The sequence below is a fragment of the Phyllostomus hastatus genome, unplaced genomic scaffold, assembly GCF_019186645.2.
Source record: "Phyllostomus hastatus isolate PE091 unplaced genomic scaffold, TTU_PhHast_1.1 phas_contig_98, whole genome shotgun sequence".
Classification (NCBI taxonomy): Eukaryota; Metazoa; Chordata; class Mammalia; order Chiroptera; family Phyllostomidae; genus Phyllostomus; species Phyllostomus hastatus.
The window spans coordinates 1,614,249-1,681,624 of record NW_025333999.1 but is presented as its reverse complement, the minus strand read 5'-3'; the positions used below and the strand labels follow the sequence as shown (position 1 = coordinate 1,681,624).

The 67,376-nt window shown below is 41.4% G+C and overlaps 2 protein-coding genes and 1 pseudogene across 3 annotated transcripts; all 3 read left to right on the top strand.

Annotated features, from left to right (window-relative positions):
* The first annotated feature begins 6,744 nt into the window (after positions 1–6,744).
* On the top strand, positions 6,745–20,120 carry LOC123828367 (zinc finger protein 709-like). 2 transcript variants are annotated; one of them, XM_045853262.1, is made up of 5 exons: positions 6,745–6,918; positions 9,602–9,833; positions 16,026–16,152; positions 16,356–16,416; positions 16,803–20,120. In XM_045853262.1, exons 3-5 carry the CDS (start codon positions 16,119–16,121, stop codon positions 18,355–18,357), a joined length of 1,650 nt encoding a protein of 549 aa, XP_045709218.1. In that variant the 5' UTR covers positions 6,745–6,918; positions 9,602–9,833; positions 16,026–16,118; the 3' UTR covers positions 18,358–20,120. The 2 variants fall into 2 exon arrangements, with proteins under 2 accessions (XP_045709218.1, XP_045709217.1); XM_045853261.1 differs by lacking the exon at positions 9,602–9,833.
* A 16,943-nt stretch (positions 20,121–37,063) lies between these two features.
* LOC123828529 lies at positions 37,064–38,007 on the top strand (annotated as a pseudogene).
* Positions 38,008–45,008: 7,001 nt separating this feature from the next.
* Positions 45,009–49,957, top strand: LOC123828314 (zinc finger protein 709-like). The gene is made up of 4 exons (XM_045853158.1): positions 45,009–45,151; positions 46,774–46,900; positions 47,096–47,168; positions 47,818–49,957. Exons 1-4 carry the CDS (start codon positions 45,149–45,151, stop codon positions 48,806–48,808), a joined length of 1,194 nt encoding a protein of 397 aa, XP_045709114.1. The 5' UTR covers positions 45,009–45,148; the 3' UTR covers positions 48,809–49,957.
* Positions 49,958–67,376: the final 17,419 nt, after the last annotated feature.

The following is a 67,376-nucleotide window of genomic DNA, read 5'->3' as shown; positions in this document are numbered from 1 at the left end:
TCTGATTACCAAGTGGAAATTGGTCTGCTGCTCCACTATGAAGGTAAAAAATGCTAGGTCTGCAATTCAGAACATTTCTCAGGGTGTATCTTAGCATCACCACGCCCCAGGATTAAAGTCAATGGAACAGGACAAGAAACCAATGGCAGGGCAACCTACCACCCAAAGTTCTCAGGGTCGAAAGTTAGCATCATTCACTTAGGCAAAAAACCATGACCAGCTGAGTTGCTTGCTGAAAACTATGAAATGAGTAATGGAAGCAGGTAGTTGTAAATACTAAATGTGAAAAGCTGCAAAACAAACAAACAAACCATGAACTAATTATAATTTAGAGAAAGTGAAAAAACTGGTGAAATAAACCTTTGCTGCATATTTGGGCCCCTTCTTATTAACTATCAGAGAACTTCAGACACATCACCCTGCAAGCCAGCCCCTTAGCCCATTGCTGACCCCCATCCCCACCTTTTCTCGTGCTGCACTACCTCCAGGGCCCACCAGGGGGCAGGCACTCCCAGGAACAGGACTTGGACTGGGCCAGGCTCCAGGCCCCAGAGAAGCAGGGACAGGGAGCTGAGGCCAGAGACTCTCCAGTCCAACCTTCCCTGCTGACAAATGGGGAGCCTGAGGCTGAGGTTTTTCCAGTACTGGGAGCTCAAGGTTCAGGATGCTGACTGCCGATGCTCACCTCCTGATAACACTCCATCTCTGTCCAGCAGCTGCAGGTGAGAAAGGTGCTGAGGAAAAAGATGACCACCTGTGCCATCAGGATGGGAGTGGTGATGAGCCCCGGCTGTCAGGTGTTCCCACAGACCCTCCTCTGAAACCCCTCACCTCCAGCCTCCTGACCCCAACCAAGGCTCCCACATGGAGCAGCCTAGGACCTTCAGCAGCCTTCCCCAATTTCTCCCACCCCTCTCCTGCCCTCCAGGACACCAAATCACTTCCCAGGGCAAATCCTGGGTTCAGAGGTCCCTGTACCTCCACTCCACATGTCCCTAATGTCAAGGTCCAACAGCACTGAAACACTACACTGCTGTGGCAGATGGCCTCTTTTATGGGACACCATGAGAGTCAGCGAGGCCCCAGCTCCTGGTCTGTGAGATGACAAGCTGCACAGAAACCTGTAGAATAACCAAGTTTCATCCTCCCATTTTGTGCACATCCTGTTAAGTGTCATGTGTGTGAGGCCTGGAGAAGGTCTGGAGGGACAGTGGTGCTGACTGCTACACAGGCCACCTGAGGCAGACGGTTCAAACATCAAAACAGCAGCAAATGCAAGATGCTCACGGCCTTGTGTGAAGTCAGTTGTCATAACATTTTCTCTAATATTCCCGTGAACATGCGAGACCTGGCTTTCTATTCTCCCACTAGCTATAGGGTGGGGTAGGGAGGATGGAGGTGCAGATTCTTTTGGGAGTGGGACAGTGGGATACTCTAGTGGGAAAGCCCTCAGAGGGCCCTGGGAAGTTCCCCAGATCTGAGCCTGGGGTCTGGGGTCTGGGCCTGCCTGTGCCATTTCAGGGCCTTGGGGGTAGAGAACCCTCTACACCCACTCTCACCTCAGACCAGCTCCTCCAGGATCTCCTGAATGGAGCTCTGTAAAGACAGTGCCCAGTATGCAGGCCGAAAGACATCAGGAGCTGGCTTGGGCATCACCGCAGTGAGAAGTCCTACCACAAATTCTGCTCCCAGATCAGGCACAGAAGGGCAGCCAGGGAGGAAACGAATGACACCCAGAGGGCCCAGAATTACAAATGAGTAGATGAGTTTGGTCCTCAGCACTCACCTTCTCATGTTACCAGCCATGACCTGGGATGGACATCTGATGGACCAACCAAGCTTCCAACACCTAACAACTTACTCCTGCCCAGGAAGCCCCCTGCCACCTTTTCCATACCCCAACGCACACAGAAAAAGGGACAAGAGGGTGTAGCTGCTAATGCAGGATCACAGCTGTGACCTGACCTGGACTGGCTTGCCCTGGGCTACCCTGTTACCTGAGGGTTCACCCTGCAGAGTGATTGGAGATGTTGGAGAGGAGGCCAGAGCCACTGTCTACAGTGAGTGGAGCAGCTTTCATTATCAGCTTTCCAGAACCCACAGCCTCGGAAAGTCAGGAGGTAACTGGAAAACATGCTGCTGCTCTCTCAACCGCCTCCAGTCAAGTGATCCAGAGAGGGGCCTCTCTCTAGAATTTGGGTGCCTGGTTACCAGAGTTCTAACTTCTGTTTTGTTCTGTCACCAAGGATATGAGGACACCTTTCTCAAGAGTCTATTACCTGGGCCCCTTCATTCGATCAGACCCACTGAGAGCCCCCGTGGGCTGGTGACTGCTCAGACGCCTCATTCAAGTCATCTCCATAACTGCAAACAGACACCCGACACAGCCCTCCCCATAGCTCCCTGGGAACGTAACCTGAGTTCCAGCTTCGAGCAGGTAGAGCTGAGTTCAGATCTCTTTGTTTGTCCTGTGTGCTGGTGTCACCTGTGTCTGATGCAAAAACAGAGAAGGAAGAATTACAGGAAGGGGTCGGATGGAGCATGGAATACCACTTAAAACAGGCCTGAGTCTCAGCTGTCTGCTCTTGGGGATATCACACCCCTCTGGGTCACATTTTAAGGCCTACACCTTTAAGGGTTGAAATTATGAAAATTCAGAAGGGATCATCCATGCCATAACATTTCCTGTGGTCTCCTGCTATATGTGGAATCAGACCTCGTGCCTTACATGGGCCTACATGGCGCACAGGCTCCACAGTGGCTTCCAGTAGCCCCCGCCTCTTGCTGTGCACATCTCTGTGTCACTACTAAGTAGTTAGTAACGGGCTTCTACACAACAGAATACAGCCAAGGTGGTGTATGTCACGTTCAATTTTTCACTTCCCTCTTACTTGCTTCCTTGAGTTCCCCTCTCTCTTCCTCTCCCTCTCTCCCTCCCTCCCCTTCCCCTCCCTCCCTCTTCCTCTCTTATACTTCTGGAATTGGGAGAGAAAGCACCAGTGTTTTGAGCTCCATGTAGAGAGCCTGCAGGACAGAACTGAGGGAGTGCCCAGCCAACGGACAGGCAGAAACTGACGTCTCGGTCCCAGTTGAATCCTAACAACCCATGTGTGAGTGTTGTGAGAACTGAAGAAAACAAAAAATAAAATGGCAGGTGTACTTGAAACTATATCAATGATATCAAATGCAAATGAATTACATAATCCTAACAAGAGGAATCGGAGGTCATTACCTCCAATTAAACAACAACAACCACCATGATCTAAACGTATGTTATGCACAGGAAACACTTTTTAGAATTAAAGATACAAGTGGATTAAAAGTAAACATAGGGAAGCTATGCCCTGGCCAGTGTGGCTCAGTTAGTTGGGTGTAGTCCTGCAAATCAAAAGGTTGTGAGTTCAATTCCAGGTCAGGGCACATGTCTGGGTTGCAGGTTCAGTCCCTGGTTGGGGCAGGTATGGAAGGCAACCAATCGATATTTCTCTCTCACATCAATTTTCTCTCCCTCTCTTTCTCCCTCCCTTCCCCTCTGTCTAAAAATAACTAAAAAGTAAAAGCAGGGGAAAGATACATCTATAAACAGCACCCACCTGAAAGCTGTAGAGATTATACAAACATCAGGCAAATATGCATGAAAGTGAAAAATATCAGCAGAAATATTGAGAGACATTGTAGCAAGCCAAAAGAGTCAAAGTTTATGGTCTGTATCTAAAACAAGACAGATTTCATTTTTGCAAATATTAACAAAGAAAAAATATCAAATCAAACCTAAACTTTTGCCTTAACAGACTTGAAAAGCTGTGGTACCAAACCCAAAGAATGAAAAAGGAAATAATGAAAATTAGTGCAGAAATTAACAAAAGAGGAAATTTTAAAAACATATAGAAAATCAATGTAACCAGAAATGGGTTCTATGGAAAGCAAAACAAAATTGACAGATCTTTAGTAGGTTGATCTAAAAAAAAAAGGGGGAAGATTCAAATTTAAAGAATCAGGAAGATAATGGGATATAACTACTGACATTACAGAAATAAGAGAATTATAAAGGAATTCAATAATTGTATGCAACAGTTCAGTATCTGAGATAAAATGGACAAAAGCTAAAGAGAAACAAACCACTGAAAATAATTTTAAAATAACAAAAAATCTAAATGGAACTATAAAAGCAAAGTGGTTGAATTAGTAAACAAAAGAGCACCCACAAAGTAAGCACAGGCCCAGATGGCTTCAACATAAATAGAATTCTCCAAAACTTCTAAAGGTTAGTATTGATTCTTTACAAACTCTTCAAAAAACAACAACAACAACAAAAACCCTGAATGAAGACAACCCTTCACACTTTTTCCCTAGGCCATTATTACTCTGATTCCAAAACTACCAAGTTATCACAGAAAAAAACCTAACATACCTATTCTTTTTGTAAATAAGGATCCTCAACAAATTCTAGCAAACATGATCCAGCAAAATATACAAAAAATGATACACCACGAGCAAGTGGGATTTATTCCAGGGAGGAAAGTTTGGGTTAACATCTCAAAATCCATTAACGTAATAAACCACTAGATTAAAAAAGAAAAATGGCAAGACCCTCTCAATAGACTCAAAGACAATAATTGACAAAACGCAGTACTCTTTCATAATTAACACACTCTGCATACCCAGAATGGGAGTGAATTTCCAAACCTCATTATGAGCATCTGTGGAAAACCCACAGCTACTATTATATTTAACTGTGAAAGACTGAATGCTTTTCCCTAAAGGTAAAGAACAAAGCATGTCTAACCTGTCACTGCTACTCAACAGTTGTCTGAAGATTTTAGCCAGAACCATTTTAAGGAGAGAAATATGCATGCAGATTGGTTAGAAAGATGCAAAACTATCTTTACTGCCAGGTGAGATATCTTATATAGAGAAAACTCTTAAAAGACTATTGAAATTAGTAATTGAGTTCAAAAAGTTTGTAGGCTTGGAGATCAAAATATAAAAACCAATTAAATATTTTTACATTTGCAGTGAACAGTCTGATAATAAAATTTACAAATGAAATGCATTTACAATATAATCAAAATGAATAAATCCTTAAATAAATTTAATGAGAAAAGTAGGGAGCAAATATTCTACAAACTGCAAAATATGGTTGAAATAAATTAATAATGTATAAATAAATGGGAAAAGCATCTGAATTTCATGAATCAGATGACAACACTGTCCATTCAGTGGACAGTTTCCATTATTGACATTCAGGACAATATCTTTTGTGACCCCAGCTGTAATCTTTATAGAAGTGGGAAAACTGTTCTATAAATTTATACGGAATTATGAATCAACCAGAATTACCAAACTGTTCTTGATTAAGGAAACAGAGCAATAGGACTAACATCTTGGTTCAAAACACTGTACAAACCAAAGAGAATCAAGGTAAGTCTTGTACTGACACAAAAATAAACATACAGAACTGAGGGATCTATGGAATAGATTAAGATTTGAGAAATAAACCCCTACATTTATGGTCAACTGAAATTTGATAGTGGTACCAAAATGGGAAAAGAATATTTTTTCTCATAAATCGTTGCTAAGCTAACTGAATATTCACATGCAAAAGAAATGGGTTGTACTTTGACATCACACCACCCACTCTAATAATACTCCAAATGGATCAAGGCCTAAGCACAAGGTAAAATTACAAAACACTCAGATAAAACATAGGAGAAAATTCCTGGTGTTGGATTTGGCAAAATATTGTTAGATATGACACAAAGAAAAATAATGGGGAAAAACTAGGTAATTCAGACTTCATGAAATTACTGACTTCTGTGCTTCAAAGGACACCAGCAACAAAGTGAAAACACCCTTGTGCAAAGTTGCTGGGAATACAAAACTGTGTTGCCAGTATATGTATGTCAAATCACGTTGTAATATAGATAATTTTTGGTCAATTTTACCACAATAAAGCTGTGTGGAGAAAAGTTTCCAAATGCATCCCACATTTACATAATCATTTATTGTTTTTCTTTAATAATTAATAATAAGAATCAATTATCTTTCAGATATTACATTGTTTGCATTTCAAAGTTCTCTAGGAACACAGGCAAAAACTGATTTAAATTTTCTTCTAATGTAAAATGTACACCTGAGAATGTAATGAGCACATCTCACACCCTGTGTTTAGATTGAGAAGTGTCCTTGCACCCAGGCTGGGGCTTCCAGCTCCCCACCAGTCAAGTGCTTTGTGATTCTTTCTCTTAAGAACCAAATGAGTAGAGGTCGGGCAGGGATGGGTGGGAGGCTCCAGGGCTGCAAGCATCAAAGACTAAAATGGAGCCAGACTCTTCACATTAAGTGTCTGTGTTTCTAAACAAGGGTCAGAGTTCCCTGAGTGGACTCACACAGCCTTACCGCCAAGCCCTTGACCCCTGGAGCATATAAGACCCTCTTGTTCCAGTGTGACCTGGCTTGGATCACCCTCTTCCCTGTACTAACTTGCTGTATCTGAAAACCAAATCAGGATTCCCTGTGGACAACTGTGCTCTCGCCTTCGCAAAGAGCTGGGGAGAAACAATACGAAAGCCCCAGGACTAGAAAAGATCTGTTTATGGTAGGTCGGGTACTGAACACAGGCTAAAGTGGTTTCAGAAGGTCGGGGTCCTCCCCGCAAACTGTCACTCGGGCACAAGAGGGAGCGGCCTTAGGAACTGTCCAATTAGAGGCGCCGCTGAGGCAGGTGGGTGGGGTTATGTTTAGCTCTGGCGTGGACATGTTTAGCTCTAGCGTGGACAGATCCAGCTCTGCTCTGAGTCCGGTGTCGCCTCCCCTTAACGGTCACTAGTGGCTCTGTCACAGCTTCTGTCGCATTTTGATCTGCACTGAACGCGAGGGTCGTAGGAAGGACTCAGGGACACCCAGGAAACAGAAATGGTGAGTGTGCTGCTCTGAGCCGGGGAAGACGGGCTGGTAGGAACCTGCTATGGCGGAGTCCCGGCTTCCCCCCGGTAAAGTCCGGAGTCCGCCCCTGGACTCCGCCTGTGCTCGGGGCGCCGCTTGGACTTCGGTCCCCTCCGGCTCTCAGCGAGGGTGCTGGACCGGCAGCCCGGATCCCGGGCATCCAGTCCCGTCACTGCGCGGCGACGTTGACTTCGGATCCTCTCTAGGCAGCAGTGCGTCCGCGGCCCCGCGTCTCCCCAGGTGGTGCGCTGACTACCGGGAGCGTGATCCGGGGACAGTCGTGACTCGGGCTCTGGGGCTCGTGTGGGGGAGCAGCTGAGGTCTGTAGGGTCCCCAGTCCCTTGTCCCTTCCCGGGGGGGCTCTTTCTCCTGAGTTTTCCAAATGTTTGGGAAGCAGAGTCTAAAATCCATAACCCTATTCCCACCCCATTTCTCCTAGGGGTGGCAATAAGTCCCTGAATTTCCAGTTCCTGCAGCCATCCCCTAAGCCAACTTCCTCTCTCTTATCAACTATTTGTTCAATGGGGTGCATTTCAAACAAACCCAACATTCCAATTGCTTATCTTTCTCCCTCAGAGATTTGTAATGCTTTTTAAAAGATTTCTATTTTTTCCCTAGCCGGCGTGACTCAGTTGTTTGGGCGTCCTCCCGCAAAGCGAAAGATCGCCAGTTGGATTCCCGGTCAGGGCACGTGCCTGGGTTGCGTGTTCAGTCTCCGGTAGGGGAGTGTTGGAGAGGCAATTGTTAGGTGTTTCTTATATTAATGTTTCTACCCCTCTCTTTCTCCCTCCCTTCCCCTCTCTCTAAAAATAAGTAAATGAAATTTTTAAAAATATATATTTGTAGATATTTTGCATGGGAGGAAACTAAACAAGAACCACCTGGAAGACATTTGTATGAAATCCTGGTTCCTCTCCCCCAGGAGCTTCCCTGGGCGCAGACATCCTTCGGAAGTCCTTTGGGTGGAGGTTCCTCTTTGGAAACTTTCCTGGGTGTTCTCTCCTGTCAGCACCGCCCCTACCTGGGTTTATCACTTGAAAACATTTATTAACTTATTTAGGTAAAATGTATTTAATCAACAGAGCTTGAAACAATATAAAGTAGTTCCAAACAGGTATGAAAGACATGAATTAAGGAAAAATAAAATATTCCAGTATTACTTTTTATTTTAATGTAATTCTTTTTTCACTGTCCCTGAGCATGTGTAGTTAAGTTTCACAGGAAATACAATTAACTGGCACCTTTTTAAAATATATATAGAGAGATTTAAGTTGTTCTAGCTGAACTACTAAAGACCTTTACAATTTTCTTCCTTCCTCTCTGCATAAATACTTGGTTTAAGTAATTTTGATGGATTGTTCAAACTCTAGGTTTGTGTCATTTAAAATATCAATGTTGTCTAAAGTAAATCCAGTGTGAAGCAGAGGTTTGTGGTCAGTGACTCAAGCCAAGGTTCCTTTGAGCCTGTGAAGTGCTCACCTAGAAAACAAACAAACAAAACGTCTTTCAAAATGAGTGGCAAAAGGCATTTATTTGAGATTAATAAGAATAGCTACTTGGGAAGCAGTGATACAGACACAAGCCCAAATAATGCTCCACTTAGGAGATAAAGGCAAGAGGTATTTATGAGAAAAGGAAGGGGAACAATTACATCAATAGAAGGAAGGTACTTCTATTGGTCAACATGGCATAACATAGTGTTTTAAACTTTCAGTAAGGTCGTCATCAGTCCTTGCAAACAGGTCTTTGGGACACATGATGCTTTAGGTCCAGTCAAAAGGTTATTTTGCCTTGTTTTGACACCCCAAGGTCTGAGGCATAAGACATACAAGGCAGTTCCTCTGGGATGGCAGCTCCATTTTGATGTTCCATTTATTATTATTTTTTTACAAAAGAGAAGTACTTGAAGGTGCAGTGGTTCCACCTAGGGAGCATCCCCTGGTGGTGTTTTACCTGGTCACACCCACCACGAAGGAGCCTGTGCACTGAGAAGCTGCAGCCCTGGAAAGTTGGGGCCCACGTGCACATGGGGGAGGGGGATGATACCCTTTTGTTGGTTGTAATTGTGGTCTCCTTAGGCCTAGACATTTTTAGATCTTATGTTTGAGTTTTGCATCTACAGTATAGGTACAGTCAGAGTGATTTTTGCACAGTGAGAAATTCTGTGAAGATCAGATCTTCTATCTCATGGACAAAGTGTTTATGAATTGAGGAGTTTAAGAAAAAAAATTTTTTTACATTTTATTTATTTTTAAAGGAAGGAGAAGGAAGGGGAGAGGAACATCAATGTGTCATTGCCTCTCACTCGCCCCCCACTGGGGACCTGGCTGGCAAACCAGGCATATGCCCTGACTGGGAATCAAACCAGCGACCCTTTGGTTCACAGGCCAGCACTCAATCCACTGAGCCACACCATCCAGGGCAAAGAAAATTTTTAAAAAAATGAATTGGGGGTTCATTTGAGTCAGGATCTTAAACTGAATCAGGCTTGAGAGGTTTTTTGCTTTTGTTTTTGTTTTTTTACTCAGTTGAATTTTTATTTAACACTCTTCACTCTAATACTCAACCAGTATTGTCGACAGACAGTCAAATAGCTTTATTTAATTTCACTTCCATGATATTTCTGAGAGCCTGGGAGTGCTTCCATTTCCCACAGATCCACCCTGATGGAAGCTAACATCCTATTGACCAGGCAGCTCTTCCACCAGTCGTCTGCTGCAGCTCTCTCTGCCTCTCCGTGCTCCAGCAAAGACCCAGACTCCCCTCTGCATTCCCCCAAGCACACCTAACATCAGAGGTTCAGCTTAAGGAATTTTACCACAGCCTTCCTGATAGCACCTTTTGCACCTAGAGAACTTTGACATGAAAAAGGCTATACTATTCCTAAGGTAAATGAACTCCTATTTTATGGAAGTGAGGGAAAAAAACAATTGAATACTTATTTTCAGAATATATTTATATTATTTATATTATTCAAGAATATATTTATATATTTATTTCAAGAATATTATAAATATTCTTCATATTTATAATATGAAGAAACATATCAGAGGTTATATAAATATATGTAATTCCTAGCCCATTTCAGAGCTTATTTGCAAACCTGTAATGCATTATATCTTACTCATTCCTAGCCCTGGCTGGTGTGGCTCAGTGGATTGAGTGCTGGCCTGCAAACCAGAGGGTCACCAGTTCAATTCCCAGTTGGGGCATATGCCTGGGTTGTGGGCCAAGTCCCCAGCAGGAGGTAACCCACACACTGATGTATCTCTCCCTCTTTCTCCTTCCCTTCCCCTCTGTCTAAAAATAAATGAAATCTTTTAAAAAATATCTTACTCATTCCTGAAAATATTCTCACTGTGAAATATAGTAGAGAGAAAACTGTCATGATGCTTTTTGTCCTTTTAGTTAGAGATTTATAAATTTATGGTCTGCCTTTTATTTATTTTACTTTTTATACAAATGGGATTTTTATGTTACTATTAAATATCTGAATTTTTAAAAATTATCACCCAAGGACATTTTTATCATTGCTTTTAGAGAGAGAAGAAGGGTAAGGAAAGAGAGGGGAAAAAGCAGAGAAACATTAATTGGTTGTCTCCTGTATGCACCCCAACCAAGGATCAAACCCACAACCTAGGCATGTGTCCTGACCAGGAATTGAACTGGCACCTTTAGGTTTACAGGGCAACACTCCAACAACCTGAGCCACACTGGCCAGGGCAAATGCTGGAATTTTAAACAGATTCTTGGACTGGGAGCTTATATCCATCAGCTCATTCAACTTTGGTCTGCATTTTTATGTCATTTAGTAGGGTTAAATGATGGAGTGCTTTCTTATGTAGAAAAGATAAGTTAATGATACATGGCCTGTTTAAATTATCAGTCACTTGCTGGAATGAATTGTAATGAGTCTGTCATTTTTCTTTTTCTAGTGTTTGACAGACTTCAGTTTTTTTAAAAGCCATTTTAGGTTTACAGAAAACTTGATCAGAGGGCACAGAGAGTTCATAACCCCTGTGTATCCACACTGTTTGCACTATTTTTTAAAAAATCTTGTATGACTGTGGTACATTTGTTACAATTACAGAACCAATACTGATGCAGTAAATTTCACAGTTTATGTGAGCTTGACTCTGTTATGGGATCTATCGGGTTTGGGCAAATGTACAACCACGTGTATCCATTATTTTTATGTCATATACTGTAGTTTTACTTTCCAGAAGTCTTCTCTGCTTCACCTATTTATTCATTTCTCTTTCCAGCCCTTAAATCCTTCAAACCCAGAGACTTCGTTTATTGATTCATAGTTTCATCTTTTCCAGACCGTGTCATTCTCACAGTCATACAGTGCATAGCCTTGTCACTTAGCAATGCACTTTTAAGGTTTCTTCATGTATTTTCCTATCTTAATACATCATTTTTTATCATTGAACAGTATTTCATTGCATGGATTTGCCACTGATTGTCTGCCTCATGAAAGATGTCCGGCTTACTCTAATTCATGCCAATTGTAGATAAAGGGCCTACACATATTCATGTACAGGTTTTTGTGTGAACATAAGGTTTCAGTTCATTTAGGTCTATTCCAAGGAATGTAACTGCTTTCGTTTTTAATGGAAGTTCCCATCTCCAATGTAGATATGCCCACTTTTATTCCCACCAGCAGTAAAGGAGGATTACCTGCACCTTCAATTCCATCAATTCGACCAATATCTGGTATTCTAAGTATTTGTATTTTGAATTTCAGCCATTTAATAAATGTGCAGCGATACCTCATTGTTCTTTTATTTGCATCAAGATCTCATATGTTATGTAGGAGTTGATTACTTTTGCATTTCACATGTAGATCTCTGGTGTGTTTTGAGTTAATTATTGTGAAAGGTATAAGGCTTGTTTCTACATTTGTTCTGTGAGTGTGTTTGTATGGGGATATCCATTATTTCCAGCATTATTTATTTAAAATACTTTCTTTTTCCAATGAATCATCTTTCCTCCTTTGTCAAGATCAATTGAGTATAGCTGTGAAGTCCATAGGAAAGCAATTGACTTGTGTATCCTTGATCCTTGTTGTGCTCTCTCATTATTCCAGGAGTTGTTATCTCTTGCTGTTAGTTCTTCCACTTTCTTCCTGTTACTGATTTCTAGATTAATTTCTCTGTGGCCTAAGAGCATATTTTGTATGGTTTTTGTTCTTTCAAATTTTTAAGGTATGTTTTATGTCCCAGGATGTCTTGGGTGAGTGTGTATTCTGCTATTGTTGTGTGAAGTATTCCACAGATTACAACTAAATCCAGTTGTTTTATAGAGCTGCCCAGTTCCACTCAGTCCTTCCTGATTTTCTCTGTACTGGAATTTATAATTCATGATGAGGCGGTGTTAAAGTCTCCAGCCACAGGAGTAGATGAAGACAATATTTCTCCTTGTGTTTTACTAGCTCTTGCCTTTTGTGTTTTGCACCTGTGTTGTCATGTACATACATGTAAGGAATTATTGTGCCTTCTTGGTGAAGGGACCCCTTCATCATTCTGAGATGCCCCTCTTTACTTCTCAGTTTTCTTTGGTTTGAAATCTTCATTGTCTTTAATTTACATACCTATGAGAGCTCTCCTTTAATTACTGTTGGTGTGGTTTATTTTCCTCCACTTTTTACTTTTTATCTATCTACAGCTTTATATTTAAAGTGGATTTCCTTTTCATGAGAAAAAGTGGGAAGGAGACCACTTTCTCCTCTGAGTGTTTATAGCAAAGACTTTTGAACCCTCTTCAAGAAATGCAAAGGTTCTTAGGGAGAGCTGTGTAGTACTTATATATTCTTTGGGGTATAATTCTTAAAGATCTATTACATATTAACTATAACAAAGTAAATACTACATATTTACTTTACTATTAAGTAAATTTAGAATTTACTTCCTTGAACCTCAGTTTTCCAATTTGTAAAATGGGAATAGTAGTAATAGGGTCTACCCTAGAAGGTGATTGTGAGGATTACATAATGATGGAAAGTGCTTAGCACAGCTTTCTGGCACAATGGAAAGGCTCAATAAACGAATGCCTATGTTGACAAACATGGAGAGTTGATGCTGGCTAAGGAGGGTGGCGGTGGGCTTCTTGCACTGCCAGTGCCCTCCTCTAGATGGAAGCAGAAGCCAAGGAAAGGGGCCCTGGGTTGTCCCTTACTGGCTGTGAACTTCAGGTCTCCAGTGACTCCACTGGACTTGAACCAGAACCAAAAGTATCAACAAGGTCAGACAGGAATGCTTCTTCTGGAGCTGGAGGAGCCCTTGAAGGGTCTTTCAACACAGGTAGAGAGACTGGGACCCAGAGAGAAAAACAGTAGGGTCAAGGTAAGTTAAAGTGAACTTACCTTGGAGCAAAGCAAAAGGTGTCCAGGAATGATGGAGACAGTTTCCCTTTAGAAACAAGACAACCACTCCCTCCTGCTCTCAGATCTAACATTTGAGCCTCACTCATGCAGCTGACAGAGCACGGAGGAGGCCATCTGTGATGTCACAGAGTAGAGGAACCAGGGAATGTTGGGGGCAGGGGACTGTGACTGGGCTGCAAAGCCACAGAGAAAGGAGGAAGTCTGTTGACCCCCCTCTCCGATGGCCCTTCCCTCTGTCCGTGATGCCATGCTCTCCATCATGGGGACACTGGAATAGGATGTTCTTTGGTGCTTCTTCTAAAAACATCTTGAGGATGGCTGGGCTAGGAGGAGCAAGTACAGCACTGGACACAGAAGACCTAGGCCCAAATTTTGTCTCCTATACCATCTGTGGGGTAACCTTAGCCAAATGGACTCTGCAGCTGGGTTTCTTTAAAATGGGAAGAATTACACAATTGCATGTCCTATGTAAATTTTCAGGGTTAAGTGAGATCAGGTAAACACTCACCATGGTGCCTAGCTGCAGTAAACATTAAAAAAAAGATTGTTAATATGTGAAAAAATAAAGTGACATTCTGTTCCCAATCTATCTTTAAGAAAAAATTAAAAGTGGATTTCTTTTTTTTTTTAAGATTTTATTTATTTATTTTTAGAGAGGGAATGGAGGGAGAAAGAGAGAGAGAGAGAGAAACATCAATGTGCGGTTGCTGGGGGTCATGGCCTGCAACCCAAGCATGTACCCTGACTGGGAATCGAACCTGCAACACTTTGGTTTGCAGTCCGTGCTCAATCCACTGAGCTACGCCAGCCAGGGCTAAAAGTGGATTTCTTGTAGACAGTATATAAATGTGATTTTTAAAAAATCTGACATTAACTACTGTATCTTTCAATTATGTTGAGATCATTGATGATTAAAGTGATTATTGTTACGGTTGGATTAGTATTTACCAAACCTTTTACTATTTTCTATTTGGTGCCTAGTCCTTTGTTTCTGTTTGTCTTCCATCTTTTTTCTGCCTTCTTTGGCTTTAATTAAGCATTTTACCTAATTTTTAATTTCTTTCACAGCATATCAGTCACACATTAAAAGAACTTTTTAATTTGTTGTCTTTGAGTTTTGAGTACACACTTATAACTAACCCTCGTGCTCTGTCAAGTCACACTGTACCACTTTGCTGGTTGTGCAAGTGCCTCAAACTGCACTATTTCCACTTGTCCCATCACTGTCCTTTGTCACACTGCTGTCGTTGATTTCAATTACCCATAAGCATTTTTACTAATATTACTATTACATTATTGCTAATATTATTTTAAATAAAGTACCATGTGTTACCATGTGTTACATGATAAGAAATAAAAGATGTTTTGTCCTTATTCCTTTTTTAATCCTCCATGTTTATCATGAATTTTTTAACATTTCATAGTAGATATACTAGTGACAAATTTTCTAGAGTGACTTGTTGGTAAACACTTCCTCGTGAAATTGGAGAATGAAAATTTTGTTGGTTTTTTGGAGGAAAGCACTAGTGCATCCTTTACGAGGTCTATAATTGTAAGCTAACTCACCAACCACCCATGTGGACTTCCTTGAACTTCCTTGCAGCTCTTAACTTGTTCTGCAAGGTCAACAAGGCCCAGGTACCCAATTATAGTTTGATGGTAAAGAGCTTTCCCGGCCTGTTATCTCACTGTGTGTTCTCAAATTTGGCTGGAAGTAGCCCTGAGCACATGAGTACTGGGATTTTGTAGTCTTGTCATGCCTTCTTCCTTGTGTCTGAACTGTAAGTTCTAAATAACTTTCCAATTTCATTAAATTGGACAGAGAGAGAAAGAAAGAACTCAGTCTGTGATAAATAAAACACAAGTTAAAAGTGATCAGTCTCCACAAGCATATTTGGGGCATATTGCCTAATTACTGGTAAAGGCCTGGAGAATTTTAGGATGACCATTGTCAGCTGGCTTTGTTCAAAGTTGATTTCTATGAGTCCCGTGGACCCACGTGTTTGGTGATGGGGTGAGAAGAAAAGCTTCCAATTCTTCACTATATTTTATTCATTAAAACTTAATACAGATTTTACCCTCTGCCTCCTGGAGGGCTGTAAATGGTGGGTAATAAGGAAGAAAATGAAAAATTTTTTTCATGAGGAATTGATGGTCTTAAAAAGATACATTTTTAAAAATATTTTCTTTATTTATTTGTAGAGAGAGGGAAAGGGAGGGAGAAAGAGAGGAAGAGAAACACAATGTGTGAGAGATACATCAGTCAGTTTCTTCTCACATGCCCCAACTGGGGACCTGGCCCACATCCCAGGCATGTGCCCTGCCTGGGAATTGAACTGGAGATCTTTCGGTTCACAGGCCAGTACTCAATCTACTGAGCCACACCAGCCAGAGCTATATGTTTTTTATCTGTATATCATTTCAGTTATTTTCCTACATGCTCAGAACCATGACACTGAAGATACATAAGATGTAAAGTGATTCCAGTAAAAATGTGTAATTTCCACGTGTTAATGATGGTATTAAATTTATGAGAAAAACTGTGAACAGAGAATAAGTTTTTGATGATCATGTCATAGATGAGAGGTTTGGAGACGAGAGGATCATACATAACCTTCCTATAAATGGAGTCAAGGCATCCAATCCTGTCAGTCTCACACATCCTACTCTACATGTATTTGGGATGTTTCAGGATTCAGTAGCTTTTGAGGATGTGGCTGTGAACTTCAGTCTGGAGGAGTGGGCCTTACTGCAGCCTGCACAGAAGAAGCTCTACAGAGATGTGATGAGGGAAACCTTTAGGAACCTGGCCTCCATAGGTAAGGATGAGGACATTCCTTCAATTTTCAACAGAAAACATGTGTTTCTTGTTCACCGACATTGTTCCATGTTGTGGAATGTGGGAAGGGTGGACACTGGTAAATAAACTGGGTGTGGTAATAGCTCATCATAGATCTAGAAGCTAATAATTTTTTTCATAATTCTAATGCTTTGGAATCATTTTTCTGCTTCTGAATTTTAGGGGGGAGATGGAAAGATCCTGACATTGAAGATCAATACAAAAAGCAGGGGAAAAAACTAAGGTGAGCTGCACAATAGAAATAGTATCTCATGTGAGAATTCTCATTTGATATGAAACTTTTTTAAAAAACAAACAAAATTAATAAACCCTGCTTAACATGTCTTTCTTAGAAAATTTTTACTAAAAATGCTTTCTTAAAATGTAACATACATGTTCAGTGTTTGCAAACTTGTTCACTTGGAAACAGTATTAATAAACCCCGTGTATGAATATCACAGTTTGATAATAGCATGGGTGAAGTCTTCCTGGGAAGCATTCAGTACATTTAATTTCAGACAATTTAGACAAGACAGAATACTTACACTTTTCCTACCAATCATAGTAAATATGATGAATATAAAATCATTAATAAGGAATCACTAATAATATGCTTCTTGATTTTTATAGAAGTCATATGGTAGAGAAACTCTGTGAAAGTAAAGAGGACAGTCAATGTGAAGAAAACTTCAACCTTATTTCAAATTTCAGTCTGAAGAAGAAACCTACTGGAGCAAAATTATATGAGCTCAGTTCATGTGGAGAAGCCTTTGTGTATCATTCATCTCTTGATAGACTCATTAGATGTCACTCTGAACAATATGAGCATCTGAAATATGGAAAGAAGCCATATAAATGCAAGGTGTGTGAGAAAGCATTTAGTTATCTGCAGTGCTTCAAACAACATGAAAGAAATCACAATAGAGAGAGAACCTATAAATGTAAGGAATGTGGAAAAGTCTTCAGTTGTTCAAGTTCACTTCGATTACATGAAAGAACGCATGATGGAGAGCAACCCTATGATTGTAAACAGTGTGGGAAAGCCTTCAGTACTTCTAGTTCTCTTCGAATGCATGAAGTAACTCACAGTGTACAGAAACCCTATGAATGTAAGGAATGTAGAAAAGCCTTCAAATATTATCAAAGTTTTCAAACACATAAACGAAATCACACTGGAGAGAAACCCCATGAATGTAAAAAATGTAGTAAAGCATTTAGTTGTGTCAGTTATCTTCGAAAGCATGAAAGAACTCACATTGTAGAAAAACCCTATGAATGTAAAATATGTCATAAAGCATTCAGGTATCCCAGTTATCTTCAAGTACATGAAAGAACTCACACTGAAGAGAAACCCTATGAATGTAAAATATGTAGTAAAGCATTCAGCTGTCTCAGTTACCTTCGAAAACATAAAAGAACTCATACTGGAGAGAAACCCTATGAATGTAAGGAATGTGGAAAAGCCTTCAGATGTTATCAAAGTCTTCAAACACATGAAAGAAGTCACACTGGAGAGAAACCCTATCAATGTAAAATATGTATTAAAGCATTCAGGTGTCTCAGTGATCTTCGAAGACATGAAAGAACTCACACTGCAGAGAAACCCTATGAATGTAAAATATGTAGTAAAGCATTTAGATGCCCTAGTTATCTTCAAATACATGAAAGAAATCACACAGGAGAGAAACCCTATGAATGTAAAACATGTAGTAAGACATTCAGGTATCCTAGTTATCTTCAAATACATGAAAGAACTCACACTACAGAGAAACCCTACGAATGTAAAATATGTAGTAAAACATTTAGATGTCCCAGTTATCTTCGAACACACGAAAGAACTCACACTGGAGAGAAACCCTATGTGTGTAAAATATGTAGTAAAGCGTTCAGGTATCTCAGTTACCTTCTAATCCATGAAAGAACTCACACCGGAGAGAAACCCTATGAATGTAAGCAGTGTGGAAAAGCCTTCAGTTATCACACAAACTTCCGAAGACACCTGACAATGCACACTGGAGAGAAACCATATACAAGTGTAGACTGTGGGAGAGGCTTCAGTTTTTCCCGTTCCTTTCAAACACATGAAAGGGATCACTGGATAAAACCTCTTGAATGTAAACAGCTTGGCAAAGACTTGAATTGGCCCTCATCCTTACATGTGAAAACTCCCATGGAGGAGAAATAAAACATATAAGGAAAATGAGAATGCTTAACAGAAATTAATCCAGCAAACTTTCAACATGAAAAAGTTCTTTTTGAAGTTGTAAATACATTGTTTTTATTAAACCTCTTAAAGTGCATTACTGGACCTTGGATTTCTACTAATTACCTTCAGAAATGAATATTCAGGTGAGATAATTCTGAGAGTTGTCTTTCAACAATAAGTACATAAAATTAATAGTGCTTTTTTCTTAAAACGTTTAATATTTTTCTCCATTTTGAAACCTGTTAAATCCATAGGATTTAAAATGTGTTTCTTATACGCATTTAGGTTACTTTTTTTAATAATGTTTCATTGTTCTGTGTTAAGGGGTCATTTTAAAAAGAAGTTTAGTAGTTCGATTTTCTTAGTGGCCTTGTACCAACCCTTTATATTCCTAGCTTATTTCTCTATCTCTCTCTTTATATATATAAATTCACTGAAGCTTACACTCACCCACACCACACTGTTCAGCAGTTTTTAACCAAATATGGCATGACTCCCATGGCCCATCCTCCTTATTCACCCAATCTTACCCCTGGTGACTTTTTTTTGTTTGTTTCCCTGGATGAAGAAAGTCCTCAAAGGGAAACGTTTGCTGATGTGGAAGAGGTGAAAAAAAAATGGCAGCTCTAAAAGGCATCAAAATCAACTAATTCAAAAACTGTTTTGAGCAGTGGAAAAAAGATCTCAAAAGGTGTATTGCGTCAATGGAGAGGACTTTGAAGGTGACTGGAGTTTAAACATCAGAATAAGTACACAATTTTTTATAAAAAAATTCCAGGTTTTTGGGGTCCCCTTTGTATTCTGCCTTTTCCTCTGACAAAGCTCCTTTTTGAGGGTGATGGGTATAAGAGGGTTTTTTTTTCCATTTTTATACTGATGAATATTTAGAATAAATTTTAAATATGGCAATTTTATTAAATTCTCGTGTGAATATTCTTTTTACATTTTTCCTTTGCTTTTTGTTTTTCCTTCTGACTGTTGTTTGGTGAATTCACTTTGATTTAAGAAGAGGGATCTGTAATAGGGCAACAAAATCTTAGGTTGGAAGTGTAGGTAATGTTAGGAACTTGGTTTTCCAGAATCCATCTCCTTTATGGTTTTATGTTAGAATTCATTAATAGCCTCACTTGCATTAAATTTGGAAAGCAAGACAAAAAAGGGCATTAGTCAGATTTTAGAGCCACCATTTGGACAGATAGGTACATAGGCGCTTCAAGGACTCCATCTTCCAGCCCATTTTTTTGGATTCTTTGATTGTTGATCAAGACTATCATCAAAACCTTCACCAACTGTCCGATATCCATTTTCTGAGAGGTGTAGCTTTCTACCGATATCTTCAGAACATCCACTTCAAAGATCCCTCAGTTTGGATTTTTCTGTAAGCCCTCTTATGTCCACCAGAAAACTGAGTCAGACTTCCTACTCCTGTCTGTAAGATCTAATCCGTATAGGAAACACCTTATGCTATGAACAGTGCTGTCCAGTGGACTTTCCTGACTCACCATGACGTTTACAGTGTTGCCGCCTCTGCTGCGTGTGCAGTGGCTGCCTCGACCCGCCCCTCCATGTGAGATCCAGCACCTCCCTCCTGTGGGGAGGCTGTGCGTGTTTCCTCTTCCTTGTAGCTGCGTGTAATCCCTCAGTGTGTTTTCAGTTATGTTTGATTGTATGTGACCAAAACTATGTGCACTTTTTGTTAAATGAACACTTCTGTAGGTTTTTAATAAAAATACTAACTTTTCTCAGCCATGTGCTAGTAAATGTTTTGTTCTTCATTTCCTGAAAGGATATGTTAAAATGTCTCATTATAATTAGGGATTTCCAAGTAAATTTTGTAATTTTCTGCAATTAATCATTATATATTATTAGTCAGTTTTATCATCTATTTTCAAATACAGGCAAATTTTCCTCAGGCATATTTTGTTTTATTTTTTGATAGTTGCAGTTTTTATTGTGACACTAATTTTCATTCACTCTTAATACTGAAACCTTAAGTCATGGGTTTTTGGTGCCAGTGACCTGCAGGTGGAGCAGAACGGTGCCTGTAGTTGAAGATGGAGTGCAATGAATTCCAATGATAACAAGCCACACGGTGGCTCTACTGTGGGGTGCAGCATAAAAGGCTGTGCAGGCCTTTGACAGGATGTGGCCTGTGATAGACCGCTTGATGGCTCTTCAAGGCACCAGGACAGTTTTGTATATTGAATGCTGTGAAGAGTTGAGGAGATAAAGTCATTATGTTAATGGTAATCATGAACCTTACCACCTAGAAGGCAAAACATGGTAGTGGTGCTAAGCTTAATTTGTAAGAAGCCCTAGTCATATTAGTAAGAAGAGAGAAATGTTGGTTATTTTTATGATTTAAAATTGTCACTTTTGTTCTGACTGGTGTGGGTAGCTCGGTGGTTTGGGCATCATCCCACAAAGTGAAGGTTGCCGGTTGTCTCAGTCAGGGCACAGGCCTGGCCTGTGGGCTCAGTCTCTGGTTGGGGTGGGGGGGTACGGGAGGCAGCAGATCAATGTTTCTCTCCCACATCAATGTTTCTCTCCATTTCCTTCTACCTCCCTTACCTTCTCTCCAAAAATAAAATCTTTTTAAAAATTGTCACTTTTACCATTTTTTTGACATGGTTACAAATTACACTTATTTTTGCCCTGGTCCATCATGGTCACTGGCTACCTTTGAAGAAGGAAGTATGTGGCATTTCTTTCTTCAATAGGGTAAGACTTGGCCTTACTGAGATGGCAGGCCAGCTCCCAGTCCTCCAAAACAGCTGTGCCTTTAGTACTTGTTAGCTAAACACTGATGTGTTTCCCACGGTATATCGTACCATTTACCATAAGCACTTCAGGTAAAGTATTCACTTTCTAGTGTATTACATAATGTTTTTAATTTACCTTTATGACTCAACTGAGGCCTCTAAGTGTAGGTAAGCTGTGAGAGAACACAAACCTGGCAAGGGAGAAAGACAGGACCACTGGTCTCATCAGGCCTCTCTTGCGCAGAGGCTGTGCTCTTGCTGTTAGTACCGCCATCCCTCACTGTGCTGCACTTTCGAGCTGTCGTGCCCGATTCAGCACAAACAGTCAAAGCCCTTAGGATTTGGACGTAGTGACATGAGACATACATGTTCTTGCAGTCCTGGTGCTTATTGGTTTTGGGGAAAAGAATGGATAACAAATGGTAAAGCTTTAGTTTATCAGATGGGAATATGGTCTTTGAAGGAAAGTAAAAAATGATGTGACATAATAGGGAGGGTAGAGTGTGTACATTTCCTTTCTATGAGGGTCAGAGCCTCTGTGAGTGAGGATACCAATTATTGGTAACGTGCATTTGCACGTGTAATACATCTTAACCACTTTTTCAGGAAGTGCTTGGACACGGAAGTAAACGGAGGGCACAACATGGAATTTCTGATTTCCTTGATTAACAATCATGATTTCCCATAAAGATGAAGATGTAGCCATGGCCTATCTTCATTTCTGTCATCACAGATTTTGTGTATTAGCATGTGGTCATGAGCTTGGACATTGCTCTCTGGAACTTGATTTTGGCCACAGATATTTGTGGTATCTTTCTGTGTTTGACGATGTAATTTAAGACAGTTTTCATTTATCTTTAAAAATTAAAATGTTAACAGCATTTGCATTTCCATGTTGCTTCTGTACACACTGACACCTTGTGTACACCATTAGTGCATGGAGTCCCAGCTGCAGAGTCATGTTCATCTGTGTGTTCTGGCCCATCCCGAGTGTATGCATAGGTTGGCATGTGCGCGGGTCTGCTGTGATTCCCCAGTGGATACGCCATAAAGCGATGGGGATATGTAAAGGCAGTTATCCAAGGAACTACCAGGGTGTCTTTCAGAGAGACACCCTCATTTTGAGTAATATTAAAATTGAGTATAATAGGAGAGATGAGGAAAATTTTTTAAGATTTTATCTACTTTTAGAGAGAGGGGAAGGGAGATAGAGGGAGAGAAACATTGAGGTGTGAGAAAATGATCAGTCTTTTTCCTCTTGCGTGTGTGCCAACTGGAGACCAGCCTGCAACCCAACGTGTGCCCTGACCAGGAATCCAACCAGCGACCTTTTGTTTTGTGGGACGATGCCCAACCAACTAAGCCACACCGGCCCAGGCAAAATGGGAAATGTTTAATGCTTTTTTTCTTGCAGGAGTGTCTGGAAGACCTTTATTTCAATGATCCACACAGCCCCACAGCCCATTTTGCTATTTACAGGATTCATTTTTGTATACTCGGACTCCCAGCACATTTTCTACAAGGCTGGAAAATACAGGTAACAGTTTCAAGTTCTATTAAAGAGCAAAGGCAATTACATCTTTTTCATATTTTTAGAGTTAAATAAAACCATGTGAAAGGGTTTTGTTCAGATCAGCACCACAAGGGTGCTATCCTGGGCTGAAGGCATACTTTCCATCGTTTGATGGTGGCATCGCCATACATTTGTGAAAGTACACACACACACACACACACACACACACACACACACACAAGTAACACTTGCTTTCATATCCTGGGAGAATGTGAAGCCCTCTCAAACCCTGATTTTCTTTAAAAATAGATTTTATTTACTTCCAGACAGAGGGGGGGCGGGGAGGGAGGAAGAAGGAGAGAATCACCAATGTGTGGTTGCCTCTCATGCATCCCCCACTGGGGACCTGGCCTGCAACCTAGGCATGTGCCCTGACTGGGAATCGAACCGGCAACCCCCTAGTTCACAGGCTGGTGCTCAATCCACTGAGCCACACCAGCCAGGGAAAACCTTGATTTTTATATGTTCACTTCTTTCCACAGCTGTGGGATCCTTCTGAGAAAAATTAAAGGTCTGTGAGAAAGATTCAGTTCCCACTAGGTCTTCCTTGCAGCCCTGTCTTAACTGAGAAAACACCCTCTAGGGTTGTGCTGCCCTCATCTCACGCACATAACCAGGAGTGAAGTGATGGGGCTCCCAGAACCCGTCCTGTTTAAACCAGGCTCCTTGGACAGATCTCTGGATGCACTGTGGTCCTGAAGCTTAAAGGTGCATCCCATGTGGGCTCTGCCTGGGGATGTCCTCAGTCACATGCATCAGCATCGTTTTCTTCTGTCACCTCCACAGATCATCTCCAGCTCTTTGTTTTCATCTCAAGCCTATTTGTGCCTACTCACTTGGAAACATCAGAAATCCATGTGTATCCCCCTCTGGAAAATTTCTCTGAGCTGAGGTTGTGATGGAGAGAGTGACAGAGGCAGTTGGCAGAACCTGTGTCATGGGCCCATTCTATTACCCACAGAGTCCACGGTGATTTTCTATTTATGAGATCTGCTTGCTTACTTTCACATAATACTTAAAAATTGACTGATGTTGAATGGGAAAGCCAGATGCTGAAGACCTGTCCAAGTACCAGTCACTCCCTTATCATCTCCTTACTCTCTATTACAAAGGCGCTAGCAGCCTCCTATGATGCACCCAAGTGTCTCTAAACCACCTGTGGCGGACAAAACTACCCAAGTCATTCTGGTACCAAAAACTATTTTACTCAGCTGGTGCTACCCACAATTAGGAAAGTGCTGCTGGCAACTGGCAGGTCTTTTTGTGAGTGGAGCCCTGCTTTCAGGGCCTGAGGTGATGACTCTCCATAGCCAACTTTCCATTCTGTGCTGGGTCCTGAATGCAAGACCCCTCAGGCTTGCTAACCAGAGGCTCCTTACTGAAAATGTAATGACACTTTCAGGGCAGAGCAAACACTGGCCCCTCTGGGATATCCAGCTTACAGGAGGAATTGTGTTCCCATCACAATGATGCAACCTGTTCTAGAGGAGGTCCCGTCCTTAGATGTTGGGAACCGCCTTGACTGGTATCAGAGGCTGAAACCCCCGCCTAGCTAAGGCTAAGGGAACGTCCTTGGAACTGTGAGCCAGCAAGGAGACAAAAGCTTATCTCCCTGGCAGGAATGCTGCTTCTGCTGCTTTATTCATGACTGAACCCCAAAAAGCTTGGTCGGTTAGCCAAAGACGGGTAAGATTCCCCCACGGGGGGAACGACCTAAGCCAGGCACGATCACTTTTGGGAGGCCCCCCAAAAGAAGGACTTGGGGGGGGGGCTGCAGCAAAAGGGGGTGATGGACCCTCGCTCCTTGGCTCTGACATAGCCTGAGTTTTCAGCGTCTGGGAGAAAATCTCCTTATCTCTTGGTTACCTAGTTCCCTTGCTCCACCTAAGCCTAAAACAATGACAGGGTGGTGCAGCTCGGTACTGAGAAGTGCGGATTCCCCAGGGTGATCAGGCCTAAGAAAGAATATGTAAATTACTGTGAAACCTTCTTTGTTTAGAATGCTCTCAGTTGAATGAGAAGGGTCTTAGGAGGAAGTTAGTTTGTTCCTCAGTCTTACAGCTCTTTGACCCCAACTCAGTAGACCGGCAGAGTTCTTTGTTTTCTATAGTTCCTTACTTCCCCTAATGAGTACTGTACTTTACCTGAATTATTATGCAAAATGAGCCTAATAAAAGCAGGTATGGACGGTAAATCAGCGCGCTCCCCCACTAGGGGGGTGGCCATTCCGTCCCTACTTCCCCACAGAAACTAGTTTGTCTCTGTGCATGTGTTGTTATTTCTCGCGTGTTTATCGTCGAGCCATCCACAGCGTTCCGTGGTCACTGCTGGCCGGTGACCCACGCGCAACACTTAGACACACGGGCCACTTTGTCACTTGGAATCACATGAGTAACCAGGGAGTTCATATACTTTATAGACAGTGTGCTGCCACCATATCTGATGGAGTCCACCGCAGAGATGCTGTGTTCCATCCCTAATCAGGCCATCCCTGATCAAAGACTGGACCCAAGCATCAGATCCATTAGTCAAGCTGCACAATTAGTCAATTGTGCTACCAGTAGAGAATTCCCTGGCCAACAATTGAACCCATCTGCACATTTTACAAGTTTGTTTTTGGGTTGTTGTTTTTTCTTTTTTTTTTTTTTTTGCTCTTGCCAGTGACCTATCTGTGTGGTCCCACGTACAGCAACAACTCATTATCCAAGGTCTCCCCCTCTGGCATAGGGAAGTTTGAGAATAACTCACGATACCCAAGGATGAATCAAGGCCACCCCAACTTTTCACATAAACTGCAGAGGCTCATTTCATTGCTCAAGGCAATAATTCAATTTAAATTGCTTACTATATATTGCTTACTATATGCTGGTATTAACTTAGGAGCACACATGATTTGTAACAGGCCTGTAACCTAAATATTCCACAAAATTCAAGAGACTTCCCTCTTCTGCCATGAACCTTGCTTCCTTATAAATACTTTTCTCTTTAAAACATTAGATTTAATTCCCAATCTTTGGGACCAATTACATTTATTTGATTATCAGGCTTACTGGCCCCTTATAAGCAGAAGCCTTTCTACACTAGACATTTCTGTCAGAATGGTCTCTCCCACAGACTTTGGTTTATTGCAACAGTGCACCCGAGCCACCACCCTTACCCCTCACTCCTGGGTCTGCCATGTAACATCACCTGTACAGCCCATGTACCCTGCATGTCCGTGTTGCATTTTAGGCATCCTCCTTCGAACCCCTCGGGCCCGTCCAACACAAATGTGCTGTTTTCCTACTGCATGCACTCAGTCATTGTCCTGTCAGTCACTGGGGCTGACCTAGGCACATCATTAATGCCTATCAAGAAATGTGTAGAACACTCAAAATACGTGAAGCAATCAGCTAATGCTTCAGCTGATGTACTTGAAGTACAACTCTTTGCAGCCATGGTATGACCAGTTGGCTTAGGACTACTTATCAGCCAGGGAGAGTTCTGTCCCCCTAAAGGGTTACTTAATGTATGTGGATAGATACACTGGCAAGGCTTCACCCATAACACAACAAATGAAACAACATATTAAAATAAACAATAACACTACTGAAATATTTGAACTGATTTTGGAACCATACTGACGCTTTCCTGGATCTCTCCAACACTTGAGATGACTAGATTAGAATACTTTTTTGAGGATTTGTCTTATTAATTATAATATATTGCTTGTGCTTTCCACATTACCTTTTACTTAAGATTCAAATTTTAATTAATGTCAATAAGATTTGGCATCATTCATTCAAAAAACCTCAGGAATGAATGTTAATAAAGACACTGACCTCATTTTAAATACTTGACTCCTAATTGGCTTCAGATCCCTGCTCACCCTGCCTGGCCCACATGGGTAAAAAGGTTATGAAGGCTGACACGTGCCTCTTTTCCTTTTGTGTCAGCAGGTAGAAGGATCAAACCTTCAAACCTGCAACCTCTATCTCTATACACATTAAAAAGCCAACCCATTCTTTTCTGCACAAGCCACCAGGAGCAACTTACTTTTGCCTTATTCTCCTTAGAAAGTATGTTTGATTTATAAACATTTTTCCTTTAACTTGATGCACATGATTACATCAGTCTTCACATCAGATTCTACTGTGGGTAGAGTGTTAATTCTGCCCACAAAAAAAAAAAAACTATGATAAAACAAAAGGTAACCTGTCAAAATGTGTCTTGCATGACAAACACATATGCAGAGTAGGGAATTTTTGTAAGATGAGAATAAGATCCAAATACAGAGATCCCAGAATCATAACCAAACCCGGGTTCGCCTGTTTGCTGCAATGAAAGCCAAACTTGTGAGATGGGTACTGATGGAAAAGGAAGGAGGTTTACTCAGGTGCCGGTGACCAAAAAGATGGAGGGTCTCTCATCCCAAAGTCCATCTTAACAGTTCTGGTCAAGCCGGCAAATTTTATAGGGTTAAAAGCAGGGGAGAAAAAACTGGTTGTGCAGGACATGTAGGACATGCAGAATGTGTAGGGTGTTGTTCTTAGGTCTTGACATGCATCTTCACTGTCAGCATCCTTGAGCTGGCCATCTGGTTTTTGTCAGCTGAATTCCTGTGACTGTGCAGTCCACATCAGCTGGGACCTTGAGGTCAGGCTGCCTCCTACGCTATTATGGTTTTGCTGGAAAGAGCACTTCTGCATATCATCATCTCAGTCTGCATGCCTATGTGCACCAAGAGTTGGCTGGAAGCAGCCCTGAGAAATGCATGAGGTCAGCACTGCTGTGGTCTAACTTGTGCCTTTACCCTTGTGCCTGAGCTCTAAGTTCCCAGTGGTTTTCTAGACCGTAATCAGACACAGAAAGAAAGGAAAAACTGAGACTGTGACAAATTTTAGACAAGGTAAAAAGCAGAGCTTCCCCACAAAAATATTCTGTCAGCTGCCTCTGATTATAGGCATACCTGAGATATTATAGGTTTGTTCCCAGACCATCAGATAAAGTGAATTTCTCAATGAAGAAAGTGACAATAATTTTCTGGTTTCCTGGTGTATAAACAAGTTCTGCTTACACTGCTGCAGCCTGTTAAGTGTGAAATACCATTCTGTCTAAAAGATTAGTGTACATGTATTATTTGAACCTTCAGTGAGTCACAATCTTATTGCTGGTGGAGACCCTTGTAGTTATACTGATGAAAATGCATGATCTGCCAAGCACAATAAAGCGAAGCTCAAAAAAATGAGGTAAGTCTCTACTTCTAATGGTCTGGAGGACTCTAGGGCAATATGGCCAGCTAAGCTTTGTTCAAAGTTGGCTTTCCACAGGCCTCGTGCACTGTTTGTATTTGGGGATGGGAATAGAAGAAAAATCTTCTAATTTTTCACTGTTTTCAATCATGGGAACCTCATGTAGATGTTACCGCCTGTTTAATGAAGTGATAAAAATGGTGGTTAATAAGGAGATGAAAGAACTTTTCCAAAACCAATTGATGTTTTTAAAATAAATAATATTTATTTCACTTTATAGCATTTCTGATATTTTCTTTTTTTCAATTAAACTTTAATTTTCAATTACAGTTTACATTCAATATTATATAGTACCATTTTCAAGTACACAGCACAGTAGTTAGACAATCATGTGGCTTCCCAAGTGCTCTCTCAATTTGTCCAGTACCTGCCTGGCACATACTTAGTTATCATCACAACATTAGTGACTATATCGCCTGCGTTATACTTTACATCCTCATGACTGTTGTGTAACTATCAATTTCTACTTCTTAATCCCCTCGCCTTTTTCACTCAGCCCCAAGGTCCCCATCTGGCAACCATCAGTCTGTTCTACATCTATGGTTTTTTTTCTATTTTGTTTGTGAGTTTTGTTCTTTAGATTCCATGTGTAAGTGAAATATGAGGTATTTCTCTTTCTCTGTCTGACTTATTTCACTTAGCATAGTACCCTCTAGGTCCATCCATGCTGTCCCAAATGGTAAGATTTCATTCTTTTTGTTTATGGCTGGATAATATATATATCATATATATTATCACATATACATACCACAACTTTTTAGTACACTTGTCTGTTGTCTGTCATTTTCCAACATTTTCTGAACCTTACAATTAGAAAAATAGGATGTAATGTAATGTAATCACAGTAAAAATGTGTTGATAATTTCCTTATGTTTATGATGTTGTTACATTAGTAAAGAGTGTAGAGAGTAAATTTTTGATGATTATAGAATAAATGCTTGGAAATAGAGGAATCATATGTAACCTTCCTATAAATTGAGTCTAGCTGTCCCATGCTATCAGTCTTACAAATCACATATTTGGGGTTTTTTAGGACTTGGTGGTCTTTGAGGATGTGGCTGTGAGCTTCGCCCTGAAGGAGTGAGCTATACTAGATCCTCCACAGAAGAAACTCTATAGAGATGTGATGTGGAAACCTTCAGGAATCTGGCCTTAATAGGTAAGGATGACAACTAATCTCTTTGTTAACTAGAGGACAGTGTTTCTTACCCATCAGAGTTGTTCTAACGTGTAATGTAGGAAGGGAGGACATTTGTAAGTAAATTGGGCATAGTCACAGTTCATCATAGAACTAGAAACTAATGATATCTGTAAAATTTCTAAAATTTTGGAATCATTGTTCTGGGCCTGGATTTTAGGTAAATAATGAGAAAATCATGACATTGGAGATCAGCTCAAAAACAAGTGAAAAAAATAAGGTGAGTCCCACTCACAATAGGAAGATAGTCTCACATGAGAAACCTGGTATGCAACAAAATTTTAAAAAGAAGCAACCAAAATAATATATGCTTCAAATTTACTACTTCTGAGAAAATTTTCATCAAATTACTCTCCTATAAGACATATATGTTGAGCCTTGGCTGGTGTGTCTCAGTGGATTGAGTGCCAGCCTGTGAACCAAAGGGTCACTGGTTTGATTCCCAGTCAGGGCACATGCCTGGGTCACCAGCCAGGTCCCCAGTAGAGGGCGTGATAGACAACCACACATTGATGTTTCTCTCCCTCTCTTTCTCCCTTCCTTCCCCTCTCTAAACATAAATAATCTTTTTTAAAGATATATGTTCAGTGTTATAAAACCGTTCACATGGAAACACCATTATTACGCCCTATAATGAGTATCACTGTTTTGATAACAGCAAAGCTGAAGTCTTGCAGAACAGTCAGTGTATTCAATGTCAAACAATTTAGATAAGACATAAAACCTACACTTTGCTATAAAACATAAAATGTAGTTCAAATATTCTAATTAATATAAAATCACTAATAAAGAAATTATAAATAATATGCTTCATGTTTCTTTTAAATCCACACCCAAGGATGTTTTATTGATTTGAGAGAGAAAGAAGAGAGAGAAACATTGATTTGTTGAGTGAGAGAGAGATTGATTCATTGCTCTGCCTATTTATGCATTCATTGGTTGATTCTTGTGTGTGCCCTGACTGGGGATATAACCTGCAACCTTGGTGCATCAGGATGATGCTACCCAGCCAGAGTCTGGTGAGGTCAGTTCTAAATGGATTTGTAAACAAGGTTCGCAGTTCTATGAGTGGCCTTGCATCTTATGTCAACCCCTAACCCAGAATGACCTCAGACACCCTTGCCCCAGTCTGGCTTGGCCTGGATGCCCCTCTTGCTCAGGACAAGGGGGTCGCTCCATGTGGAAACTGAGTCTGATATTCCCTTCACACACCTGTGTCCCCACATTCACAAAGAGGAGCAGAAAGAGGCTAATGTTCCTCTAGGACCAGGACAAAGTGTTCAAAGTAAACAGCTTTGCAGTCAGAGAAAGACAGCTACCATATGATTTCACTGGTGGAATCTAATGAACAAACTGAACTAGTAAGTAAAATAGAGACAAATTCACAGAGAGCATGTTGACAACTCTGCGGGGCCTTGGGGGTGTGGAGGAATCCAGCAAAAAATAAAGGAAAAAAGAGAACTCATAGACACGGACTAGTATGGTTATTGAGGGGCGGGGAAAGTGGAAGAGGGTATTGGGGGGAGGTAAATGGTAATGGATAAAATACAATAAAAAATAAATAAAATTAAAAAGAAATTTTTAAAAAGGAAGCAACTTTGAAGGGGACAGGCCTCGCCAACCAACGGAAGGTGGTTCTACGGAGCCACTTTCTTGTAACCCGCACGTCGCTCAGGAATAAGGAAGGCAGAAGTGTCCAATCAGGGGCTCAGCAGAGCAGGTGGGTGGAGCTGCGTTCAGCAAACCGCTAGTGTGCTCTTGGCCCCACCGGCGTTCGCGTCACCTCTGTGCTTAAATGTCAGAAACGTCTCCGTACCTGCGTTACCTGTACTGGCCCTAGGAGCCGTAGGAAGAATGCCGGGGGACCGGAGAAGCCGGAAGTGGTGAGTGTGAGTGGCCTGATGTCCTCAAATGGGAGGAGCGGCTGGTTGCCACGGGCAATGGAGACAACTGGCTGCGGCGCTCGATCCAATTAGGAGTCTGCCGATCTGCGTTCGGCGGAGGCTTTGCTGCGATCTCAGTCCCCACTGGCCCGCGTCTTGAACGCTGGACCGGCAGCCTGTGACCCCACGTCTTGTCCCGTCACTGCGCTGCGACTTCGGCCCCGGCCCCTCCCGGGAAAGCTCTGCACCCGCAGCCTCTCGTCTTCCCAGAATGTTCGGTGACCACGGCGAGGGTCCTCCGGAATAATTGCGATTCGGTGTCCGAGGTTTCGTGCATGAGAGGACCTCTCGTCTGTTGCCCCCAGTCCCTTCTTTCTTCTCAAGGGGACCTGAAGTTTTCAAAATGTTTGGGGAGCAGGGTCTCAAATCCACGACCCTTTCCCTCTAGCGTAGCTCTTCTGGGGACCGGCAATAAATCCAAAAGTTTCAATGTTTCTGTCCGCGTTCTTAGATGCCACCTTTTGGTCTCCGAGTCGCAGAATCAGCTGTTTCTCGTCCAGCGTGCATTTGTAACAGATGTATTTTGATTGTTTATCATTTTTCCACATGGCTCATTTAAATATTTAAATTTTATGTGTAGTTGTTTTACGTGAGAGGAAAACTGGGAGGGTAACCACCTGGAATACGTTGTGTGAAATCCACGTTCCTCTCCCCCAGGAGCTTCCCTGGGCGCACACATCCCCTGGGGATTCCTTTGGGTGGATGTTCCTCTTTGGAAACCTTCCTGGGTGTTCTCTCCTTTCGGCCCCGCCCCTACCCTGGGCCTGTCACCTTAAAAAGACTTAACTTTGTTTTTGGTCCCAATTTTTCAATACAGGTAAAATGCATTTAATCAATAGCTCTTGAAAGGTGATGTGAAGTAGTATTTTCAAAGAGGCATGAGAGGTAAATTTCAGGAAGAAAAAAAATATTCCAGTATTACATCGAATGTGTTTAAACTTTTGTTTCTCAATTTTCTCCCCTGAGCAGGAGTAGTACTATTCTAAAGTCTTTTTTTTTTTTTTTTTTTTGGTTTGGGAGGTTTGGGGGTGATTTCAAGTGGAATTCCAAGGCTTAGACTTGGACATCAGAAGTGTTCAAGCATGCTTAACTATTTAAAACTGTTTTCCTGTCATGGAAATAATAATGGAAATAATAATATAATTATTTTCTGAAAGTAATAAATATTTGTGGTTTTTCTTATTGAACTAGAAATATGACTTACAGTTTTCTTCTTTCATTTACACATAAACATTGGGGTGGTATGAATTTGCAGGATTCTTCAAACACTGGCCTATATGTCATTTAAAATATCCACGTGGTCCAAAGCAGTGTGATTGAGAGCTGAAGCCTAAGGTCAGTGACCCAGCTAAGGCCCCCTGACCTGCAAGGGGTCCTTCCTGCTCACATCCACTATGGAAAGAGCCTGTACCCTGGGAGAAGCTGGGATGCAGGTGCATGTGAGGGGAAGGCAGGTAACACTCCTGAGGTTTTAGTTGTGGCTCTCCTGGGCCTGTTTCTAAGCAGAGGATGGAGTTTTGCAGCCGCAGTGCAGGTGCACTCAATGTAATTTGTGCACATTGAGAAAGTCTGTGAAAGTCAGGAGCCTGTGTCCTGGGTAAGGTTTGTGACTGTGGGAGTTCATTTGGCTTAACCTGACACTGCATCCAGCTGAGATAAAGCCTGAGAGAGGAGGATGTCCAAGCTCCCGGAGTTCACTCCTGGGGCTGCTCAGGTGTCGCTCCCCTTTGTCTCCAGGGACTGGCCTACTTTAGGGGCTCTGTCTCAACCTGGAGAGTCTAGAATGTGGAACCTTCTGAAAGTGACTTTCCTTCTGTCCTGTGGGAAGCAGGCTGCTCACCTGAGCTGATTCCAATACTGCATTTCCTTTGGATCCTTCATCTGCTGAATAGTGCAGCCCTTTGGCTCCAGTTTCCTTGAGCACTTTGTAATTTTATTCCCTGTGTGTGAAATAACATTTTTAATTTCCTGTGATTAAAAATGAAAATGGACTAAGAGAGATAATATTGCTAAGGCAAGTAAATAGTGAAACTAAACAATTTTTGTTTCTTTTAGGCAAGAGAACTTCAAGTTATGAGATGAGTATTTAAATTCTCAGGTCAATTTGCATTTGGACATCAGTGTTTGTGCCTGGGTATCCCTAGGGAACATTGAAATATAAAAAGCAAAAGTAATTGAATTTCTATTTTAAGTCCATGAAGAAAACTACTTAATGTTTGTGTGAATCCTTGAAAATCCTACTACATGTAAGCAACTAAAACCAAATGCCTATTGCAGCATAATATGCTATTTATTCCTGAAAAGACCCCTGTGTAAGATAAAGGGGAGGGACAAAGTAGGATGACTATAACTTGTCCTCTTATTTAGCAAGAGATTTGTACATTTTAATTTTGAGTGGTTTACACTTTTGTAACCATTATTGTTTAAAGGAATTAAATCTTAGAATAGTTCCCTATGTAAAATAAAATTAAGGAAAGACTACTAGACAATAAAACATGGTATATATAAATTTCTTTGTTTCTCTTAAATAAATCTGCAGGATAGAGTCTAACTTTAGAAGACTCACTGCCCATATATCCTGGTTCTCCAGAAATGTTACTCCAGCCACCCCCAAATACATAGGTTTTTATTATTTCTTGAGCCTTCTCTTGGTGTTTCCTTTTATAAAAACAAGCCATTGCAAATGCATATTGTTCTTACCCATCTATCTTTTTGTAGTGAACAGTCAGACTCCGCACTGTTTGGTGTTTGCCAACAGCTTAGACCTCCCTATCCTCCTTCCCTGTGTCCTCACCTGGACAGACGGGTGAGAAAGTCCCGGGCTCCCTCCTGTGGCATTGGCTTCAGATTCCAACCACAAAAGCCCTTCTGTGTGCAGAACTCTCACCCTGGCCTCGCTCATGACAAAGATTCTTTGCTTGACCAAACTTTGTCAGGCTCCTGAATCTTTTCCCAGGCCTGGCTTTACAATTCCTTGCAAAACCCAGTTGGGTGGTGCAGAATCCCCCACCCTCCTATCTGACCACCCTCCATATCTGATCAGGTTCCTCTTCCTCCACCGTCAGGTGGCGTCTGGTCATCCTGGCCTGTGTGCACTAAGAATCCTGTTTGGTCTGTTCAGCAGGAAACCTGATTCTTCTGATTCTTCCCTAAGTACTTTTCCATCCACTGACCCTCACCCTCGTCTCTGGTCATGAAACCCCACTTGCCCAAGCTCTCTTGTACTCAAAATGAAGCCCAAGCTCATTTTTCTCCACTGTAAAATTCGACCACAATGGTCTCTATAACTATCGCTGTGGTTCTGAAGAAAATCTGCCTTACCATTTTTGACAGGCATCAGTGAGGTTCTTTTTCCTGTAACACCAAGTTACCACAGTAAAAACCCAGGCCATTTTTTAAACTCTTTGAAGCCATTTAAGAGCTGCTTGAGTAGCTTGCCCTGCCCTCCCAGAGACCTCGGTTAAGTGAGATCCAAGCCTTTTCCTACCCTCTCAACCACACCAGTGCCGGTCTCGATGTCAGAACCATCCCTCAACAGGTGACCATGACAGCTGGTTCCACGAGCAGCATGGGCACCCCCCTAGACTGTCTTCTCTTGCTCTGACTTGCTTACCTGCTACACTGCCTGATGGTGTCCTGTCTCAGGAGGCATTGCTGAGCCTGCCATGCCTCAGTTCTATGTACAGCCAACCAGAGTGTGCAGTTTTGAGAATTTCTAAGCATTCAGGAGCAGGAATATAGGATTGGGCCCTCCTTAAAGTGGTCCTGGGTTGAAGTTTTGCTGGGATTTATCTGTGTGTTAGAGTGAAGCTGTGGCCGAGGCTGGGTTGGCCCCGACATACCCTGGTGGTGGAAGTGGGAAATTGAGACTACAACCCTGTGCAAGAGGTGTGCCCATCTAGTGGTCACTTCTTAAACATTTGGGAAGAACGAGGTCTCAGGGAATCACCAGGGTAGGCCAGCAGGTTTAGCCAGGTTGATAGAGACCCAGATATGGCCACCTGCGGGCTCTATGTGGGCAAGCCTCAGCAAAGGAACAAAGGCATCTGCCAGCACTTCTGTCTCGAAAAGAGTTGCCACTCCAGCTCACCTCAAATCCAGATAATTCATTTCCTCCCTGTACATCCCTGGTGCCTTTCCAGCTGCTGCCCCAGCACTGGAGCTCAGAGAGAGTGAATTGGAGTAAATCTATGTGTGAGTCCTTTAAGAGGAATGCCCGGAACTCCAGAAGCCCTCTGTCTCCCTCAGCCATAATCCCACTGGCTTCACAGTCAGCCCTTGCTCCTCCCGCACTGGGCACTTCTGCAGCTGAGAGAGCCCCCCTGAGTTTTAACTACCACATGTGGGTAAGGGAACAGCTCATTGTGCATTTCCACCCCTTACCGGTCTCCAGGTGGCTGCTTTTTTATATCTTTAGTCATAGGGCTTTTGTTCAGCACCTTGTAGGTGGTTCTCAGTGATGACTGTGGTAAGTTTGATGTGATGGTGGGAGGATGTGAGTATAGCATTTACCTACTTCATCATCTTGACTGGAAGCCATCTCAGGTTGAAAGTCTTAAAATGATAATATTTGTTTCATTTCCATTGCATTTGTCATTTCCATCATACTCTAAACCATGCCATATAAAAAATAGGATGCAGTGTGATCACTTAAAAATGTATTAATTTTCATGGGTTTATGATGAGGCAAAATTTATAAGGAAGTAAGTGTGAACAGAAGATATGTTTTTTTTTAGATGAAGCCATAGAATGAATATTTGGAAACAGACATATGATTTGGAGACAATCATATGGAACCTTTCTGTAAATGGGGTCTGGGTGTCCGGGGCCGGCAGTCTCACTCATTGTACCGTGCACATATTTGGGCTGTTTCAGGACTCAGTGGCCTTTGAGGATGTGGCTGTGCGCTTCAGTCTGGAGGAGTGGGCCTTACTGCAGCCTGCACAGAAGAAGCTCTACAGAGGCGTGGTGTGGGAAACCTTCAGGATCCTGGAGTCGGTCTGTAAGTGACAAGTTGTCTTCACCTTGTTAGTCAGAGGACAGGTGTTTCTTGTCCACCAAAGCTGTTCTAACATGTGTAATATCGGAAGGGAAGACACTGGTAAATACACTGAGCAGAGTCACAGCTCATCATAGAACTAGAATCTGATGATTTTTCTATAATTTCTACTACTTTGGAATAAATTTTCTGGGTCTGTATTTTAGGAAAGAAATGGGACGCTCATGACATTGAAGATCAGTACAAACACCAGGGGAGAAGACGAAGGTGAGTCACACTCACAACAGAAAGCAGCCTCTAACGTGAGAAACCTGTTATGCTACAACTTCTCAGGAAATTTCCACCAAATTACTTCTTATATACGGCGAAGGCATTTGGTGTTTGAAAACAAGTTCTAATGAAACACAGCATTAATAGACCCTGTACATGAATATCACTGTTTTGATAATAGCAAGGCTGAAGTCCTGTTGCAGAGTACTCAGTATATTCAATTTCAAGCCATGCAGACAAGGCAGAAAACCTACTTTTTTTGCTATAAACCATGGAAATTTAGTTCAAATGTTCTAATAAATATAACAACCCTAAATAAATCATGAATAACGTGCTTCTTGTTGTTTTCCAGAAGTCATGTGGTAGAGCAAATCTGTGATGGGAAAGAGGGTACTCATTGTGGAGACAACTTCAGCCTTATTCCCAATCTCAACCTGAACAAGGAGTCTCTTGGAGGAAAACCATGTGGAAACAGCGTGTGCTGGAAAGCCTTCATACAGCAGTCGTCTCATCACTGGAACATCAGATGTCACACTGGACACAAGCCATATGGACAGAAGCCATATAAATGTGGTCTGCAGTGTACTGGAAGACATGAAAAAAATCACAATGGAGAGAAACCTTATGAACATAATATATGTGGTGAAACCTTCACCACAGTACCAGGTATTTTCAAGTTGATGAAACCAGAGAAAATCTTAAGTATAAGGCATGTGGGATAGCATCTAGTGATCTCTCAGTCCTTCCACTACTCCTGATCACTCACCCTGGAGATGGACTTCATAAATGCAAGGAAAATGAGAAAGCATCCATTTCTCCCAGTTCATTTGAAATACGTGAAAGGAGTCACACTGGAAAGAAACTCTATGAATGTAAACAGTGCGGCAAAGCCTACAGACATCACAGTTCTCTACAAACACACAAAACAAGTCATTCTGGAGAGAAACCCTGTGAATGTAAAACATGTAGAAAAGCATTCATTTGTCTCAGTTATCTTAAAAAACATGAAAGGGTGCACACAGGAAGGAAACCCTATGAGTGTAAGCAATGTGGCAAAGCCTTCAAATACTACAGTTCCTTAGAAGCACACAAAGTGAGTCACACAGAACAGAAACTCTATGGATGCGAGGCATGTGGTAAAGCTTCCAGTGGTCCCACTGCCTTGAAAACACACAGAAGAACTCACATGAGAGAGAAACCCTATGAATATAGAGGACATAGTAAAGCCAGATATTATGCTACTTTAGAATCACACAAATGGATTTACACAGGAGAGAAATCCTATGAGTGTAAGCAATGTGGTAAAAGTTATAGTGATCACACTTCCTTACAAACACACAGAAGAACTCACACTGGAGAGAAACCCTATGAATGTAAAACATGTAGAAAAGCATTCACTTGTCTCAGTTATCTTCAAAAACATGAACGACTCACACATGAAGGAAACCCTATGAATGTAAACAATGAGGTAAAGCTTTCCTTTCTCTACAAGATTTCCAAGGACATGAAAGATATCACACTGGAGAGAGAAACTATAAATGTAAGAAATGTGGAAAAACCTTAATTTTACACACAAACTATTGCACACAGTGAGCATGTACCATCCTTGCCCATCCTGATTTTATACTAGGAACAGAGAGGTATCTTTGCAAGTCCAACGTTTTTCCCAAGTGGGAACATCAAAAAGGGGTGTGGCTTGCAAAGGTAGTCATCCAAGTTTTAATTTGATTGTACCAGGTGACCTGTAGGGAGAGGGTATCATTTTGCATAATAATCCTAATTTAACATAAAAGGAGATGTGGGAAATTCTCAGATATACTATATCTAAATGTAGAGAAGCCATCAGTCATTCCAGTTCTTCCCAAAGGCATGAAAGGGGCCATTGGATAAAACCTTTTGAGCATAAACAGTGTTGGAAGGGCTTCAGTTTGCATGTATCCTTACATGTGAAAAATCTCAGGGAAAAGAGAAAAAGCTATATGTGACATGAAAAACCTTGATGGAAATTAACCCATGTATAATGTTCCAAATTTCACCATGGAAGAATTAGTCTTAAAGTTGTGTTTGTAGTGTTTAGCAAGCTTGTATTGTGAAGTACATCATTGCAATGTAGATTTCGTGTTGTTGTTGTTTTTAAATTTCTTTTCAGAGAAAGGGGAAGGGAAGGGGAAAGAGAGGGAGGGATACATCAATGTGTGTTTGCCTCTCGCACACCCCCTGTGGGGGACCTGGCCCACAGCCCAGGCATGTGCTCCGACTGGGACTTGAACCAGTGACCCTTTGGTTTACAGGCCCATGCTCAGTCCATTGAACCACACCAGCAAGGGCACGATGTAGATTTCTAAATAAGAAAAAAAATGCTGAGGTGAGATAACTCTAGGAGTTGTCTTGAAATGTTAGTCCATAAGATTACTAGACAGTGCTTTTTCCTTAAATGAGTTAATATTTGCTTAACATTTTTGAAGCCTATTAGATCCCTGGGTGAACTGAAGTGTATTTTAATGTGCAGTTAGGTTAAATTTTTTATACTGCTTTATTTGTCCTCTGTGAAGGGGTCATTGGAAAATACCAGTTTGGCATTTGTTCGATTTTCCTACTGTCTTTATGGCAGTTCCTGGACATCCTTCGTCTCGTAACTATACAGCTCATGTTGTTCCTTGTTTACTGGTGGGGCTCCTTCCTGGGGTGACAGGTATATAAAAGCCTATAATTTTCCATACAATGAATGCCTGAAATAAATTTTATGTATGGCCTGTTCATGAAAGAATATAATTTCATGTGAATAAATATTTTTATATTTGGGCCTTGGCTCATTGTTCTTCATTCTAACTGGTATTTGGTGACTAGACTCTGATTTAAGAAGAGAGAGACCTGTTTAGAAAGAAGAAGAGTAAAAAGACAAAACATTACCCATGGGTAATGTTAGGACCTAGATTTTTAGAATCCGTCACCTTATGATCCCATCTTAGAATTTACGAGTAGCCTCCTTTGCGTGAGAAGTGGAAGGGAGGAGTGAAGAAGAACACATCAGTCAGAGTTTGAAACCACCACACAGGGAGAGACAGATGTATCAGGCCTTTGAGCACTGACTCTTTCACCCCAAGTTCCAGATTCTTTGTCCTTCTAATCAAGACTATTGCATAACTATCACCAAATACTTGATTGAAAGTTTGATGGAGGTGCAGATTTCCACTGATGTTTTCTCAAGATCCACATGAAAGATCCCTCAGAGTCTGGATTTTTCTGTAAGCCCTCTTGTGTCCACCAGAAAACTGAGTCAGACTTCACACTCCTGTCTGATTCCCTCTTCTCACGATTACATCCACATAAGATCTAATCTGTATGGGGAACACCTTATGCTGTGAACAGTGCTGTCCAGTGGGCTTTCCCTGACTCACCATGTGAGTGTTGCTGCCTCTGCTGCGTGTGCAGTGGCTGCCTCGACCCGCCCCTCCATGTGAGATCCAGCACCTCCCTCCTGTGGGGAGGCTGTGCGTGTTTCCTGTTCCTTGTAGCTGCGTGTAATCCCTCAGTGTGTTTTCAGTTATGTTGGATTGTATGTGACCAAAAGTATGTGCTCTTTTTGGTCAGAATAATGCTTCTGTAGTTGTTTCATAGAAGTATTTTATCAACCATTTTCTAAGCTGTTGTATGCCACCAAAGAATTGTTTTTCATTTCCTGAGAGGATATACGAAAATGTCCCCTTGTGGATATCTGTGGTTCTCCTCATTTAATGATTGTACCTTGAGTCAATTTTATCCTGTGCAGTCAGGTTCACGTAATTTTCCCCCAGGCATACTTTACTCTTTATTCTTTTACAGTTATAACTTTTGTTATGAAAGTCTCATTGATTCTTAGTAACCAAAAATTTCAATCATGGTTTTTCAGTGCCTTCTTGCCAGTGACCTGCAAATCTCAAATCGTACCTGTAGCCAATAGAGTAACGAATTCCAATAACGACTGTGACCACAAAGTGGTCACCTGACCGAGGGGCATGACATGAAAGGTTGCTCGGAACTGTTATGGGAGTTTGACTTGTGCTAGATGACATGATGACTATGGAAGTCGTCAAGCTGTTTCTGTGTATTGAACGTGTGCAGTGGTAACCTGATTGTTTTCTAGAAGACAAAACCAACGTAGTGGAGCTAAGCTTATTCTGTAAGAAGCCCCAGTCACTCATTAGTAAGAAGAAGCCTGTAAGTTTAGGTAAATTTTGAGGGTACGCAATTCTAGCAAGGGAGAAAGGGTCCAATCAGGACTTCCTTGGTGAAAGACTATACTCGATGCTAATGTTTCAACGTCCCTTGTTATGTCACCCACTTGGGGTCAACACACCCGATTCAGCACAAATAAGACACTGGGATTTGGATGTGAGGCATGAAACAAATGAGTTCTTTCAATCCTGGAGCTTTATACTTCTGTGAGAATAGAGAGGTGAATAGCACACTGTAAAGCTTTGTTTTGTGATATGGTGATAAGAGCTTTGGAGGAAAGTGAAAAATGACATGTGACATAGTAGGGAGTCGGGGGTGAATATATCCTTACATGACGGTATAGCCTTGTGAGTAAGGATGTCATCATTAAGAACTTGTATTTCCGCAAGGTGAAAACATGGTAAACACTGTTTCAGGAAACACGAGGGTGTGAAAGTAAGTAGAAGGTGGCAATACTCAATGTCCTGCTCTTTGATAAACAATAGTGATTCCCAATAAAGATATAGACATGGTTCCTCATCACTTTTGCCATCATTGCAAATTTTGTATATGCAATATGTGGTTGTGACTTTGGACATTGTTATCTGGGGCTCGAGGCTTTGTATTGATTTGAATCACAGGTATTTGTGGTGTGCTTTTACGTTTAACATTGTTTGAGAGGAGTTTTCATTCATCTTCAAATTTGCAAACATTGAAGTATTTTGCATTTTCATTTTGCTGCTCTACCCACTGAGTGACACAAACCATGGAGTCCTCCCAATTGGAGAGTTACCTTCTTCCCCTCTGCTCTAGCCCCTCCTGAGTTTACTCTACAGCACAGACCCTACACCCACACCCAGCACAGTTTCAGTGATAAAAGGGATCCAGGTGTATGAGACACCCTGAGCTAGGGATGAGGTCATGCACCTTGGGGTCTTCAAAGGGTCTTTGCAGGGTGATAAGAAGAGCAGATGTTTAGTAAATAGAAATTTGCCCTGGTAATAAGCTCTATGTAGAGGTGGATCAAAAAGAGGTTATTGCTGATAATCTTTTATTATGGCCAAGGCCCCTAATTCAAGTTCTTCTGGGTAGCTAAAGGGAGGGGCAGAAGCTTCCCTTCAGCCTGTTGATAAAATTGTCTTTAGCTCAAAATAACCTGCATCCGACTGCGGCACAACTTGTGGTGGCTCGTTCTGAACACACTTGGGATGGTGCACTCTGAAAAAAAGATGTGTACACACTGGAGCCTCGCTGTTATGTCACATGTCATTTTTAACTTGCCTTCAAAGTCCTTATTTCCATCTTACAAACAAAAGCTCTGCTCCCAAGTGCCTTCTATGAATGCTGGACTGCCCTGGCTGTCACTGTGCTTGAAGTGACCACGGGATTTCAGCACCAAAAAGGGACAAAAAATTCTGTGGAACCCACTTCAGATTTCAGCCAAGGCCCAAGGAAATCTATTCTATAGTGTGGATCTTAATAAGGCTTGTGAGGAATAAACTTTTTCTGCTTCACACAAAGGAGTCTGACCTTATCAATGAACCATTTGTCTTAATTTCATAATAAAAGGTGAATTGGGCTGCGTGGCAGTGCTTGACTTTCGAGTCCTGGTGATGAATCTGAGTGCCCTACTGCCTGCTGCTGTGAAGTGACACAATCCATGTAGCTCCCCCCAGTGTCAGTTGCCTCGGTCAGCAGATGAGAGCATAGTAGTGCTTCCATGATTAGAAGTCTGAGCCGATGAAAACAAATGAGCCAATCCACACATGGTGCTGAGTGCCTTCCAGTTACTAGGCCTTTCTAAAGTGGTTTGAATTACTGTAAGAATTACTGTTCCTTTCTCGTTGTCATTATCATTTTACACTTAAAAACAGAACTTCTCTCAATGGAATCTACAACATTCTACGTTACTTAGAGATTTTGAAATGTGAGAAACTGACCTGTAAAATGACTGAGAAGTAACACTTTTAATAAAGTTCCTTGATGACTGTCTTGTTTTCATTATGGGTGCTTATTTTCCATACTTCCAAATCTTTAACATAAATGCTGAGATGATTATTTATGGTAATTCATGCCTTCCCCACAAGATAGAAGAATTTGGTTGATTTTTTCTCCCACCATTACCTCAAGCTTTATGTTAATATTTTAGCAGACCATGACAAAAAAAAGTATTTTTTAAGTACAAACATAAATCTTGATGCTTTGCCACTTACAGTTAGTTCATGCTCTGAACCACAGAAAAGATCAGTTTCTTCCTTATTCTTTTTCAGAGCCAAGAGCACCTTCCAGAACTTTGGGTAATTTATTCCATTACAGTCACTTTCCAAGATCATGAGGCAAAGGTCTCCCTCTCCATGCATTCAGAGGACTCCCTGAGCTCCTTCAGTGGAGCGCTTTGCCTGAGAGGACCATCTTGCAGGACGTCCTGAGCTCTCATGGGTTTTCTGTGGTGCAGGTGGATGCACCAACACCCAAAGTATCTTCTGGCCCTTGTATTCCCATGATGAAAATCACAGGAACCACCTCCTCTTACCAAACACAGTTTGAAGATATCACGTCGACAATGATGACCATAGTGACTGAAGGACTTCTTTTTGAGAATTTTTATCAGCGTTTATTTGAGCCAATCTGAGGACAGCACGGGAAAGCAAGATTTCTAATGTTGCTAAAGAACCTGTGACAACCTGGTTGGCGTAGCTCAGTGGATTGAGTGGGGGCTGTGAACCAAAGTGTCGCAGGTTCAATTCCCAGTCAGGCCACATACCTGGGTTGCAGGCCATGGTCCCTGGCAACCGCACATTGGTGTTTCTCTCTCTCTCTCTCCCTCCCTTTCCTCTCTAAAAATAAATAAATAAAATCTTAAAAAAAAAATAACCTTTGACAAGCAGAAGGATTCACGGCCATTAGTGCAGGAAGCACATCAGCATTTTCTGCCCAGGGAGGGCTGCTGCTGGACCGTTCAGTTCCCACAGGTGCAAGTAAAAGTGGGATGTGGAGGGGCAGGGATGAAAGGCGATTTCCTCAGCATCCTGTTTCTGAAGTTCAACAGTGTGAGAGAGGAGACCACACTTGCTCATCTTCCCCAGTGAACACACATTCCTAGTTCAGAAGGTCCTTTATTAGGGAAGATGAAGAGTTAGGAGATAAAACAAAACAAAGCAAAACGAAAAACCCAGAGGTATATTGGGCATTAGAAAATCAGACTAATTTCCAGGAAAACTGTTTCGAGGAGATTGTTTTCCTGAGAGCTGTTAAAAGGAGGACGAAGAAAAGAGTATGAAACAGAAATCTCTTCTCCGTTTCTCAATTCTTTATGTCGAATATCCACAGACTTTCCTTCCCACTCTGTAGGGCGACACACAGTGATGCTGCTGTTCTCGCGGCGGTCCACCTGGTGTGATGAGTGCTGGTTGCAACCCGAGCCCTCCTTGTCTCTCTCCACGGAGCTCACCCGTGGCTCTGGCTCTGTCCCTCGGGCTCCACGTGTCCGATGGCCTCCAGGGTTTCTTCTGTGTCCCCAGGCATGACGAGTTATTGCTGCAGTTTGGGTGGACTTGGGTGGGGCTATTTGTCTCTGAGAATACTAAGGACGAGCATTCCTGGGGGAATGGAGAGGAGATGGTTGGAAACGGTATCTGTGACCACCATAAGGAGAGGGTGCCTGGTGGGGGATGCCATCGTTGTCAGAGAGAACATTATGCTAACAACATCACAGACTCACCTATCGGGGATTATTATTTAGACAAAACCCAGTTTTCTGGTAAGTTTCATTATTTAGGAATTAAATACTGTAACTGCAAGTAAGAGGTGGCTCAGGACCTAGGAGAGTGCTTGAATCACCACTGAGAAAACAACCACCTGCTTGTATTCTCAATGGCTTTTTATTTTCATATCAGAAACTTTTTTCATGTCAGAAACACTTCGTAAACACCTAAAGATATTTTCCCCCACAGAAATGATGGCTTGTTCTTGATTTCAAGGCACTTTTCCGGAATCTGACTGACGTTCTGGAAAGATCCCCACGGATTGCATCCCTGGTGTCTGAGCCTGTGCACCTTTTTGGCAAAACCACACGTCAGACTCCAGTTGTGAACAAAGATCGAAATGGAGCCATATTAACTGTTGCATGCAGTGAGGTGCCTTTTAGTGTCTGTGTTTGCAAGGAAGGATCCCAGTTGCCTGGTGGACTTTCAGCAGTATGTTTTCAGTGCAAATGTCCCTGCACGGGATGAGTTCTGGCTGTTTTGGGCTGCGGCGACTGTAACCCAGGCACCGGGGTGGGGGGGGGTGGGGGGGGGTGGGGGGGGGCTGGTGAGGGGGGCGTTGCCTTGGGAACTGTCTGTCAGCTGTGGAGCTGCCGGAGCAGATGGGCGGTGCTACGCTCCTCAGCCACCCGGAAGTCCTGCACCTTCTCTGTACCCTGGTGATTGCTTCTCTCTTGCCCTTGGAACCCCACGTTTTCTGCTCATCTGTGGAGCTGTGATCTGTCCTGGTTGTGACAGTTGTAGGAAGGACTCAGGGAGACTCAGAAAACCTAGAAATGGTGAGTGTGCAGACGGGTGCAGATGCCAGGAGGAGGGGCTGGCCGAATCTCCCTGACTAGACAGTCTTTCCATTGCGCGTCTGGAGTCTGGGGACCGAAGGCCCTTGGGGACTGGGCTCAGACTTCAGTACCCTCGGGCTCGCAGTGTGGCTGCTGGACTGGCAGCCGTGACTCCAGGCGTCAGGTCTGTCCCTGTTCACAGAGTCTTCAACTCCACGAGCGTCTTTGGACAGCCCTGCACCCGCATTGCCGCGTCTCCCCACTTGGTGAGGTGACCACAGGGAGGGTTATTGCAGAAAATCTTGACTGGGTAACTTTTTCCCCCCTACTTTTTAAGTAAAAAGAATACACTTTAAAATAAAGATAAAACGTACAATATAATAAATACAGAAACCAGTAAATAAATCATTCTTCTTTCTCAAGATTGCTGTGGCTCTTCGGTGTCTTTTGTGGTTCCATATAAATTTTTGGAATATTTGTTCTAGTTCAGTGAATAAGCCATTGATATCTTGATAGGATATTTGTTGAATCTCTTATTGCTTTGGGTAGTATTGACATTTTAATGTTATCAATTCTTTCTATTCATACATTAAATATTATTTTGTATTAAGTTTCAGGTTAGAACTTACTGGTTAGACAAAACTTTACAAAATGCCTCCTCTGATATTTCCAGTACCTCCCAGCATCTTGTGTATTTAGTGGTCATGTGCTAATTCAATGTTAAATACTGTGGATTTTAGCGAAGGCCCTTGCTAATGCCAAGTCTTAAGCTGTGTCTCAAGGTCAAGGCCCAGTGTTACAATGCTGCCAGAAAAACTTACTTTATGTGATTTTTTCATTTTAGTGTATATGTGTGTGTGTCCTAAAAACTGGTATGAAGTGACCCTGAGGCTCGCAAATATAGGAATTTTGCAGAGGCCTAAATTGCCCCGCCTTCCTCACTCCTGGGCTCTTAACACTGGTAACTTCCTAGCTCCATGAAATGAGACAGACAAAAGAAGGTCAAATGGAGTCAGTAATACGTATTATATAAACATATTATAATTCATACTCCTCCACAGCAATGTTTTCATTTGGCCAAGTGGACCTGACTACTTCGAATGGTCCAGAGTACTTCAGGACAATGTGGCCAGCTGCATTTTGTTACCAGTGGAATTTCCACAGACCTCCTGGTCTCTCGTGTTTGGTGATAAGAATAGATGAAAAAGCTTCCAGGTCTTTATTTTGTTCATATTCATTAACACTTTATGCAGGTGTGACAGTGTGCTTCATGTAGGGCTGCACCATGTGGTGTTAGAGGAGATGAGAGTTTTCTCACAAGGAATTGATGTGCTTAAACTGGAAATATTTTTTATCTGTATAGAATTTCTTCAAAGAGCTCTGTGCCCTGACATTAGAGAGCAGTGAAGACTTGAAGTGATCACAATAAAAATGTAACAACAAATTAAATGTGTTTCCTGAGGAAGTGAGTTGTGGCTAATAAATACTAGTCTGACAGCCAAGTCATAGAATAAATGTTGGAGACCATGTGTCATATGCAAACTTTGTATGGTTTGTGTGTAGATCCCCAGTGCTGTCTGTCTCACCCACCCTCCTGTATGTACATGTGTGGGATGTTCTAGGACTCCGTGGCTTTGGAGGATATTAACATGAAGTTCACCATGGAGGAGTGGGCCATCCTGAATCCAACCCAGAAGAAACTGTACAGAGATGTGATGCAGGAAACCTTCAGGAACCTGGCTTCCGTAGGTAGTGATGACAACTTCTTACTTACTCTTTTAGTTAGTTAGAAAACTAGTGTTGCTTGCTTATCAGTGCTGTTTGAAGAAGTGAAATGTGGAGAGAAAATACTTAGATAACTAAATTAGGCATGATCACAGCTCATTGTGGACCTGAAATCTAGCCATTTTTCATATTCTTTAATAATTTATGTTTTTTTTCTAGCATGTATTTTAGAAGAAAAATGGGAAGACCATGACAGTGAAGATCAGTATGAAAAACAGGGGACAAATCCTAGGTGAGTCACCCTGACATGAGGGAGCAGTGTCCCACCAAAAATCTTATTATGTCATCAAATTTGAAAAAGAGGCAAAGGAATCATACCAGCCCAGCTTCCAATTTATTGATTCTTAGACTACTTTCATCAAAAATTTTTTCGGTGGGAGGGGGGCTGGATTGGGAGTAAAAAGGAGAAACTATATTTGAACAATGATTAAAATAAAATAAAAATTTTTTTTCTCAATTGTGACCTAGATGTTTAGTGTATAAAAAATAAATAAGTATACTTGGAAACAGTACATAGAAACAGCATTAGTGAATATTACTGTTTTTATAATCTCTATGATCAAGCCCAATTTCAGAGCTATTAGTATAGCCATTTCAAACAGTAAGTATGTGCAGAAACCCTATACTTTCCTTGAAATGGTAAAAATGTCATACTATTAATAAATATAAATCATTAGTTAAAAAGTATTAATAATATGCTTTTATTTTTATGGCAGTCATATGGTTGAGAGACTCTATAAAAGGAAAGAAGGTAGTCAATGTAGAGAAACCTTCAGCCAGATTCCAAACTATAATGAAAAGAAGAAAATTGTTACTGAAATAAAATTACCTAAATCCAGGTTGTATAAACAAGTTTTCATGCATTATTCATTTTTTACTAGCCACACAAGATCGCTCACTGGACCCAAACTATACCAGTGTCGGGAATATGAAGAGGAGCCTTATAAATGTAAGGAATGTGGGAAGACTTTCAAGCGTCGCAGATATGTTCGAGTACATGAAAAGAAACACAGTGCAGAAAAGCCCTATGAATGTACAAAATGTGGTAAAGCCTACAGGTATTCAAGTAACTTACATAGACATGCAGAAATTCATACTCGAGAGAAACCCTATGAGTGTAAGAGGTGTGACAAAGCCTGGAGTACACTCACCACATATAAAAGACACATGATCAAGCACGTTAGATGTGGCCCTTTTAAATGTAAGGAGTGTGGGAAAGATTTCAGTTGTCTACGAAACTTTGAAAGTCATGAAATGACACACAGGGGAGAAGAGCCCTATTATTGTAAGGAATGTGGTAAAGCCTTCAGTTTACTCAGTTATCTCATAAAACATAGAAGATCTCATGATGGAAAGAAGCCTTATAAATGTAAGGAATGTGCTAAAGCTTTCCGTTATCCCAATTTACTTAGAAATCATGAGAAAACCCATATTGCGGAGAGACCCTATGAATGTAAGCAATGTGGGAAAGCCTTTAGGAGTCTCAGCTACTGTCGAATCCATGAAAAAACACACAGTGGAGAAAAACCCTATAAATGCACGGAATGTGGTAAAGCCTTCAGTTTACTTATATATCTTAGTAGACATAAAAAAATTCATGATGGAAAGAAGCCTCATGAATGTAAGGAATGTGGTAAAGCTTTTCTTTATTCCACTTTTCTTAGAATTCATGAAAAAACTCATACTGAGGAGAAACCCTACCGATGTAAGCAATGTGGGAAAGCCTTTAGGAGTCCCAGTTACTGTCGATTACATGAAAAAATACACAGTGGAGAAAAGCCCTACAAATGTGCAAAATGTGGTAAAGCCTTTGGTTACCCAAGTAGTTACCGTAAACATGTGAGAACACGTTGTAGAGATGAACCCTGTTAATGCAAAGAATGTGGGAAAACCTGCATTTATCACTCAGCTCTGCAGTCACATGTGATAGTGCAGAATAGAGATGGACCTGTAAATGTAAGGACTGTTAGAAAGACATGCAGGGGAGAAAAGCCCTATGTCTCATTTGTGAGACACAATGGAAGACTCATTTATGTCTCCCAGTTTAGTATCAAGAATGAAAGAGCTGTCAATGTAAAGATTATAGAAAAGCTTTCCATCATCCCACTTCTTTAGAAAACCATGAAAGAACTCGAACCTGAGAGAAAGCCTACTATGCACATAAGGAAAAGGGGAGAGCCTTTCACAGACATGTAAGAACGCACACTGGAGGCCCATCGTGCACATGCAAAGAACATAGGGGAGCCTTCAGCTGTCCCAGTTGCTCGGAAAGCTGTGACAAAAACTTCAAGTAGAGAGAATTCTATTGACTGTAAACTGTGTAGGAAAACCTCCATTTTGCCTCACATCCCCACAACACCATGTGAGAATGTACACTGGATAGATACTGTATGACTGAAAATGAAGGCAAAGTTTTAATAAATACTTTCAGAGCAGCTCAAAAACTGCCCTGGGAGGAAATCACATTACAGTAACTACTAAATGTAAGCCTGGTGCAAATTAATTCACGCACTCCCCAAAATTCACAGCATGGAAGAAATACTATAAACCTTAGACATACACGGTCATTATGACTGACTCATTCTCACAGTGATTTTCTGTAGTATGAAGTCCACTTATTTTTGCAAATATGCACTGAGGTAATTAATTCTGCAGATAACTCTGTAAGCAAGAGTTTCTAAGTTGAATAGGTATTTTTTCCTTCCTGTCAGTTAATAAACACTTTGTATTTCTATATTGAAGTTTGTTAGATCCATGAGTAAATGGAAGTGTTTTACTAATATACAAGTAGGTTCAATTTTTCTGTAATTTTGTAAGTGTTCTGCAAATCAAGGAACATTTAAAAAATGATACTTTGGAGTTTGTTCATACTTTCCATCTGGCTTCCTGTAGCAAGTATTGAATGAAGATGCCTTACACACATATATATATTCTACCTTAACAGAAAAGTGCCTTTTCATTGGCCTGAAGAGCTTCATTCCATTTTCTTGTCAATAAATGTTTTTTAATTTTTCAATGATAGTTGACATTCAGTATTATTTTATTCAATAAATATTTGCCACATATTTGTAAGTTTGTTACAGAGTATAGTCCCATGTGAATGATTTTCATCCACTGTCCCTTGCTTTTGTCGTTGCTTCTGGCTGGGACTTGGACTAGGAAGCCTGCATTTAGAAGAGAATACCTGTGACAGGACAATAAGGTCTAGACTTGGAGGTGACACTTCCTGATTCTGTTATATGACATGTGTAATGTTGTGAACTACATTTTCCACAATCTGTTGCCTTTATGTTTGCATGTTAGAAATCAGCAAGGCCCAACCTGCATGAAACTTGAATGCAGGAGTGAAACAGGATTGGACTGGTTTTGAAGCCACTTGTGTAAAAGGAGACAGACAGAAGCATGGAGCTTTTGTGTGTGTTGGTTTCCCTCAGTCTTTCGCCCTGCCATCAAGAATATCCTCTAATCCACCACCCGACTGCCTGACTTCCATTTGATCTCAGGAGTAAGCTTTACAGTTGTTCAGAATTCAACATTAAAGATGCAGCATAGGTTGGATTTTCCTGCAAGCCCATTTGAGCCCACCAGGCTACAAATGTTGACTGTAGCGGTTGAGACTGTTTTCTGAAGGGTACACCACTCTTTTTCAGATTGTATTTGTGTTAGGTTTACTTTGACAAGTAATCACCTTGTTCTGTGGATACCACTGTTGACTGTGTGATTCTGACTCCACTGCGACGTCTACAGTGGTGCAGTGCAGAGGGCTAGGAAACAGTTTGTTCTTTCACCACACTGTGCAGTGCCTTCTCTGAGCCAGTCCTTCCATGCGAGAACCAGTCCTTTCTCCAGTGCATGCAGTTTCTGGATGTTTGCATTTACTTGTGGCTGAACATAATCTCCCAATGATTTCAATTATCTTTGGTTGCATGTGATTAAACTTGTGTGCATTTTTCCTCTAGTAAATGCTTCTGTACTTTCTGAAGAAATAATAACCTTTTCCCAAGCACTCTGTTTTTATTTATTTCATTTTATTTATTTATTTTTAATATATTTTATTGATTATGCTATTACAGTTGTCCCATTTCCCCCTTCACTCCCCTCCACCCTGTACCCCCTCTCCAACCCACATTCCCCCCCTTTAGTTCATGTCCAGGTGTCATACTTGTGAGTTCTTTAGCTTGTACATTTCCCGTACTATTCTTGCCCTCCCCCTATTTTCAACCTACATTCTATGCTACTTATTCTCTATACCTTTTCCCCCCTCTCTCCTCCTCCCACCCCCCTGCTGCTAGCCCTCCATGTGCCCTCCATTTCTGTGGCTCTGTTCCTGTTCTAGTTGTTTACTTAGTGTCTTTTGGTTTTGCTTTAGGTGTGGTTGTTAATAATTGTGAGTTTGCTGTCCTTTTTCTATACATGTCTTTTCTTCATCTTCTTTTCTTAGATAAGTCCCTTTAGCATTTCATAAAATAAGGGCTTGGTGATGATGAACTCCTTTAATTTGACCTTATCTGAAAAGCACTTTATCTTCCCTTCCATTCTAAATGAGAGCTTTGCTGGATAGAGCAATCTGGGATGTAGGTCCTTGTCTTTCATGACTTGGAATATTTCTTTCCAGCCCCTTCTTGCCTGTAAGGTCTCTTTTGAGAAATCAGCTGACAGTCTGATGGGAACTCCTTTGTAGGTTACTGTCCCCTTATCTCTTGCTGCTTCTAGGATTCTCTCCTTCGTTTTTACCTTGGCTAATGTAATTATGATGTGCCTTGGTGTGTTTCTTCTTGGGTCCAGCTTCTTTGGGGCTCTCTGAGCTTCTTGGATTTCTTGGAAGACTGTTCCCTTTGCCAGATTGGGAAAGTTCTCCTTTATTATTTGTTCAAATAACTTTTCCACTTGTTGCTCCTCCCCTTCTGGTACCCCCTATAATTCGGATGTTGGAGCGTTTAAAGGTGTCCTGGATGCTCTTAAGTTTTTCCTCAATTTTTTTGAATTCTTATTTCATCATGCTTTCCTGCTTGGTTGATTCTGTCTTCCTTCTGGTCCACTGTATTGTTTTGAGACTCAGATTCCTTCCTTTCACTATTGGTTCTCCTCCGCGTATCTTCCTGCATCTCTTTTATGGTAACCTGCATCCTTTCATCTAAATTGCGCCCAAAGTCAACCAATTCTGTGAGCTTTCTGATCATCAGTGTTTTGAACTGTGCATCTGATAGATTGGCTATTTCTTGGTCGCTCAAAAGGATGAGTCCTGGGGGACTGATCTGTTCTGCTGGAAACATGTCTTATGTCTTTCCCTGTCTCTCCTATTTATTTATTTATTTATTTATTTATTTATTTATTTATTTTCTGGTCTGGTCGCTCTTGTTACGGTGGGGGGCGGAGCCTTAGGTGTTCACTGGGGCTGGGCACCTCAGTCACTAGATTGTGACGTTATATGTGGGGGTGGGGGCGGGATCGGGGACGGGTGGGAACAATGGCAGCAGTTCGGTTCTCCTGGGCTCAGACACCTCCCTGGGATCCTGGGCTGCGAGCTCTGCCCTGGTCCACAATCGCTGCCTCACTGGTTCCCCCAGCCGCTGCTTGCGTACTCAGGGATCACCGCCGCGTTCTTGCGCCCCGGATGGCTGTGGCGCCGATTTTGCACCAAATTTCCCCTGACCTCCGCGCGCCGCCGACCCGAGCCAGCCCCGTGCCCTCCCGGCTGGTCGTCCCCTACCAGTCTGGATGTATGGGTCTACTTCAACTTCTTGGCTGTCCGACTTCCATTCAGATAAATCCTCTGACAGTTCTGAGTGATATTATGTTTGTAAATTATTGTTGTTCTATTCTGGGATGTGCGAGGAGTTACAGTGTGTCCACCTATTCCTCCATCTTGCCGGAAGTCCCGCAAGCACTCTTATGCTAAGAACTATTACTGTGTTTTTTATTTCCTGAAGTTATATTTTTTATTTAAAATTTTTTCTTGTATTTATTAGCGTGACATTGGTTAACAGGATCATGTAAGTTTGAAGTGTACATTTCTATGATACTAGATCTGTATTTTGCACTGTGTGCCCATCATCTAAAGTCTAGCCGTCTTCCATCACTGTACATCCGGCCCCCTCCACTGTCCACCCCCTTCCCTCTAACGACCATTGCATTGCTGTCTGTGTCTGCGATTTTCAGTTTTATGTCCCACATATGAGTGAAATTATATGGTTCTTAGCTTTTTCTGACTGAATTATTTTACTCAGCATAGTATTCTCAAGGTCCATCCACGTCACAACTGTCAGTATTTTGTCTTTTCTTATGGCTGAGTAACATTCCATTGTGTACCATGTCTTCATTATCCAGTCCTCCCTTTAAGGACACTTTGGTTTTCTCCATGTCTTGGCTACTGTGAATAATGCAGCGGTTAACATAGGGGTGCATATATCTTTGCGAATAGGTGTTTTTGAGTAGATACCCAGGAAAGGGATTGCTGGGTCATATGGTAACTCTGCTTAATTTTTGACGAACCGCCTGACTTTTCTATAGGGGCTGTAGTGCTCTACATCCCCACCAGCAGTGAATGAGGGTCCCCTTTGCTCCACAACCTCTCCAACACTTATGACTTATCTTGTTGATAATAGCCATTCTAACAGGTGTGAGGTGGTGTCTCATTGGAGTTTTGATTTGCATTTTCCTCAGGCCAGATGGGAGTCTCAGTAAATGTCACTGGTCAGCCACCACCGGTGCAGCTGAAACCAGAAAAGTCAGTGATCATGCTGCCTGTCACCACCAGAACCAATAAGCAGAGACAAGGATTGAATCTTTATGGGCATTGAATTCAAATGGCCCGCAATCTGAGAAGACATCAGGTTACATGCCCTCAAAAACCATCTTAACATCTTCTTTCTGGCTGACCTTTTTATAAGGAGATGAAAGAGTAGATAAGGGGCTTGGGAAAAGATTAATTGGATAACAGTTGCAGTCCAGCTGCGATTTTCCTAGTATGTCTTTACTTGTTGATCAACATTTCTTCACCCCAGAACACAATGGCTCAGATACCATCCCCATTGCTTGCAGACCCCCTGGGGCACAAAGGTCAGAGTGCTCGTTGACCTCCTGGAGTCATGTAGGGCATGTGTTCCAGTTCCTGGAGTAACGGCCTTCCACATGCACTTGATCCCTTGACGATCTTTTGGCACCCTAACTAATCCTTGAAAAGTGACTAAGAGCTCTGTGTTTATGGATTGCTTTGCCCCCATGAAAGGCAAAATCTTTGTACCAGGACAGTGTGGCTGCTTTGGGACCAATAGGTAGCCTCTCTCTGGGAGGCAATCCCATTTTAGGAGCTGATTAGTCACAGGAGGGGAGAGAAAGCAGCCATAGGGCCTCTTGATTGTGTCCCCTGGCCCCCCACAAATGATGTCTGCTACATCCATCTCAGGAGCTGGGATAAAAGTCACTGGGCATCCCAGTATTGTCAGCCCCCCACTCCATGTGCAGGAACTGAAAGAACAGTGTCCCCACTTTGCAAACACTCTCACCCAGCACTTAATAAATCCCCTTCAGCAAGTGGGAGCAGCATTGGAGACGCTGACATCCTGATGTCCCAGCAAGAAAGCCCTTGTGCCCTGTGTCCCAGACTGCAGGTGTCTGGAGTGGAGCCTTCACCACTTTGACCTGGAAGGAGTTGGGGAGGGGATGCTCAGAGTCCAATTAACACAGGTTCTCACATCTCTTATAAATCTTCATCAGTTTTCTTAAATAGATGTTCTTCATTTGCTATTTCCTTTTAGGACCATTCCCATGGGCTTTAAATGTTTGTTATTAAAATAAGTTTTACCAGTTTTATTGGGAAGTGGGTGAGCAGAGCTTCTCAAACTCTTATGCCACCTTTAGTAAACACATTCCAGGAAACTCTCACTAAATAAATAAATCTTAAAAAAAAACCTACAGTTGATTAGATGAAGCACATTCACATTATGAAGTGTAATTTGATTTACTCAAACTCCACCTATTGAAATGGTAATCTCAAAAAATAAAAATAAAACCCTGCATAGAAGCACCCAGTAGAATATTTGCCTAAATATCTGGGCACAGTGGCCAAGACACACTGACACAAAGACTGGCTTGTAGTTTTCTTCTCTTGTGGTTTCTTTGTCTGGCTTTGGTATCAGGGAACACTGACCTCATAAAATGAGTTAATGGTTCGGAGACAGGCAGATGCCTCTACAGATTCACAGGGCCTGAGCCCACTGCATGCCCCAGTCTTCTTTCTTTAGGAATAATCTCCATCAGATATGTGGTATAGTGTTACTTACATATCTTGTTTGAGTCATAGAATGTCATCTTCAAAGCCAACAAGATTATTTCCTCAGCTCTGTTCACCACAGCATCTGCTAGAGGCCCTGTCACACTGAAGGAGATTGATGCTAATGAAATGTGAGAGCTCAGACACACACACACACACACACTCTCTCTCTCTCTCTCTCTCTCTCTCTCTCTCTCTCTCTCAAGCAGAAGTTTTACATAAGCCTCAATAGAGGTCCAGATTTCTGTGTGTGTGTAGTTTGTTTTATTATTTTCGGATTACTGCTTTTCTTTGAAGTTTTATCATTAACAAATCAACTGAATGGTGAAGAGATTCAGATTTTAAGGATATAACCACATAACACCAAGACATACAAAATCATAAAGCCTTTGTCACTGGACATACATGTGCACACAACCAGACGCAGACACACAGACTCACAACCCCTCAGAGACAATGACCCAGACCCACACAGCCAGGGCCCCAGCACTGCTCTGCAGGTTCCTCTCTCCCTGGGACTAAGCCCCAACTGATACATTATATATCTTACTTTTCTCTGTTGTTTCTGGTTTCCAAGGTCAGCTTCAAGGAGACAGGGATCTCTACATTTATTCCCTTAACTGCAGCACCTACTAGAAGGCCTGTTACACAGAAGAGTGATACTGAATAACTGGCCTCAAAGACACATGCATACGCTGGGGTTTTACACAAACCTCATCACACACCCAAAATATGTGATCTTAACACTGTGAACTGTTCTCAGTGCCTTCCCATGTGACAGAGGAGTAGGTCTTATGGCCTCCAAACACGTCCCCCAAAGAGAGTCCATCTGCTTGTCCTGAAAGGACTTCACACTTCCTGAGCCACACATTACACTAAGATCATCTAAGAAACACAACTCAGGAGCCTGGGGAGTTGAGAGTCAGGGCCTGGAATGGCAGGATTTATCCTGTTCCAAACCCTCATGTTGCTACAATCACTTCCCAAAAAGCATCCCCCACCACATGACCCTTTGCTTTCCCACTGGAAGCTCAAGGAGGACAACAGGGGTTGTGCATCCTCGGTCAGCTGCCACGTCCTCGGCTGCAGTCTCCTCAGTATGGTGGCTGTGGCCTGTGTGCATCACCTCCATGAGATCGCACCTGCGCACAGATCTCGTTGGGGTCATCCCTGTCCTCGCCCAGCCTTTGCTTGCTGTCCATCCTTGAATGGCTGCTGATGAGGAGGGGGTCAGACTGGTTATGTAAATTTGGGTAAGATTTATGCTTTACCTTCTTCATTTGCATGATGGGAGAAAAGATGGGGCAGGGGATTATGTGAGATACCAATTATTATAAAATCACATAATCTTTACACCACATAGAAAACATAAATTAGCACTAAAAAAGAAAAAGGACCAATCTGTATTTCCTTTGCTGTTTAGTGAAATAAAAGTCATCACCATTTACCCCATGTTCCATAAAATCTACTGGAACTGTAAACATTTGGAAATGATCCCTGAAAACAGCCAAAATGAGCATGGAAAGCTTTGTGCATTCCAGTGAAACAAAAAATTTCCAGCTACTCATCTGATAAACAGGAACAGAAAATTTCCCAGTTTGAAGATGTATATACCTCCTTTGCTGATACTTTGTCTGCAGGTCACCTCAGTTTCTCCTTAGATCATTGTCCTCTAAACATCAATGGCTTTCTGGTGTTTTCACCAGGAAACCACACTGGACTTGAACAAACATCACTCTACCATAAAAAACCCATGATGGGCTACTGCGGTGCAATGACCAGAACTCTTTCTTAAACTGGGAGGAACCCAGAGGTTTCCTAAGGTACACAAATTGTGTCACTCAGTTTAACAGCAAAACGATATGCCATTTCAAAAGGGAATTTCAAGCGATTTCAGTTGATGTTAAGTAGAAACATAAATACCACAAATACCACGGCCTAAAGCAGTGAGAAGTCCCTCAGGCCACATTCCCATGGCCATACTCACAATCGAATGGCACATGCTCTGAAACTTGCACCATGTCTACACGTTTATGCAAGACCATTGCCATTAATCCCAGGAATGCAGAACCTTTGGTATTGCTGTCCATTGTTTAAATCAACACTTGAGCAGATCTTCAAGTCCTTAAGATGTATTAGATGGGGAAAAAGATGGTCAGTAATGACATCCCCATTCACTGGGGCCCCTACCCTCCATAATGAAGATGTATGATCCACCCCAGTTCCCTATTATCTCACCTGTCATTGTTTCCTTACTTTCAACACCTCTATTTTCTTAGAAACCAAAGCTTTCTCACTTAACCATCTCTCTTTTTGCACAAAAACATAAGCACCAAGAGTTCAAGAACTTTTTTCTTTGTGCCTGTATATCCACAGCCTAGAAAGACTCAAACATTTGTGCTAAATTGGGTATGTTTTCCATTTAAACTGCCTGGAATGTGCAGGATGTTGAAACAGTAACATTAAGATCATACTTTCACACTGGCCAGGTAGCTCAGTTGGTTAGAGCATCATCCTGATGCCCCAAGGCTCAATCCCTGGTTAGAGCACATACAAGATTCAACCAATGAATGCATAAATAAGTAGAACAAATCAACATTTCTCTTTTTTTTCACTCTGTTCCTCTCTCCCTAAAATCATTTCTTTTAAAAAGGTAAAAAGGAAAAAGAAGATCACACTCTCTCAGTAAGAATGGCTTTATTGGAAGAGGGATCCTAATACAGCCCTGCAGCCTGGAGCTCATGGAACTTTCGGCAGGCTCAGAGAGAGGAGGTTGGCTGTAGCTAGCACTTCCTTAGGCCAGATGGAGCAGAGTCTCCGTGGGCACTCCTGAAGGGGTGACTGGTGTGACCTGAGCCTGAGCCTGCAGAAAGGCCTGGGCAAAGGCACAGTGCAGGGGTTCTGCGGTGGCTGTCAGACAGTCAGTATTCCAAAAATGAAACAAAGCCACAGAGCCCTGATGGCCCTTACACTGCCAAAACTTGCTTCCTGTCACCTTTGATGTTGGGTTTCGGAGCACATTAAATAAAACCCAAGAATTATTACCACAAAATCACTATTTCCCTCTGTGACTGACCCCTGGTTGGGGCATGTGAAGAAGGACCTTACAGAGGTCCCAGGTTGCCATTATGGAGAAGCAGTGGTCAAACCCCACCCCCAACCATCCTGGGACAGAAGCCAGAGGTCAGCTTTGGGATTTCAGAACTAAAATATTTGTGATTCAGCTCCACTTACTGGAAAATAGTAAAAAGACCTCTTCATAGAAATCCGCTCATGAAATGCCAATACATAGATGTCTAGACAGAAAATGAGCTCATCAAATACCATGACTAACCAACAAAGCAAGGCAGCTCAGAAAGAAAATGAAAAACCTCCAGAAAGCAAACAGAAACTCATGTAAATATGTTATATAAATGACAGAGAGTTCAAGATTACAGTTCTGAAAATACTCAATGAGATGCAAGAAAATACAGACAGGAAATTTAATGCATTCAGGAAAAAATTAATGAACAAAACAAGTACTCTACCAAAGAGATAGAAACTTTAAAGGGCATTAGAAATGAACTTCTGAGCACAAGAAATAGAGCTGACCAGATGGAGGAAAGAATTAGTGATACTGAGGATAGGAATCTAGAAATGACACAAAGGGAAGAAGAAAGAGATCTGAGCATTAGAGAAAAAAAAGAAGGAAGGAAGGAAGGAAAGAGGGAGGGAGGGAGGGAGGGGGGGAGGAGAGAGGGGGAAAAGGAAAAGGAAAGAAAGAGCTCCATGAGAACTATCTGACTCCAAAGGAAAATGCAATATAAGAATAATAGGCATATCAGAAGAAGAAAAGAAGGAGAAAACAAATAGTGGATGAGAACTTTCAAAACCTATGGAAAGAGCTAGATCCTCAAACTCAAGAAGCAAACAGAACACCTAGTTATCTTGTAATCTAAAAAGACTCTCTCCACAGCACATTGTATTAAAACTGTCAAAAACTAATAACAAAGAAAAAATTCTCAAAGCAGCCAGGGAAAAGAAGGAAGTGACATACAAAGGAAAGCCCATCAGGTTATCATCACACTTCTCAGCAGAAACTCTATTGAGCCAGAAGAGAGTGGAACCAAATATTCAAACTACTGAAACAGAGAAATCATCAGCCAAGAATAATATATCCAGCAGAGTTATTCTTTAGATCTGAAGGAGAAGTAAAGACTATTCCAGACATACAGAAGCTGAGGAAATTGCCACCAGAAGACTCTCATTGCAGGAAATATTCAAGAGGGTTATCCTACCTGAAACCAAAATAAAAAGTTCACAAAACTAAAAGATTAAAAAAAAGTTACAGCATAAACAGGGATAATTTGCAATAAAAACATAAAAGGGGGGTAAATGTTTGAAATGACAAAGGAGGATGGAGATCAGATGCACTAAAAAGGGAAAAACCACTGTATATATGCTACTTTCTTTTTAATAAAACTAATGGTAAACACACATAAGCCCCAAAACTGAGACACATAGCTTACAAAAAGGGGAATCAGAGGAAAGAAGTATGGAATAACTCTTCAAGTCAAGATGGCAGTATAGGTAAACACAGCTCACCTCCTCATACAACCACATCAAAATTACAACTAAAATGTAGAAAAGCCACCACTCAGAATGGTAAGAAATCAAGTTGAAGGGAAGTCTGACAATTACAGAATTAAAGAAAACACATCCATCCAGGACTGGTAGGAGGAGTGGAGACATGGAACGGGCTGGTCCCACATCCACATGTGGTAGATAAAAATCCATGAGGAATATCTTGGGAGCAAGGAGTCCCAGCCCCACACTAGGTCCCCTAGCCAAGTGTTCCAGTGCCGGCATAAGTCCTCATAACTTCCAGCTGCAAAAACCAGCAGGGATTGAGTCAGTGGAAGAAATTTCTGGAGTCTCAAGCAGTTCCTCTTAAAGGACCCACACACAAACTTACTCGACTCACTCCCTCTGAGCTGCAGTATTGGGGTAGCAGTTTGAGAGGCACCAGTGGCATATAGGGAGAAAGTGAAGTGTATGGCATCAAGGCAAGAGCTGGGGAACAGCTCTCTCCCAGACAGCTATTAAGAGTAGTTCTAGTTCTAAGAAGAATGTCACTGACATTTTAATAAGGATGCATTGAATCTGTATATTGCTTTAGGTAGTAAGGACATTTTAACAATATTAATCCCTATAATCCATGAGCAAAGTATATCCTTCTATTTATATGTATCTTCTTCAGTATTTTTCTTTAATGTCTTACAGTTTTCAGAGTACAGGCCTTTCATCTGTTTGGTTAAATTTATTCTTAGATATTTTATACTTTTGATGCAATTATAAGTTGTCCCTTTTCTGAACCTTCCCCCCCCCCACAGAGCCACAGAGTTATATCTGAGTCTCCATCACCTGGCTAATACTATTTTCCCCACCCTGGAGATCACCAGAGACTCCTTCCACCCAACTTATAAGACTACCCAAGCTGCTTTTCCATATAAATGTCTGGTCTTGGCTAATGCTTGACAATTTCCTAAATCCTCTCAAACAAGCAACAGCCAGCCTCAGTGAGCCCCCCGCCCCCAGACCTCTTGCTAAACGGCCCCAGGCCCAACACTAGCAGCAACCATCCTAGATTTACAGCTTGACTTCACCTGGGAATCTCTAAGTCCAGCACAAGTACCAGCCATCTCAGATTGCTTTATAGCTCATGCATGGTGGCCTGGGGCAAAACATAGCTGGGGGGCTGCACCATCAGGAAACCTCAGAGTCTGCACATGCAGTGGACAGTACAGACCATGTAAGAGCACTACCACCCTGACCCTGCACAGCTGGGAGACAGCTCCACGAAGGACGGAGGTTGGTGGTCACAGACAGTCCTTCTAGCTGACTGGCCTAGGTAAATTCCTCCAGTTGACCTGCCAACAGCAATCAAGGCTCAACTACAAGAGGAGGATGTACTCAGCCCACACAGAGGGCAAACTTCAAGTACCCAGCTTGGGTGATAGGGGAGACTGTGCCACTGGACCCTACAGGACACCTACTACATTAGGCTCTGCCACCAAGACACAGAGTCATAGCAACTCCACCTAATACATAGAAACAAACACAGTGAGGCTGACAAAATGCAGAGACAAAGAAACATGGCCCAAGTGAAAGAATAGATCAAAACTCCAGAAAAAGAGCTAAACAAAATGGAGATAGCAATCTATCAGAGGCAGAGTTGAAAACACTGTTTATAAAGATGCTCAAGGAACTTAGGTGAGGACCTCAGCAGCATATAAAAAGATTCAGTCAGAAATGAAGGATACACTAATTAAAATAAAGAAAAATTTACAGGGAAATAACAGTAAAATGGATGAAGCCAAGGATCAAATCAATGATTTGGAATATAAGGAAGTAAAAAATAAGCAATCAGAGCAAAAAGAAGAAAAATGAATTTTAAAAAATGATAGTGTAAGCAGCCTCTGGGACAGCTTCAAAAGGTCCAACATTAGCACCACAGGGGTGCCAGAATGAGAAAAGAAAGAGCAAGAAATTAGAAATCAATCTGAAAAAATAATGAAAGATAACTTCCCTACTTTGGCAAAGGAACTGGATATACAAGTCCAGGAAGCACAGAGGGTCTCATACAAGATGGATGTAAAGAGGCCCACTCCAAGACACATCATAGTTAAAATGTTAAAGGTTAAAGATAAAGAATTTTAAAAGCAGCAAGACAAAAGCAGTTAGTTACCTACAGAGGAATTCCCATAAGACTTTCAGCTGATTTCTCAAAAGAAATTTTGCAGGTTAGATAGGATTGGCAAGAAATATTCAAAGTCAATGACCTACAGCCTCAAAGGCAGGGACCTACAACCAAGATTGCTCTACCTAGAAAAGATATTTAGACTTAAAGAGCCAACAAAGAGCTTCCCAATGAGAAAAAACTAAAGGAGTTCATCATCACTAAGCCATTATTATATGAAATGTTAAAGGGATTTGTTTAAGAAAAAGAAGATCAAAACTATGAACAGTAAAATGGTGATAAATACATATCTATCAACAATTGAATCCAAAAACAAACTAAGCAAACAAGAACAACAGAGACAAAAGCATGGATACAGAGACCATTTTGGTGGTTGCCCGATGGGAGGGAGGTGTGTGGGATGGGTGAAGAGGTATGGGAATTAAGAAGTACAAAGAGATAGTTACAGACTAGCCATGGGAATGTAAAGTACAGTACTTAAGAAATAGAGTAAACAAAGAACTTACGAATGGACATGAACAATGGTGTGGGGATTGCCTATGGGAGTGGGTGTTTCTGAGTGGAGGGGAATAAAGGGGGAAAAATTGGGACAACTATAATAGCATAGTCAATAAAATGTATTTTAAAAAATAACCACCAAACAAAAACAACTGATAGAAACACAAAAGAAAAGAACCAATAGAAGGACAAACCTACCAGAAAACAAAGGATAAAATGGCTATGGCAAATCTTCATACATCAATAATTACCTTAAATGTAAATGGACCAAATTCACCAACAAAGAGGTACAGAGTAGCCACCTGGATCACAAAAACCCCCAACCATATAAGCCTTCAAGAGACACATCTAAGCTGACATGATTCTGTACATAGGAAGCCATAAAGATGTCACCAAAAAAAAAAAAGACTATTAGAAACAATAAACAATTACAGTAAAGTTGCAGAATACAAAATCAATGTACAAAAATCCAGTGCTTTCCTGTATACTAATAATAAAACTTGAGAAAAGGACATTTTTTTAAAAAATCCCCCTTTTTTTGCAATTGCAACCAAAAGAAAAAAATACCTAGGAATAAATTTAACAAAGGATGCGAAAGACTTTTACATTAAAAACTAAAAAGCATTATTAAAAGAGATTGAAAAGGACACAGCAAAACAGGAAGATGCTCTGTGTTCATGGATGGAAGAACATAGTTCAAATGGCCTTATTATCCAAAGTATTATACAGAATTAATGCAATTCCAATCAAAATTCTAAAGTCAGTTTTAAAACAGAACAAAAAATCATCACATTTATATGAAATCACAACAGACCTCAAATAGACAAAGCAATTCTCAGGAAAAAAAAAAAACAAAGCTGGAGGCGTCACACCAGCTGACTTCAAATTATACTACAGAGCTACAGTAATCAAAACAGCATGCCTTTGGCAGAAACACAACCACAGAGATCAATGGAACAGAGTTGAAAGCCCATATATAAAGCCAGATGTATATGAACAGATAATTTTCAACGAAGGAGCCAAAATACACAATGGAGAAAAGAAAATCTCTCCAATAAATGGTGCTGAGAAAATTGGAAAGCCACATGCAAAAAAAAAAAAAAATGACTACAGTTTGTCCTTATGCACAAAAATTAATTCAAAGTAAATCAAAGACCTAAATATAAGATCTGAAACAATAAATTACATTAAAGAAAACACAGGTACTAAACTTATGGACCTTGGTCATAGAGAACATTTTATGAATTTGTCCCCAAAGGCAAGGGAAATAAAGGCATAAATAAATGAGTGTGACTATATCAAACTAAAAAAGCTTCTACATAGCAAAAGAAACCACAAACAAAACAAAGAGGCAGCTGTTGAATGGAAGATGGTATTTGCAAACAACAGCTCCAACAAAAGTTTAATATCCAAAATGCAAAATAGCTCATACAATTCAACAACAACAAAAAATCCAGTTTAAAAATGGGCACAGGACCTGAACAAACACCCTCTCCCAAGAAGACAACACTTGGCCAACAGATATATGAAAAGATGTTCAACCTCACTATCAGGGGTGAGTGGCCAGTGAATTTTTACCACAACCCAGACTTTCCCAAAAGAGGGCATGCAGGAAGAGGAGGGTGTGCTCACATGCATGCTGTGTGAGATCAAAATGCAAGCTGTTTCTCTGCTGTTGTTTACACAGCAGGCTCACATCTGAGAATAGTTCTGGGAACAACAGCTTTCCACGTGCATTGATCACTTAAACCTCTCAACTATGACTGAGGCTAAAATCTTTAACTCTTGAGTTTCCTTATCTTGGCCAGTCCCCTGGGTTATTTCTTTGGAATTGACAAACAATGAACAGATTTTCTCAGACCTCAACTTTTTGTGTAACCTTTTGGAACTAAACCTGCAATATCTCTGAAGTATGCCTGTACCATTGGTTAACCAGTGTCATCCTAATAAATTCAGTAAAAAAAGGAAAAAATAAATAAAAATTAAAATGATGTTATGGAGTGTTAAAAAGAAATATATTTATAATAAAATAAAAAGTAATAAAATAGTAGGAATAAATTTAACAAAAGAAGTACAAAATGAATATCTGAAAACTGCAAAATATGTCAAAATAAATAAATGTACAAATAAATGGGAATATATTCCAATTTCACAGATCAGGAGACTTAACATTGTTAAAGTAGCAGATGAATCCCAAAATCATCTAGAGATTCAAAAAAATACTTATAATACTAGCTGATTCCTTCACACAAATTGGCAAACTGTTTTGTTAAATATTATAGAGAATTGCAAGGGGACCAGATTAGCCATTGCTGGTAGGTTAAGGAGTTGGGAAAAAGCAAGGTGGAGAGACCCCTATGATTGGATTAAAAGAGTTAACACAGTAAATTGGGATGGTATACAGACAACAAAGTCAGGTGCTCCCTTTGTGGGGTCTGGAAAACAGGATTACTATGTTTTGCTGTGTACAGTGTGTACTTTTTGGACAAATTTTTTGAGGGAGAAATAAGGATGTGCATTATACATGGGTATAATGATTACACATCATGGGTATAATAATCCTGTGCATTATGGGAACAAAAAAGTGGGTGCACATTATACACGGCAAAATAAGGTATTCTGGAACATCAAAGATGTATTTTTAAAAAGACCAAGAAAAAAAAGTGTGTTACCCTAGATGCACAAGAGCAATGGACAGGGCTTGCTTAAGGCAAGGATAAACATTTCACTGGGGAAGTTATATGCCTGAGGTGTGACTACCCACTATGACATGCCCGGTTAGGAATTTATGATCAGGTTGCCCTGTGTTACTCCAGTGAACACACCAATGTTACAAAAGTGAAGCAGCCCTTGTTGCTGACGTGGAGCGAGTTGTAGTGGTCTGGATAGAATATCTAACCAGCCACAATAATTTCTTAAGTTAAAACCTAATCTAGAGCAGGCCCTACCCCTCTTCACTTCTATGAAGGCTGAGCCCTGGTCGGCATGGCCCATTTGGTTGGTCATCTTCCCACAAAGCAAAAGGTCATCAGTTTGATTCCCAGTCAAGGCACATGCCTGGGTTGCAGGCCATACGAGAGACAATTGATGTTTCTCTTCCTCTCTTTTTCCCTACCATCTCCTCTCTCTAAATAAATAAAATCTTTAAAAAAAGTTCTATGAAGGCTAAGAGAGTGAGAAGTTGCAGAAGGAAATTTTAAAGCCAGCAGAGATTAGGTTGCTATATAAGGAAAGAAGCCACCTCCAAAACGTAACAGTGTAAGGTGATGCAGTAATTGCTGGTGTAGAAGCTGCAGCAAGTTATCCTAAAGATCTAGAGAAAATAATAAAGGTGGCTACACTAAAATACAGATTTTCAATGTAGACAGAACAGTTGTATATTCGAAGAAGCTGCCGGCTAGGACTTTCATAGATAGAGAGGAGAAGCCAATGCCTGACTTTTGAAAACAAGGGGACTCTAGGGGCTACTGCAGTTGGTGTTTAAGATAAAGCCGATGCTCATTTCTCACTCTGAAAATCTAGGGCCCCTAAGAATTATGCTAAATCTACTCTGCTTATGCTCTATAAGCATAACAAGGAAGCCTGATGACAGAACATCTGTTTACAACATGGTTTACTGAACATTTTAAACCGAATGTGGAGACCTACTGCTTAGGAAAAAAAAAAAATTTTCTTTCAAAGTATTACTACTGCTCCTTGACAGTGTACCTGGTGACCAAATAGCTCTGTGGGAGATACACAACAAGATCATTGTTGTTTTTATGTCTGCTGACACAACATTCGCTCTGCAGCTCTTGGATCAAGGAGTAATTTCAACTTTTTAGTTTTATTGTTTAGAAAAGCTGTAGCTGCCATAGATAGAGATTTCTCTGATGGAATTGGGCAAAATAAATTGAAAATCTCTGGAAAGGATTCACTATTCTAAATGTCATTAAGAACATTCATAATTTACTGACAGAGGTCAAAATAGCAACATTAACAAGAGTTTGGAAGAAGTAGATTCCAAGCCTCATGGAGAACTTTGAGGGGTTCAAGAATTCAGTACAGTAATTAACTGCAGATGTGGTGGAAACAGCAAGAAAATTAGAGGTGGAGCCTGAAGATGTGACTGAATTGCTGCAATCTCGTGACAAAACTTTAGCAGATGAGGAGTTGCTTCTTATAATGAGCAAAGAAAGAGGTACCTTGAGATGGAATCTACTCCTGGTGGAATGTTCTGAAGGTTGCTGAAATGACAATACATGATTGAGACTACTGTATAAACTTAGTTGACAAAGCAGTGGCAGGATTTGAGTGAACTGGCTGCAATTTTGAAAAAAAGTTCTACTGAGGGTAAAATACTATCAAATAGCATTGCATGTTACAGACAAGTCATTCATAAGAGGAAGAGGCAATTGATGTGGAAAACTTCACTGTTGTCTTATTTGTAAGAAACTGCTACAACCACACCAACCTGCGGCAACCACCACCCAATCAGTCAGCAGCTGTCAACAGTCAGATAAGAAAGACCCTTCGTTAAGAAAAAGATTACAACTCACTGAAGGCTCTTGATGATTAGCATTTTTTAACAATAAAGTATTTTTAATTAAGGTACCATGTTTTTTAGATATAAAGTGGTCTACAGTATAATGTAAACATTTATCTGCACTGGGAAACCAAAAAATCTGTGTGACTCCCTCTTGTGCAACATTCGTTCTATTGCGATGGTTTGTGTATGGCATATGAGACCATGGGCCCCTTCCCAAGCTCCGACTCCCCCTCCCACCCTTCATCTATGGAAACATGATGAAGGCCACCAGTGGACCAACACTGGGAGCCTGGCTGGCTCCTGGTCAGAAAATGGTCAAACAGGTGCTCTAACCAACTGAGCCACGTGGCCAGGGCCCCACTGGTTTTTACGGCCAGAATTTGTGGGGACTACTTATTTTCCC

Bases quoted from the DNA above. Each gene is read 5' to 3' on its own strand.
- LOC123828314 (XM_045853158.1), top strand. The intron at 46,901-47,095 runs GTAGTGATGACA...TTTTTTTTCTAG, and splicing joins CAGGAACCTGGCTTCCGTAG to CATGTATTTTAGAAGAAAAA. The intron at 47,169-47,817 runs GTGAGTCACCCT...ATTTTTTACTAG, and splicing joins AAACAGGGGACAAATCCTAG to CCACACAAGATCGCTCACTG.
- LOC123828367 (XM_045853261.1), top strand. The intron at 16,153-16,355 runs GTAAGGATGAGG...TCTGAATTTTAG, and splicing joins TAGGAACCTGGCCTCCATAG to GGGGGAGATGGAAAGATCCT. The intron at 16,417-16,802 runs GTGAGCTGCACA...TGATTTTTATAG, and splicing joins AAGCAGGGGAAAAAACTAAG to AAGTCATATGGTAGAGAAAC.